Source organism: Oryzias latipes, chromosome 24, assembly GCF_053564925.1.
Source record: "Oryzias latipes strain Hd-rR chromosome 24, Olatipes_Hd-rR_3.1".
Classification (NCBI taxonomy): Eukaryota; Metazoa; Chordata; class Actinopteri; order Beloniformes; family Adrianichthyidae; genus Oryzias; species Oryzias latipes.
In genome coordinates, this window is record NC_136260.1 from 18,861,458 (window position 1) to 18,933,546 (window position 72,089).

At 37.9% G+C, this 72,089-nt stretch overlaps 3 protein-coding genes across 4 annotated transcripts; all 3 read left to right on the forward strand.

Moving 5' to 3' along the window:
• Positions 1 to 1,648: 1,648 nt before the first annotated feature.
• kcnk3a (potassium channel, subfamily K, member 3a) lies at positions 1,649 to 34,633 on the forward strand. Its single transcript, XM_004083438.5, has 2 exons — positions 1,649 to 2,056; positions 32,425 to 34,633. The coding sequence occupies exons 1-2, from the start codon at positions 1,774 to 1,776 to the stop codon at positions 33,336 to 33,338; spliced, it is 1,197 nt and encodes a 398-aa protein (XP_004083486.1). The 5' UTR covers positions 1,649 to 1,773; the 3' UTR covers positions 33,339 to 34,633.
• Positions 34,634 to 48,821: 14,188 nt separating this feature from the next.
• slc35f6 (solute carrier family 35 member F6) lies at positions 48,822 to 54,657 on the forward strand. Its single transcript, XM_004083437.5, has 6 exons — positions 48,822 to 49,028; positions 50,679 to 50,751; positions 51,024 to 51,195; positions 51,272 to 51,487; positions 51,560 to 51,670; positions 52,739 to 54,657. The coding sequence occupies exons 1-6, from the start codon at positions 48,952 to 48,954 to the stop codon at positions 53,227 to 53,229; spliced, it is 1,140 nt and encodes a 379-aa protein (XP_004083485.1). The 5' UTR covers positions 48,822 to 48,951; the 3' UTR covers positions 53,230 to 54,657.
• Positions 54,658 to 60,968: 6,311 nt separating this feature from the next.
• hlx1 (H2.0-like homeo box 1 (Drosophila)) lies at positions 60,969 to 63,937 on the forward strand. 2 transcript variants are annotated; one of them, XM_004083557.5, is made up of 4 exons: positions 60,970 to 61,573; positions 62,009 to 62,194; positions 62,312 to 62,496; positions 63,113 to 63,937. In XM_004083557.5, the coding sequence occupies exons 1-4, from the start codon at positions 61,126 to 61,128 to the stop codon at positions 63,455 to 63,457; spliced, it is 1,164 nt and encodes a 387-aa protein (XP_004083605.1). In that variant the 5' UTR covers positions 60,970 to 61,125; the 3' UTR covers positions 63,458 to 63,937. The 2 variants fall into 2 exon arrangements, with proteins under 2 accessions (XP_011489859.1, XP_004083605.1); XM_011491557.4 differs by lacking the exon at positions 62,009 to 62,194 and having other exon boundaries at positions 60,969 to 61,573.
• Positions 63,938 to 72,089: the final 8,152 nt, after the last annotated feature.

A 72,089-nucleotide genomic window follows, 5' to 3' on the forward strand; every position in this document is an offset into this window, starting at 1 on the left:
AAGAAAAAAAAATTAAATTGTTCTGATGAAGTCAGTCGGTCAGAATAATAGAGCTGCTGTTGGAAGGAAACACCCAAAAATGTGAGCACCAAGAACAGGATATTAACATTCTAGATTTTTATAAATAAATCCAGAATTTATTGATTTGTTTTTAGAAAACGTCTTTTACTTGGTAAACTGTTAAAATACGTTCACATTTAAAACAGCGTGTTCACTTTGTATTCACTGATACAGAAATCTTTCAAACATCATGCTAAAGTATTAATTTCATGTTAGATTAAAATGAAGATCTTATTAAATATTAAAACCTGAGAATTCTAATAATAAAGGGAAACAGAAAGGTTCACCTAACAGACTAAAACACACAAAAACTGACAACAAAGAACAAAATGCTGGGGAAAAAACGCGTGTTAAGGATGATGAGTTGTGCCAATGTGACAGAATACAGCCATAAAACAAGAAATGTAAAAAGAAGGGAAATTTACTGAGAACATGTTAAACCTTCTGAGATAAACTCAAAAAAGCTTCAAGACAAGTTGAGGAAGAAATTTTGTGGACAAAGGTTTGTAGATTAATACTTGAGAAGAGAACAGAAAAAGCGTAAAACCAAAACATGTGACAAGCTTTATTACCTTTAAAGACTTTTAAACCCTAACTTTAATTTTATAGAATCACAGTTATATGAATCCCAGTTTAGAAGAACAAAAAAGTTGTTCACTTTTCAGCACATCTCTTCAGGGTTGCCACAAGAGGTTTGACAGAGATTTCTATGCTGGATGCCCTTCCTGACACAACCCTGTATTTTATCCAGGATGGGGACCGGCACAGGGAGATCCAGACCTGGGCCCCTTTATGGCCACATAGTCAGGCAGTATAAGGCAACGGGTCTTGCCCAAGGACTCACACTGTATGAAGCTCATTGCAAGAATCAAGCCCTGATTTACCGTGTGCCAACTGAGCCATCCAGATGCTTTGGATGAAAAAAAAGTGTTAAATAAGGAAATATACAAAACCTTTTTTTTTTTTTACATAAACTTTTGTTCAGCGAAACAATAATGAAAAAAATTCAATCTCAAAACACCTGGGTTATTCATGTTTGGATGGTAACTTTAATAGCTTTTAACACAATTTGGGTTTTGTTTTGTTTTTTCCTGAGGTAAAATAGCCCCAAAACGTTAACCCCTTCTTGACTGCTGTGGGTTAAGCCAACTTATTTTTGTAACTGTAGTTTTATTTTAAGGAAAAAATTGAATTTTCAGATTTGTTTTTTTTCTACAGTCTAAAAGAAACAACTTCTTAATTTAAGAGCCAACCTTTAGTTTATTGATGATGTGTTTTTATTTACAAGCCAAATGTTATATTTTCTAAAATTTACTTTTTGGCCAGCAGAGTTACCCCCTCTCCTTTATTCTAATTGAATTTGATTTTGCAGAACAAAAAGTATATAATATATTGTATATATAACATACTATATATTTAATAACAAACATTAAAAAAAATGTTTTAAATAAATTATTTTTTGTGCCAAAAACGTGTTGCGGACGGATCGGGCCCCGCTGTCATGGTGTAACTGGCATTTGTGGAAGTAAAATCCAGAGGGAGGGGTCTGGTGGGGGCGGGAGGAGTGGTGCTGAATGAACAGCTCCCCACTCATAAAACAATCACAGCTCCTCTGCTCCGTCAGACCAGCAGAGCCATGAGCAAACCGAGCTGTGCGTCCCGCAGCGCCGCGCTGACTCTTCCCTTGCGCCCCTGACGCACGCCGGCACCACCATGAAGAGGCAGAACCTGCGGACCCTCGTCCTCATCCTCTGCACCTTGACCTACCTGATCGTTGGTGCCGCGATCTTCGATGCGCTGGAATCCAAGAAGGAGACGAGCCAGAGCAAAGATCTGCGCGCGCGCAAGGAGGACCTCCGCCACAGGTTCAACTTGTCCACGTCGGACTTCGAAAAACTGGAGAACGTGGTTCTGCTCTTGAAGCCGCACAAAGCCGGTCTGCAGTGGAACTTCGCAGGCTCCTTCTATTTCGCCATCACGGTGATCACGACCATAGGTAGGCAAGTTTTATGCAGACCTTTTTGGAAGTTCATGTGTACTTTGTTAATGGGCTGGAAGGTCATGCACTTTTAAAAAATATATATAAACCAGACTAACGCACAGAATTAACCAGAAAATGAGCTCTGGCAACAAAAGTTCTCAAATAATATCCAAAATATTAGTTGTTTGGTTGCAGCTGAAAAAATTTTAACTATTTTTACTCATAAATAGTCCTTAAATCATGCACTCCAGCTTAAAAAATGTTTTACAGGCAGAGTTCAGAAAAGAAAATATAAATTTTATTTAGTTCATTAGAGTCCTAAATCAGCTGCAGCCCAGAGCAAAATACACTGTGTTCTCTCAACTGAGTGAATAACTGAACATATTTTTTCTTTAGAATATTTAGCAAACTAATTGTTAAGGAAGTCTAACACGAAGAAAACATTATAGCCTGAAGAAACTGAAGAAAAGCTGAAACATTGTTTTCAACAGGCTCTCCAGGCCAGTGCAGTCAGTCCTAATCACAAGTCCTGACCTCAGTCTGCACCATCCACACAAGATTGTTCATTCAGTCTGACTGATCTCACCTCTTTCATTTCACAAAGCTTAATTTTTCTCAGCTTACTATTTTAATGTTCACGCTGTGCTCATTCAAATGCAATTGATTGCACAGTCGTTTCATAAAACCTGAAAGTATCACCAAGAGGAAGATCTTTAAATGATCTCAGGGCAACAGAATGATAATTAAATTATTTTTTAATGAGGAAATAATGATCCTAATGTTGCATCTCCCCTTATCTCCATCTCTCATCTGACCCTGTTGGATTTAGTGACTGCTGCGGTTGTCATTCATGACTTGTAACCTTATCAGACGCTAACAGCTATGTACACTAACCTAGCCTCCAGTTTCTGTAACCACTTTCTGTAACTGTAAGCCTCCAGGATGCCACAACACAAAGATTGACGTCTGAATTTGTCATAAAGATCTAATCACTTCTCCACTTCCTGCTGCTCCACCTGCCTCCCTGAAGTATACATCATGTGATCCCACAAGTCAGTTACATAAAGTTCATGTTGATTGAATATTGAGCTGCTCATGAAGGACATGATGCTGCTTCTGTCCTGCTAAAAATTCAAAGATAAAGAAAGGAGTGCTTTCAGGAAAGAAAAAAAGGAGGCAGATGGCAGGGTGTCCACTTACAAACATCAGTGGGAAGATTGAAGTGATGTGAGACACACCATGAGAGGATGTGAGGGAACTTTGAGCAAGACAAACACCCTGTAGGATGGGAGGGGGGTGCTGGTAGTTTGGGGCTGAGGGGGGCTTTGTGTCACAGCCATCCTCCCACGACATTTACCCGGCTCTCGGCTCCGTCGTCTCGTCATTGCTGCAGCATGATCATTTATGGTGAACAGAGGACAAATTCACATCGTAGCGTCCTAAAATAATCCACGTCTCATTTCCTTTGTTTGAGCTAATGTCACATTTGACATCTGACGAGGACGGGAACATGTCACGCTGGGGTATTTGTGGCAGTTGTGCTGTTTTTCATGGCAAGGTGGATGTAACTTTTAAATACATGTTGTCTCAGAAGGGAGGCAGCCATTGTGAAAGGAAGAATTTGATAAAACAGTTTGTTTACACAACATAAATGAAAGGGAGATGCCTCCCAAATCACATAAAAATTTGATACTCAGCAGACTGCAGAAAATATAATAAAATAATAGATAAAGCATTGCCTCAGTCCCGCATTTATTGTTTGAGTCGACCAAAAGTTAATTCATTTCCCATTTAAAGCATTATCTTTCATTCCCAAATCATTACACAGCATTTTTATTGTATTTTCATACAAATAAAACCATTGATTTTCATGTCCCCATTTTATTGAATTACTGCAACATGAGAATTATACTCCGGCTTCTGCACATCCTGGATCTTTTATTTTATTACTGAACAATCAGTCCCATCTGTTACAATTAACCAATTGCGTCAAATGATTCTTTTGTTAAGTGAAGTTAGACACTTTCTCTTTGAGAACAAACGTTTAAACAACTTCAGGATAAGAAAACCTGTCTTTTTCAGGAGTTAGGATAATGAAAATAGTCGTGAAAAACCAGAAGAACTGTATTCTCAGGAAGAAAAATGTGTATCTTATGATCAAATTGGTTCCCAATGGTTTGAATGTATACTTGGACAGATGTCATATCACCAGAATGACAAAGAAAGACGTGAACGAAAGATGTAAACTGATATTTGAAATCAAATTGTATTTGATAGAAACTCCCTGACCACATAGACATAAAACCCTCAAACATCCTGTTTGATGCCATTTGAAAAATGCGTTAAGTCAAAGAAATAAAGCCAGGTCATTTCAATAAGCAACCACTAGGTACCTTGTTAGGTTAATCAATATAGTCTCCATTCTCTATGATTTAAAGAGACCAAATTTACTGCAGAAAGAAATTCGACCAACTTTGATCACGTTTGTTGTTAGATTGAGTATCTGTTGGAACTATAATGGTGATTCATATTGGCAAATCTCATAATTTCATTTTATATTTGTAATTACCATGCTCCAACAGTTATCAGCTGTGTCTGTCTTATTAATTTCTCAAATTTTGGAAAAGCTAGGGGTTTAGCTGGGTCTTCGCCATGATGGCAACAACCTTGAATCTGAAATCTGTCTTCAAATTAGTCCAAGAGAAACCGTTATGTCCAAATTTGGCTTTAAAATTGTTGGTCAAATAATTTGAATGCTTATTAAAATGTAATTCAAACCCAGACAATCACAGTAACTTTACGTTTAATGTCTAGTTAAAAATTTATCTTTTTCAAATAGCACCCTTGTAATATAAATTTTCTTAAACAAACTGACTTAATTGAGTGTTTATTGCTTTTGATAGAGAACCTCTGCTGTATAACAATCCATTATCTGTAGAGAAGAGCAGAGACACTTAAGCTGTGTGAGTTGCTAAAATCCCAAGATGACATCCAGGCAGGGTTAAAGCCCGCTGGTGCAGAAACACTCCTCTTCAGAGGCTCTCCTCCAGCTATGATGCCACCAGCATCAGTTGTCCACATGGCGTCTAGAAAACGTGATGTATGGATGTGATGCTGAAGACAACACAGTTGAGTTCTTCAAATCCTCTGGGTCAGTACCATTTCTGTCTGTGCACTCACATTAAATAAATATATCTTCTTATTCATTTGCTGTTAGCATGACTCCATGTTCAGCTGTTATGTAATGAGAGCACATTCTGAATTGTTAATAGTAATTACTTACATTAGTATCCTCACTATTATGAAGTCAGCTTAAGAGGTTAGTGCAGTGAGCGGCTGAGAGCACACGGAGGAAAAGTCTCAGCAGCTGTTCCACCATAGAGTCATTATCCTCACAGATGGAGGCAGAAGCTTCAGCTCAGAACTTCAGACTGGAGGAACGGCATGCAGTGGCAGGAGAAAAGAGGCAGCATCACAAATTAATTTTGGGTTAAATCAAAGGGGTGCCTCTAAAGAGTCAAATTGATAAAGTTATGGTTTCTGGGAAATCCAAAATCATTTTAATCACATGGAAACAATTCCTTCCTTAATTGATGTTTTCTTTTTGTTAAACTTATTCTGCTTTAGCTGTCTGAATAATGAACTTTTATTTAAGTATTTTCACAGACTAACGTCATGTTTTTAAATCCTACTCCAATCATCCTTTAATCTGTTAAAACTATTCCCTGTGGTATTTTAATTATCAGTATGCTTTTCTAGCCAAAACTGATTTTTCATCAGAAATTTGCTTCTGAGTAAACGTGCGCTAATTTCTTGTCATTCTTTTGTTAAAACGCTGTCTCAGTAGCTAACAGCCCCTCACAACCCCAACCTAACATTGGTGGTGCAACAAATGTTGGAGCTCTCATCTGTACAGTTTTGAGCCAGATGCCAGCTCAGATGAGGAAGCATCCGTATAAAGCAGAGCTGATTGTAGTTTGTATACAACAACTTCAGGCTTTTTTTGCAGTTTTAATCTTAATTTTCATAAAAAATGTCCTCCATATATGCTTCAGTTATATACCAAGATAAACACAAAATAGAAGCTGCTTAGACCAACATTTTTGCTGTTGATACATTCCTGTTTAAGTTTTGGCCAGTTATTTTCTTTTTTCCTGTGAAAATAACATTTCCTATATGACACATAAACCCAGTAGTCACAGGACAAAGCTTGTTAGCACTATTTCCATTTTAGAAGAGGCTTGGAATTAGCAGTTATAGGACTTTGCCTCGGGGCTGTCCTTGAGAACTCAAACAGCTGAGAGGATGAAAAACTTTGATGAAGAAACATTTATGCAGAAACCTTTCAGTTCTGCAAAGAAGCAAACATGTATATGGACATTATTATACAGCATGGAGCCTATTATCACTGCAGCCATTTTTGTGTATTTTTATTAGTCCTTAATCCTTTTAAACATGGTGACATTTCCACATGATGACGCTTGTAAAACCTCTTAGACTGGTTCTGTGTTATTGCTGGTAAACGTGCGTCATGTTGTAGTTAAATGCACTCAAAAATTCTAAATGAAGATCTTATTTTGAAACCCGTTAAATTCATACTACTCATTCATATCAATGTGCCCACAGTCTGTGGTTTGTAATGTCCATTCGTAGAAAATTCTGGAAGAGTCCCAGCCTGAATGCATCTAGAAAAATGTGTTCTAATGCAGGTCAGCATTTATTAGAGCAAGGCTTTTAAATTTTCATTTTCTCTGATTGTGTGGCGTCAGAGTAAATGCATACATTTGTCATTGTTTTGTTTTGCAGTTGTGCAAAGTCAACATACTGGTTTTATACATTTCTGGTCTTTCATGGTCTTTACTCTCATTTTTCTTTAGAAATAATCTTTGTGAGGTGTTTTTTTTTAAATTAAATAATTTTTCTAGATATAAATTATTATTTTTCCATTTTTCATGATATTTACGTATTTGCATTAACTAGAAAAATGGCTGGCAGAAACCTTTCAAATCAAAAAAACCCCAAACCTATGTATGATGTAGAGGAAGAGCGAAGAGAGCAATCCATGCATGCATTTTTCAATTTTTTTTGTTTACCCTAATTTGAATAAAAACTGTAAAAATCTTTGTTTTTTATTGTAAATAAACTCAAAAACAGCTCATTGCTTGTAATTCAAAACACCCAGTATAGATGAAGCAATAAATATGAAACCCTTTCATTCGAGCTAAAGCTTTGACATCTCATTTTTTTTACATTTTATCATAAAACTATTACCATAAAAAACTTTTTTTTTAGCATGAAAAGTCAATATACAAACAAAAATTAAACAATCCCCTCCATAGTTTTAAATATTCCATGAAAAAAATTGTAGACATCCTTGAGGAAAATGAATTGAAATGAGTATTTGGCATATAAAAATATTTGGCAAACCTAATTGATGACTCCTCATGTTCATGCCACACATGGAAAAACCTAATTTGTAAAATTCAATTTCTTATGTTCTTTACAAAATGCCATTTTCTCTTCATTTGAAAAACTTTTTAGTATTGAGAAATGTTTTTGCCTAATGACTTGAAAAAAAAAATATTTGCAAAATTTAACAACTACTAAAAGTCCTCAAATTCCATTTTATGCTGTACTTTTGGGTGGGATGAGCTGATCTGGCAACTCAACAGACTGTGCTTTTATACACAAGGCAATAATGTGTTCCTGAATTTATCCCCAAATCCAGGGCTTTCAAAATCCAGGCCCAGAGGGCTGGTGTCCTTCAAGTTTTCCAACCAAGCTGCCATTGAAGCTCCTTATTAGCTAAACACACCTGATCCATGTAATCAGAAGCAAATAAGGCAGGAAGCCAGCCCTCACACGCCTAATCTGTTCACTATCCTGAACTGAACTGGATAAAATCACTTTTGTTTCTGTATCTTACTTTTGAAATATGTTGCTGAAAGAAATTACTTGCATTTATTTTCATCAGGTTGGTTAAATACAAACAAATATCAGAGTCTAAATTCCATGTATTTTTGTTAACCTGCTTGTTTGTTTGTTTAACATGTTATATTACTCATTTTTTTGTTGTTTTATTTTTTGCTGGACTCCCTTAGAGGATGTTTGTAATCTCCACATGATTTTTTTTTAATTTGAGTAAATTAAATAAATAACAGGGACAGACATAAAAACAAAAAGAAAATCTAATTATGTGATAAAAGCTTCCAGAAAAATTGATTTTTTTGCTTGTTTGAATCTCATTGCAGTCTACGTCGTCCATTTCACCATTGTGGCTCCGGGCTCTAAATTCACATTTATTCTCACTAAAATTTAAATGATTTACTTTACATTTAGATGAAATCTCAGCTCCTAAAGGCAACTTGAAAGCAAAGGAGCAATTCTGTCAAATGTGAAATTGAGAAGCTCAGTGCAAACAGTCTGAACGGAGGTGTGGAGGACCAAGTTCACGAACAACAGAAACCAAAAATAACACGTCGGACAGAAAACGGATTTAGCTTAATCAGATTTTGTTTCCCAAAATAGACAATCTTACCCCTCAAAAACATCCAAAAACAAGACAATGAAATGTTTTTCATGCAGTCCAGTTGCTTTGGCTTGTATGACTTTCCAAGTTCTTTATTAACACATGAACACTAGAAGTAAGATTATCAAATTGGAAGTTTGGACCATTACTGGCCTAAATGAGGAGATTATTATGGCAGAAATATACATGTAAAGCTATGTTCACACTGCCTTTGGCAACACCTGTGCAAACAATCACTTCCAATGAAATTCTATGAAAGCGTGTGTAAATGTCCATTTTGTGCTTCTGAGTTCATAACTCTCCCATTCACTCATTGCTGTACATGGCCACTGAACATCTTTTCAACGCACATTGAAAGTTGAAACACTTTGAAATTTGACCAACCAGGGACTCAGAATTGGTAGTAACATGGATGACGTCCCCTTTAATTTACACAAGTACCAACTGTTTGTAAATTGATAATGGAAGAGGAAATTAATACTTACAGTTTATTCCTGGCCTAGAATTATATGACACCAAATCTTTCATATATCGGAATGGAGCTGTGAAAGAAAATTCTTGAGCAAGACTCGCAAGATATTTACCACATCAATATTTCTCACCAAGCCTCTTCCAATGTAGGTGGCGAGTATGTGTTAGTAAAAGGTAGCAAAAGAATAATAAGAAGCCCCTCCCTGCTTGACCAGTGTGAAAACATATCCTAAACGCTCTAAACACACATTCTTGAACATAGCTTAAGACACAAAACCTGCACTAACTTTTCTATTTAGAGCTGTTCCATTATGAAGTGAGTTGAATACTCAATTAACTGAGAAACCTCACACTTAACATGACAGAAGTAAGGGATAATGGCCAATGAGGTGTCTATCAGCAGAAATTAATGGACGATGCGGAGGGGTCCAACGCAAAGCTGTTGCAAAGTCCATTTATTTCTGATAATGGACACCTCAAAGCGCATTAACCAGCTTATACCAAGGTCACTTACGAAAGAAAGAAATATTAAATCTAATGTTAGTATTTGAATATTGTTAGTTTTAACGTTTAAATCATTTTTCACAAGAAGCAGAGTGTTTGAGAAGACTCATTATGACGGCCACAGAACCTGAAACTTGCTGTGCTGCAGCTGGTGAATGAGGACTCACTAGCGGTGGACAGTGTTATATATGGGGTGAGGCGGCCATGGTGCAGCGGTAGGGTGGCCGACCCATGATCATAAGATTGCAGGTTCAACTCCCACCTTGCACACCCATGAGTCAACGTGTCCTTGGGCAAGACACTGAACCCCACCTTGCCTCTGGTGGTAGGTTGGCACCAGTGTGTGTGTGAGACTGGGTAACTGGGTAAATGGGTCTGTGACAGAAAAGCGCTTTGGGACTTGTAGGTAGAAAAGCACTATGTAAGTATATGCCATAAGTATACATTTATCATATATGTTAAGTAATCAAAAGCATAATTTCAGAGGGAAAATTCACCTCTTACTGCTTGTTTTTGTCCCGACAGTGAAGCACAAGTTTGTTTCGAAGAATCAAACTCCACAAATAGTTTCCTAGATCTCTTTTTTTGCAAGAAATATTGACCATTAACTGCGATCATTAAGCTTCCATTAACCGACAGTCAATTTAATTAATTGATAATAAAATGATTTATAAATGTGTATTCACTCTGTATCAAGCAATACAGTAAGCAAGACAGAAGGACAAACAAAAAAACGTAATAAAATTAAAGGCAACATTCTAGTTGATGGTAAAATTCGATATTCAATGGCTTGTCCATCATAGACCCATTTGCTATTGCGAAAAACTGTGTATTAACATTCGTAACATTCATATTCGCCCGGACTATAGTATAAAGCTATAATACATACAAGGAAAAAATATGAACACATTGTAGTCTAAAGGAAATAAAACAGCCCTCAATTTTTCAAAAAAACCAGAACCTGAACTTTTTAAAATATAACTTTTGATTGTGTTCAAGTAAATTATGCAAAGAAATAACATTTGGAGCTAAAATGCTACACTTTTTCTTTAGTGACTGGAAAAAATTTAGAAGAAATGCTTTCAGAAGCTGAACAGAAGGAACATGCATTAAATGGCGAGCTCAGCGTCAAACAAACCCTGAAGGATAGATCTGAGAAAGTTCACAGAAGTCACTCAAACTGCTTTCGCTCCCAAGTCGTAGTCACGAGCAGCAAATGTTTACCTATGGTACGTCTGCTGTTTGCTCCACTGACTCAATGGAAAGTTGAGCGCTGCTTGACTCACTTAACATAAACATGACCTTATTTTAATACAGCGGAACCTGACTGAGGTTTATCCAAACGAACTAGTACACAATAGTGAGATCTCCATCTTCCTCATTTGGCATTTCCTACTGATTCTTTTCCAGACTCTAAATATACAATTCACTGTGCGCTGAGTCGCAGCTGGATCATTGTAGAATTGATTTCCATGAGATTTGTTTAAACAGAAAAGTGAACTCTTTACTTGTTTTCTTCTCTTTCATCTGAAACACGCATTTAATCTCATGTCCTGCCATATTTGATGATGTGCCTTTTTCACTACCTGGAGCTTTTAGAGCGAGTTGGTCACCAGTGCTTGATTAATGTCCTAATCCGACCAGATTAGAGGCTCACTGGAGCTGACACATGAGCTGCAGCTCCATCAACACTGGAAATGGACCGAAATTTGATTTTAAAAAGGAAGCAAATGTTCAAATTCCTATCTGACATCACTTTTAGTGGTTTCAAAGACTTCTGAAGAAGGAAGTCCTATGAGCTTTACATTCTAATTATTACATTATGAATAACCATGCACTGGAAAAAATGTCCTTGTCAAAACAGGTTTCAAGATTTAGAATACAGGATGTTTTCCTAGGAATATCACTGCAAAAACAGGCACTCTAGAAATACGTAAAACAGTTCTTACCTCATTGGCAGATATTCTTTAAATTAGCAAGCAAATCTCTTAAAGGGGTTAAGTATGGAAGATTTTTCACCCATAGTGGGAAAAAAAACACCATGGCATATTAAAATGGAGTAGATTTGGAGTTGCTGTAAAATTAGTTTAAGCAAACAATAAATTGAAATGTAATTTTTTACTAGTGTATTGAATAATGTATTTTCAAGATGCATGGCTGAATTGCATCCATTAAAATTTTAAAGGCAGTTGATTTTGTATTTATTTAAAAAAATATTTTTAAAAACCTAAGATTCAATTGTTATTTTTCATATTGATTTCTAAACTGCAGAATGCATTTTCATATTGCTAGCCTGAATTGGATATTCCGCTGTCTATATGTTGGTTTATGAAAAAACAACCAATGGAACTAGTAGAATTTGTCTTGGTAAGACTTTGTGTTACACGTTTTGATGGCCTGCTGTTTTAAGAAAAAGGGAATCTTGAAATTAGCAACAAACATTCATATTTAGGTATCATACATTAGTGATATTCCTAAAATAAGACATTTTAAAATATGCATTAAAGATTCATTGTCTTAAAACAAGTCATTACATCTCACTAAAAGGTTACCAAAAAAGAGTTCTGTCTTATATCAAGTGAAATTAGATATTTATGTCTGACACTGGACAAAGATACAAGATTAGATTTTTGTGTTTTGCAGTGTATTTTTAAAATATAACACAAATATTAACATTATTAATAATAAGAATACAAGAATTATGAAGCTCCTATTCTGGAATGGGCATATTCACACAAAAAAACAGGTCAAAATTCCCTTATTCCCACAACAATGGGCTTGGAAATGACTCACAGCCCTTAAACATATTTTCTGACTGTCGTAACTTTTCCCTTCAGTTGGGTTTGCTGAATTAAAGTTCCCATAGTTTTTTGTTTGTTTCTTATTTTTACTTTTAATCTGACCCTCCTCTTGGGTGGTCTGGATGAGAATTGGGCACTCATAAGCATCATCTACACCTAAGAAAAACATGTTTGTTTAAATTTAAAATATCATATCAGCTTCAACAGAGGATCATGGTACTGGCAGGCATGAGAGCTGTTGACGCAAACCAAAACTGTGTTTGATAACGTCATCTGACAGAATATTACTCAGAAATATATAAACAGGAATATTTCCGCTGTTGCAACACATTTATAATACTCAGAATGTAATCAAGAATATGCTTATTATTTGAAATGGAGTTCTCAAAAGAACATAAAGTCTGCATGAAAAGGAAAATTACAAGCTGTTCCTTGGTTTGTTATTCAAGCTTTTGTTAAACCTTCAGGATCAGAAAGAAGGTAAAGCTTCTTGGTTCCAAAACTGTTCAGGCATAAAATATAATGAAATGTTTATGTCTGTGGAGTAAAAACTGACAGATTTACAAGAACAAGGCTCCGTCACAACGCTTCTCCACTCCTGACCTGAAAAGGAAAGGAATTGGTAAAGCGTGCAGCCAGTAGGGATTGATGGCGGAAACAATGCTGCTAGCAAGGCTGTCATTATTCTTACTCTTTAATTTGCTTTGTACCGGCAGGGCTTTGTGTTTGTAATGCAAATCCTGTTTCCAAGTTTTAAGAAAAAACATTTGGCTTGAGTTTTGAGCGCTTTTACTTTATATTGTAATTTCTTTGGTGCATCATTGTGAAAGGTTTCCTTCGCTGTCGAAAAATCAAGCTAATTTTAGGAACTTCAGGGTTAAGCTTAGTTGTCTCTGGTTCAAAGAAAACTTTTGCCACCATTGTTCCTTCTGCAAAAGACTCACTTTTGTCAAAGTTTATAAAACCCTAAAAAACAGAGTGGGACTTTAAGATGCAGCCACTCCTCTCCATGACCTTTCATTGGCCGGGAGACCCAAAGAACCCTCGGCACCCGTACAGGTGTATGTGACTAGAGCATTATACTTGGAAATCTATGCAAACCTGTTTTTGCATCAACTGCCTGAAAGAACGTGCTTTGTGTTTAGAAAACGATGCTGTATGTGGAGATGGCACAGCTGACATCACTGCACACTGTCCTCTGCCTAAGTGGCACAATTACAGTCTGCACTTAGCTACAAATGGATTTGAGTTCTTGGAGAAATGTCTCCTTAGTGATAGGAATACTGATTCTCAGCAGGAAGCTGATTATGGATGGTGAATGTCTGCACCCCTTGTAAATAATGGAGTTCTGTGTAGTACACCTCACAGCAGTGGCTCTACAGAAACGACTAAATTTGCCCCCATGGCTGTTAAGTCAACAATTTAGAGGAGAATCTTAAAAAATGGGAACATGAGCATTTCTGATGGGGTTGGAAATGTCAACCAACTGAGTGTTAATTATATTCCCAAAGCACTAAGCTGTCTCCCTCAGCCCCCAGAGACAATGAAGCCCCAGCAGCTTCGGTTTTTCTGCCTCCACACAGACATGTGCCAAAGAAACCCCAAAATGTTTTCCCATCACGTGTGGTCAGCTCTGTTTCTGTGATGGTTGAAATCATTCATGTTTTGATTCCTAAAAACTAATTTTTGTCATCCAAACATCTTGATTTTCCGACGGGTCACATCTTTGATCGAAGCCTTCAACTTTCTCTGAGTTTAAAGTTCTGCCAGTGTCACGCTTCTCCACTGGCTCCAAGAGCTGGAATGATTCGGGCCGACAGCGCCAAGAGGCTGTAACTCGTTTGGCAATTCCCAGAAGAATTTGTTTTCCAATTTGTTTCCAGCATCTGCTTAATCTCCCAACAAGCCAACCTGAATGAAGTGCGCTGTCCCCCTCTGGGATGTAATAATAGTGATAATAATAATAGCAGTAATGGGTGATTTGTGTTTACCCCGCAGGGCTGGTGACAGAGGACTCCCAGCTTTACACCTAAAACATCGGTCCAGTGAGGAACTTGTGTTAAAACGCATAACCCGTTTCTGCAGGAATTAATGTTACATTCCAGCTGTCAGGGGAACTGTGGCTGCTGCTCCTACATGCTAATGTGAGGATGCAAGGGTAATCTGGAGTTGACACCTTTGAGCAATGAAGCAAAATGATCATGCAGTGATCTGTTTAAAAAGAGGATACCAACAGCATCACTTTGCTGCATTGATGGGTTTTCCATCCTCCCTCTGCCTTAATTTAGAATCTGAATCTGCTCCAGATCTAAATACGTCTGGAATGCATGACTTGCCAAACCTGCATATCATAGTAGGTCATTAGCGAGTGAATCCTGGCTGTACAGTAACCTAATTTCTGCCAGACATTTCACAACATCCTCCTACAGCAGTTTTTTTTTCCTAACCTTGTCTCTGCTTTAATTTTTTATGTAAAAAATATCTAACTCCTTTCCTGTGTGGAACTTTGGAGAAGTTTCATGCAAGTTTTTTTTTTTTTTTTACACTCACTTTAATAAAACAGTTTTTAAAGACGGAGTATAAGGGCCACCAAGAAGGAATATAAATTTATGAATGTATTGAAATAAAGTTGCAAAATTATGAAAAAAAAGTCTTAAAAGTATTGGGGAAAAAGTCAATATTTTATGAGAAGAAAAAATATGAACTTATGACTAAAAATGAGCCGTTCTAAAAGGAAAATTATACTCTTAAAAAAACAAAAGATAAAAGTTTTGATGCATTAATAAAGTTGTACGTTTAAAAAAAAAAGTAAAGCAGATTCAACGACATTTTTGAGCAGTGTGATGTCCATCCAATTTCTCAAAATTGTCTGCAACATAAATTAAACGCTAATGTTCGATTGTTTGTAGTATTTGTGAAGCTAAATGTAACATTTACTTGAAAAAATTAGACTTTTTTCACTTATTCAAGGACTTTATAGTCACATTTGTGATCTGCTGTCATCTGATGTGATCACAGTCATTCACCAGCAGGGGCTGGCTTGTGTGCCTGCCAAAAACATATCGGTGAAGTAAAAAAAGGCACGTTGTGACGCCAGGAGACGCTTTCAGAATTAGTTTCTTTTTGAATTTAGATTTTGGTTTGTGGGTTTTTGTTGTTTTATGGTCAAAACAAAAGGTTAACAGCAGGTTATGATTTAGAGCTACTTAATTATAAGTTAATCTTCGATGCCAAAAACAACTACAAACTACAATTACTAAGAAAATGTGTTTTTGTCAACATATTGGGGCTAAGGTGTGTATAAACACAGGGGCACGACAATTCCAGGTAGATAGAAAAAGGTGAAAAGATATAATTACTCAAATGTGATTGAAAGACCCACTTTGATCATTACTGATCTATCTTGAAAGCATTCCCAGTTGTGTTTCAATTACAATAATGCTGTTTTTTCCCCCCAAAATAAAAAAAAAATTAAAAGGCATTTTCAAGGATGTAGTTTCTGCAAAGCAGCAGTAGCTTCTGGGGAAAATCTCCTCTGAGTTGCGGGCGGGACCGTTGGCACGGAGCAACCACGCCCCCCTTCCTCTCCCAATTGCTTAAAACTCAGAAGGGAGCTTGTGGCTCACCTAGCTTATTTTCGACATCACAAAGATGCTTTTTTTCCAGCTGCATTTTCTTTGCTGCAACGACCAAACCAAAGAAACAGTCAGAAATTAAATTTTGAGCTAAATGTTCTTTATATATGTCACAAGAACATAGTAAAAACACCCAAAACACAACTTTAATCTGAGAAAGTCTTTAACTCAGATAAAACCATTAAATAGTGAACAAAAAGAAATGACTGAATCTGCAGGTTTTTAAATACTGAAGAAGCAAGAAAGTGCAGAATATTTCTGAAGGAAGAAAAGGAGGTGAAAATGGCTAAATGGCCAAAAACTGAGCTGGAAGTTTAAAACCCCACAAGACTCAGCTTTTATTTTTACTCCAGCCTTGATGAGGTCACACTGTGAGATATCAGACTTGCATTTGAGCTTTCCTCTGAGTTTGTGGGAGTAAGGCAGTACACAGTGAGATAACAAATACAGCATGAATCACATTTTCCTGCGGTCTATTTCCCCCAGCCCTTCATTTAGACCTCAACTAAAGCCACAAATGCACTTTCTGGTACAGTGAGACGGGGTGAGGTGACCCTGCAGATTGAGTGAAGCTCCCCTTCTGTCTCCATCAGCCATCTGGACAGCCTGAAGCTATGGCTTCTTTATCAAAGGGACAGGGACAACAGGGATGGTCGTTCCACGAGCCGTATTTGCATGCATTTTTTACATAATTTGTCTCTGTGTGATGGTTATACATTTTTTTTTTCACACAAAGTTTATATATCAGTCATAAAAGCAAAATAAGTATCAGTCTGAGCTTCAAAGCAGAGGAACAAAGGGATGATGGAAAGTTTTTAGAACAGGAGCCCCCTTCTCAAAGTCAAAAAAAGCTTCTGTTTTTAAAGGACGCCCAGATCAGCTGGAGTGTTGTTCTGATGTGAGGAATCCTTTGAAGAACTTTGTCCTTTTTTCTGTTTTCAAGGAGGCTTCTGTAAATACTTTAAGACACTCACACCTTAGATTTATAGAACAACTGAGGAGTTTTCAAGGTCGTCGTCTGAGGAGGAGGATAAGTGCATTTTTTTCATTTCAAATACTTGTCTGTTTCCTGTAAATCTGTGATGTATTCTTTTCCTCTTTTAAAGTATAAATAAGTGGTGATAATATGATTATGACACAAACTTGTCAATTTTTTATGTAAAAGGTGAAGTGAGAGTTCTTCTTTGTACCTAAGAGGGATGATCCTTTGATAGACGAACCCGACTAAGACAGCCTCTTGTTCTTTGGGAAGTGCCAGCTTTAATATTAAAGCTTGTCAAAAACTTATGAAATTATCATTATGGCAAATTATTTATGAAGTGCAAGTTGAGAGAAGCACAGAAACTCCAACAAGCATCCCCGCAACTTTTTGTAAGTAACATAAATACTAAACTTTACGCATGTAGTGCAATGTATAAAATGACCATCAAGGCTTTTATTTTGGTTTATCTTTGTCCGTTTAAAACCACAGAACATCATAAGATCAGAGATTAAAAAAACGGAGCACCCGGTAATGCAGTTTAGGGTCCATATGACACTTTGATAAGATCCATTACTTGATTTGATCGACCGTGGTCATTAGGCTCGAAATGATCTCCCGCATCATATGACATGACACGTGATAGCTTTACAAGACAGCATTCAGATGGCCAATTGTGCCACAGTAGAAAGGACCACACATGTATTATGAGAGCTGAGAAAGCTTCCCCATCATTGGCAGGATTTTGAGATTTTCAAGTGGGAATTTATGTTTTGAAATGCACAATTCGGGTCTGAAATATAGTACCTGGCTGAGCAATCATCCCTTATTGTTTGATTTGGCTTTGGTTTGAAAAGAGGGATACATATATCTATATATATAGATATATAGATATATATTTATACTTGGATATAGATATACAGAAGATCAATTTATGACACGTTAAATCCATGAAATGGGAATTTAGTCAAAAACAGTGTGGACTAAAATATTCACACTCTTATAATGCTTTACTTAACTATTTCACTTATTTATTTGTCATTTTTTGGACATTACATTATTCCTGAAATCACTTTACATTTCACAGATCAAGTATGAAAATATGTTTTCTTCCATAATACACTGTTTAATTAATATGCCTAAGAGTCATTCTAAACTTTTTTGGGTTATTTCTTTCCTATTTTGTTCACCCAAAGAGAGATAACGGAACTAAAGTATTATTCTAACATAATTTATTTTGGAGGTTTTTCATTCATGTTTGAGTGTCATTTGTTGGGATTTCAAAAACAGTTTAACCCTAATGCTTTTTTTTATGTTGTAGTCAGAAAAAAAGCTTTTAATAATAAACTATTCATTCAATTTAAACAATGCGGCTCCAAAATTACCTAAACCTAAATTACCTAACCTCTTATAATAGCAAAACCATCAGTGACCTTTTTTTTCATAGCTGATTTAAACCATATGAATCAAGGAGTTAAGTCTGTTTGTTTAGGTTGGATTATGAGCGAGGCTTCGGCACTAAAACCTCCCATCCTCATCTTTTTAGCTGAACACATCAGTGGATGGCATAAAGGCTTTAGTAAGAGGAGCATGCTGCAAAGTTAATTGCTGTACAAACAGCTCTACATTTTCAATAGAATTGTTTTCTGTGTGTAACCAGGCACAGATGCTTATATATGCCTTTGTTTTTCTTATTGGAGTGTAAACTGATCTTTTTGTGTTCTACCACACACATGCATGTCAGGTTAGGACAACATCTGCTGTCCGAACAAAAGAGTTGAAATATACCCAGTTGGTTAATGTGCACATGTATCAGTGACCCACCATGGCAAAGGCAGGTGCAGACTGCAAGACAGCAAATACAATTCACTGAAGTTCATGTCAGAAGGTGAAAGTGGGGAGTCACACCTTATTAAACTAAGCAGCAGAAATTAAAGAGATCTCTGTGCCTTTGTCAAGAATTTGAATCATTGTGTTTGTTTTAATGTGCAGCTGCCCCTTTATCATGACATACACATGATATTGCATAATAAAATGTTGTTCAGGGAGGAAAGGGATCAAGAGTGAGATCATTTTTTGCAAAGGAGAACAAACAGTAGGGCTTCCAGATGGCTTTCTGCAAATATGGAATCTGAAGAAGTCTCTGTAGTTTATAGACCTCATTGAACACTCCCTAATAATAAGTGACCTTGTGTAAAAATATGTGGGACTTGACTAAACCTTGACTACAGTGACAGATAAGTACATAAATATCTGACAAATAAGGGAAATTCAGCAGAAGTTCGAGGGTAAAAATAATGGTCAGATCAGATAATTGAAGAATTTATTGGGAAAAAAAAAGTTTAAAGCAAATTTAATAAAAAACACGTGAGGATCGGTGCCTTTCTTGGTCGTGCTTTGTGTTCAGGTTTTGTTTGATTTTTTTTCCCCAATCAGTGACACCAAATTCAATATCCATGTGTCACAGCAGCTTTTAATTCAGTTAAACAACCTTTATACCAGGATATTCAGTGAACAAAGACATGAAGTTAGCTGGTGTTAGACTAGAGGATGCAGAAGACGGGGTTAGATGGAGGAAGCTGATTCACGGTGGCGACACCTGAAGGGAAAAGCCGAAAGGAAAAGAAGAAACCAGGATTTTCAGTCGTTTGTTGCCAGATCTTTTTGTTTTCTCCCTTAGATAGGTTGTGGTTAAAGTTAGTGATGGTCAGATGAAGCCTCATCAGGTATTAAGATCTCTCAAACAGTTATGTTGGAAAAGGCTTCAGTTGAGGCCCCAAATGAACAGTGAAGACTGAGGACCCCTGCTGGTCTCTGAAAGTAGGACAGGTTAAGGCTTTGGATTAGCTTTTGTAAATAAAAGAAGGCTGAATTGCTTAAACTTGTCTATACTAAGAAGCTTATTTGGGAAGGAGCGTAAAAGTTAGTAAAATGTAATACAGTGGTCATTGAAGCCAGTATGAAACTAAAATGTTCAATTTCCAGTATGTGTTAGACTGTATCGAACCACAAAAAGGACAAGTATAGTATGGATGGAAATTGTAGTTTGACAGCAAGTTTTTTTTTTTTTTTTTCAAAAAAGGAATTTTGCATTTGAAAAAGTTCAGCGTAAAGAGCAGAAATTTTGTTTTGGGTACTCATGAAGAGTTTTTAATGAGTGAAACATGGGGAAACATTTTTAATTTTTTGAAGAAAATAAAACTTCCCCTTCTTAAATGCTAACTATATAATCCACATTTTTGGCAAGTTGGGTTATATTGCTATATAATATTCTATTTAATAGAATATAATACAATCAGATCAGGGGAGATGGCAAATTAGGAATCATCAATTTTATAAATAAAAATCTTTTCAGGAAGTGGGTGCGGACTTCCATATGCACTTTGCAGGGGTGGCATCATTTGTTAGTAGTTAGGATTGAGTTAATCTTTTTTGTTTTGGTCATGTTTGTCTATCAAACTACATTATATAACGGTAATTATAGTAGAATTACCGGTATAAAGGCCCATACACACCGGGATGAATATTCGCCAGCCGTTTTTCGCCAGCGTTTTTCAACACGTTTTTGTGTTCACACCCAGGCAATTTTCGCTGACGATGAGCCGAGCGAACATGCAATTTCTGTCGCTGACATTAGATGACGCTTAAAGTAAGACAGAAATACTCCTGTACACAAGGTGGCGCTGCGCAACTTTACGCTTCTTAAAGTCGCTTTTCACTCAGAAGAAGAGAGCAAGTATTTACGTGATTGTCAGAATCATACAAAGAAAACATGAATATTTCAACCACTAGTAGCTCTGGCTCCAGTTCCAGCGATGAAGAAATTATTGTTCTGTTGAATGATGAAAGACGCCGGAAAAGACGTCGATTTTGGGTACATCCCATAGTTACGAGAAGAGAAGAACATGGGGAGTTTTATCGACTGGTACAAGAGCTGAAAAAGTATCATGAGCGTTTTCTGGGATATTATAGAATATCCGTCAGTATTTCTTATTATTTCTTCTATATTATGTGCGCTCAGAAAGGCAGTTTTGTGTTTGAGCGCCCCCAAGTTGTGTTTTACTGTAACTTCAGAAGCTCCAGACACGTGTGCAAAAGGGCCATTTTCATTGGTCGTATAGTTTTTGACGTCAAACCAAAAAAACGAACCCGAGGCGTTTTTAAAAAAATGACGCTTTTACGCGTGGCGTTTTTCGCGTCGGTGTGCACACTCACATTGGTGCCCTTTGTTTAGTGACGAGGCGTTAAACGTTGGCGAATATCGCGCGCGAAATTCGTCCCGGTGTGTACGGGCCTTAATGCCCATTGAGATTCAAATAAAATTGAATTGAATTACATTAGATTTTTAGGTCTCTTGTATTTGGTGCCTCCTCAACGCCCTTCTATTTTCACGCCAAAATAATAGCTACGCTTTTTCTTAACCTTTAGATCCGTGGTTTTGTTTTGACAGTTGTCTTGCAGTCAGTACTCCAGAATAAACATGACATTTTGTTGGTGTTTTTTTTTGTTTTTTTTAGCGATAGTGCTGTTGACTCGTTTGATTGGGATTGTTTGAAGACCAGCGTATGCTAAAGTTAAGAGTACAAGATAGTAACCAGAAATGCTTACTGATACCAAGAGCAAAATCAGAATCCAAACCATGAACTCTTTCTTCTTTGCTAGTGAGACTATGGTGTCACATGTCACCCACCTGTTGATCCCTCCGCCCCAAGCCTTCTTTTCCTGCTGTACCCATGTTCTTCAGTGTCTTGACTTTTTTCTATGCAGTCTTTTCCTTCAGACATTAAGAACTGGTGTTTGAAGTGTAAAAAAGGCTTTAAATTAAAATGTATCTGCCTCGATTTACCAGTTTCCCTTTACCCTTAATGGTTCAAAAGTTTCCAAGTGAATAATTGCCTCCTCATCTGTTAAATAGTGACAAGTCTTTATTGTTTTGTGTTGTCCTACAAACCTTACAGGTGCTTCTTAGGAATGGCATAGAGAGAAAAATAATGTATTTTTATTATTTTTTGCAAACACCTTAGTAGCATTTAGCTCTTAAATTGGTCTTTGTTTAGCGATACAAAAATGATCGGATCTTAAATCAATATGAGGCAGGATCGTCCTCTTCGTTGCTTGACAACATCAAAAAAAGATGAGGAATGAATTTAGCTGAGTATCTGATCCACTCAACCTTTTTGCTTCATTACTTTTATATTTAATTTGTGCGGTTTTCCTCCCAGTCGTGTTGTATACAGTTTGGGTTCATGCAAGCCTCATTCAGGTCCAGCTGTGCAAGTTTTTAAACAAGTTCATATCAACTGTATATCAGGTACATAAATCAGATGATTTATTTAATCAACTGACCCTCCCAGAGATCTCACACTCGGCCTGGAATGCCTCGCTTGCTGACTTCATGGAAAACTCTGGCCTGCCAAGGTTTCCTCTCATATCCCCTAAAAAGGAACCTAAGTTGTACAGTGGACCTTGTTATTCTTTTACTCTTTTTTTAAAATGCACAATCAGAGCATTGGGCTTTACACACGCAAACTGCTGCCCTGGAGTTTAGATGAAAGAGCTTTTTTGGTTGTGTTGCATGTTGACGAGGGTTTTGAAAGGTAAACCAGAGCAGTGGATAAGTCACACCTATCGGAGCTAACGCCTGGTTTGGTGTGAAAAATTGTGAATCTGCGGCATTTGGGTCTCAGCTGTGTGCCAGATGAGAGCACATGCTCCTGGGGTCGATTCGGAGCCCACACAGGGGTAACCAAGTTAACGTGAACCCAGACAGACGCTCTGTCAGTGGGCTGCCTCTGGCATTGCATCATATTGTTTCTAATAAATGCATCCTGCATGACTCATTTTCCTCTCGCTGCACCTTTTGGACAGACTCATTGTTCAGGTATGAAGATTATATTCAACTTATTGTTGGAGGGACATTCTTATGATTTAAAGCTCCTGACAAATCTATTTGATACGGTTTTGATTAGGGAGTATCTCTGCAAACAAGCTGTGTTTGGATTCTGTCAGCAAGATTTGAAAACCCAAATGAAAATGTACAATTTAACAAACTTAAAATTAAAAAATGTTAATATTATGTACATGTTTGTTCATAAATGTATATGTATGTATGTGTGTATAGTGACTAGATAGGTAGAAGGATGCTTAGTCTAGGTAGCTGATATTAGGGGATAGGATGCATAAGACAGGGTTAGATGGAGGAAGCTGATTCGCTGTGGCGACCCCTGAAGGAAAAAGCCAAAAGGAAAGAGGATGTGCACACAGAGCACAATAAGCCTTTTAAGAAGTCTTGGATATTTTCAGAAATGTTGACTGACATAGAATAAGGCTATAAGGGCAAAGGGCGGTGTGAACCCAGCTAATGAAAACGCGATTTGCAAGTCAAGGGCGGCCGTTTTCATTGTTAAGTCAATATACAGATGTGATCAGAGGTCTTTGTGAGCGTCTGTTATGCCCCATTTGATGTCTTGGGGGACCTGGAGGAGCATAACATAAAAGTAAAGTTTTTGCCACTTTAAAATTAATAACAAAACATCCTCCTCTAGGTACCCCTAGACATAAAAAAGGGCATAACAGCATAAGATGTGGTGCAGGGGGTCTGGCAGCTGTGGAGAATGAAAATTCGGACACAATGTTCCCGCGTTCAAGTATCCAAACTTTGACAAAGAATCCGCGTTGCGTCAACCAATTAAGAACTCTGCGTTGATGACACAATTAGTGGGCGGAGTCCAAAAACAACAACCTCCTTCGGATTAATGCTGGAAAGCAAGTTGTCAAACTGACTCACAGAGATGTTAGTACCGCTGACAGATGCAGCTCCTACAGTAGATGGTAAACCTCACCATACTGGGGCGGCCGTGGTGCAGCGATAGGGCGGTTGACCGATGATCGTAAGATTGCAGGTTCGATTCCCGCTTTGCACGCCTATAAGTCGAAGTGTCCTTGGGCAAGATACTGAACCCCACCTTACCTCTGGTGGTAGGCGGGCGTCTGTGTTTGGCAGCGGAGCCGCCACCAGTGTGTGAATGTGTGAGTGAATGTGTGTGTGACTGGGTGAATGGGTCTGTGACTGTAAAGCACTTTGTCCTTGTAGGAAGAAAGGCGCTATATAAGTATACGCCATTTACCATTTACGCCATACGCCATACTGAGAGAATCTCTGAATGATCTCATGATCCCAGAGATGGAGACGTGATGACCAGTGCTCATGTAGAGCACTGAACCTGATGTCTTAACATCATCGTCTTTCATGCATTGACTGTATATAAGACAAACGGACACACAATCACCGCGTGTGGTAGTTAGTGGCATGTTTGGGAATAAAACAGAGGCAGCAGACACAAACTTGTTCTGTATGAACACAGTGATAGAGATGTGATTTTTGTTTTGATTGGCAAGTGAGTTGACCCACTTACTTACTTTCCCGATACTTCCCTGCTTTTATCAGCAAAAAGACACATGAGCTTCTAAATTAGCAAAGCAAATACATCACACATCAGCACTGCTACAGTGATTGCAAAGAACAGATGGATATTTTTTAGCAGGTTGAAGTTTTAAACGTATCAGGGCATTTAAAGTTATAATCTACTGGATGCAGGATCTTACTATCATATACAGTAGATTTGGTTGCATATTTGTGATTACTTCCATTCATACAGTAACTCTCTGGGTTCTTTTTTCCTCTGAACCATTATCACGCTCACTGATTCCAAATATTTACTCTCTTTTGGTCATAAAACATCTTCCTACAAGTCTGTTTTCACACACATGGACATTACACAGCAGCTGTCAGCAACGACTTGAGGGTCAAGAGCCAAGCAATGCACTGTAGGGAGGTGGGAGTACCAGAGCTGTGTTTGAGTGCCTGAATAAACAATGACAGGGTCGTCTGGAGTCTGAAGTGTCTGCAAATGGGAATTTATGTGGGTGTGCGGGTCCAACACAGATTTGGGGATAATCCCTAAATCGTGGGAAACACCGTATCAGGGACATCTTTTGATGATGATGATGTACACCAGAGAGAACTTTAGTCACTTGTAAAATCGTACGTTCATTCTGCAGATCAAAGTGAGCCAAGGCGCAGGCTTGCTTGGACGTAGAGTGCAGTGCTGCTCAAATTTATCCTGTATCAGACAGAGAACATCAGTCAGAACATCAGTGTTTATTTTTCCTACTTGGAAAAGAACATTTGCTGACCTACGTGGGATTTTGCCAATGCAGATAAGGGTGACGTCAGATGTAAAAGACTGTGGAAACCACCTGTGTAGTAAAAGTCTAAACTGGCCATATAGGGTTGAATCATCTGACGGTGGGTGACACCTAAGAGGATTTCTAAGTTTTCCTGAAGGATTTTGTTTGGATTACAGAGTTCAGAACAGCAGTGCTTATCTGTGATCATTAAATCAGCTGGAAGTTTAAAGTTATTTCATTCAAAGAACAGAGACAGTTAACTGTATGACATCAGACACGTTTGTAACTTAGTTACTTAGTCAGTTAAGGTCTTCTCCACCAACTTCAGTGGACAGTTTCTACTCAGATAGTAGTATTGCATTGTGAGAATGTGTTGGTATTAAAAAACCAAATAAACTCTGCATTTTCGATTTGATTAAAATTTTATTTATCTTACATTGAGAAATTCATTAATCATGGAAGCCCAAAGAACCAATAAAAAAAAATAGTACAATTCCAGCTAACCATATATCAGATGAATGAAATGAATCAGCAAATATCTACATAACAATTTTTCCACATTTGTGCAAATTTTTTTTTTTTTTTTTCCTAACTTGTCCTGTCCAACAGCTGGGCAGGCAGATGAGAGCTGAGGGCCTCTTGTGTTTTTGCAATTGAGGCCAAACTTTATTAATTTCAACCATGTTTGAAAATTTTGGGTGTTGGACCGGACGGAAAAGGAAAGAAGGGAAGAAAAAGGGAGGGATGTTAGAGAGAGAGGGGGGTAGGAGGGTGATAATGGGAGGGGAGGGGGGATAAGACCATGAAGCAGCATAAAGCAACAAGTTTACTGGTTGTTTATCATTAAGGTAAGGTTCAAATGTAGTACAAAAAGGGCGGGGCCTGTCCACACACACACTCAAATGTTATCAACACACCTGTTAGCTGCAAAAATGTCCACATGTCGACATGCACAAAAAACAGATAGTGTTCACACGCAACTTATGCCTTAAAACCAACTAGTGTGAAATATTTCATTCATTCAATCATGCAAACTGTTAGTGCAAAGGTGAGCTAACACCTGTGCTCAGGTGAGTGTTTATGTTCTTCTAAAATGGATGGTGGAACGTGAAAAGAAGGAGGGAGAGTGCCCAGCCATCCCCACCCCAAGACCCCCGCCACAGCAGCAGCGGCAGCCGGAATCCCCCCAACGCCACACGGGAACAGGCAGGGAACAACCGCCCCCCGGGCGACCAAGACCGCCACCCAGGCCAGGGCCAGCAGGACCGCCGCGAGGCCCCCAGAGCCAGAGAGCAGGGAGGCGCGGAGGGAAAGAGAGCACCGCCCAACCAGGAGAGCAGCCCCCCCGCCGCGCCGGGAGAGCCCAACGCAGGGCCCCACCGGAGAAGGACGCCCACAGCCCCAGACGAGCACCCCATCACCACCCAGGAGTCCCGGGCATCCCCCCGCCCCAACCCCAGGTACGAGCCAGGACCCCCCAAGGGAGACCCGCTCCGCACTCCTGGCAGCCACCCACCCGGCCCACGGATGGTCCAGGGAGGAGCAAGGCAGGGGCCCGCCGCCCCCGCCCAGGAGGGGGGCACCCCCGGGAAAAAAGGGGGCCCACAAGGGGTGTTGCAAATATGGCCCGACCAGGCTCGGCCACTGTTGGAAGTTTGGCGGGGCCCAGCCCTCATTTGTGCAAATTGTGATGACCTGGCCATACATTTACACCAATGGCCCACAGATAAGGATATATATATACATTTGGGGGATTACTTGCTGGGACTTTTTTTAGAGAAAATATAATTTAAGAAATTATAGAAACCTAAACCAAGATATTTGAAGAACTCCATTAATTAATTTATGATTGTTTTTGATAATTATTTTTTGCACTGGTTTTTATTCACAAAAAGTCCTCATTTTGGTAAGAAGTCTGTCATTTGAGGATTGCTGTCATTTTTTTCTTATGTTTTTTTGTGCTGAGGTCGTTATAAAGTTTCTGATTTTTGTTTCATTTTGTTTTACAGCTGCTTGTAAATCCAAGCAATCATACAAAGTGTTTTTATAAAGCACAAAACAGAATAAAAAGTCCTATAAAACATGTTTTAAAGATACAACATTGCATCAACAAAACCATGATAAATCACAGACAAAAGGCATGATGGCTGAATAGTTCTGACCTTGACTTTTACTTTTATGTTTCACCAAGAAAGGTCAGCACCGCTAAATCTGAGGCCATGGTCCTTGACCGGAGAAAGGTAGCTTGCCATCTCTCGTTGGGTGGAGTGTCCTTGCCCCAGGTGGAGGAGTTTAAATACCTTGGGGTCTTGTTCACGAGTGAGGGAAGATCGGAGCGTGAGATTGACAGGCGGATCGGAGCGGCGTCCGTAGTTATGCTGTCGCTCTATGGGTCCGTCGTGGTGAAGAGAGAGCTAAGCCAAAAAGCAAAGCTCTCAATTTACCGGTCGATCTACGTTCCAGTACTCACCTATGGTAATGAGCTATAGGTCATGACCGAAAGAACGAGGTCCCGAATACAAGCGGCTGTAATGAGCTGGGCGCTCCCTTAGAGATAGGGTGAGAAGCTTGGTCACCCGCGGGGAGCTCGGAATAGAACCGCTTCTCCTCCACATCGAAAGGAGCCAGTTGAGGTGGCTCGGGCATCTTGTTCGGATGCCCCCTAGACGCCTCCCTGGAGAGGTGTTTCGGGCATGTCCCACTGGGCGGAGGCCCCGGGGAAGACCCAGGACACGCTGGAGAGTGTGACGGGGTCCCGCCGAGAAAGGATGCAGAGGAGCCAAGGTGAGGAGGTTCAGTGTTTAATTCAGACACGGTTACTACACGCAGGGCCATGCAGCACACAGCACACACTGTCACTCCCCTCTTTGCTCCACCTTCAGTGCTCACCTTTAAGTGGGATGCCACGCCCACGGGGCGTTGCTCTCAATCCCAGCCAGGCGGCACCACAGGTGGTAATCATAAATAACAATAAATAAATAAATAACAATAAATAACAAAACACATTATTACACAAACAATAAAACACGGTGTGGCCCCCCCTCGGCATCTGACGGTGCCACACCGTCACAGAGAGACTATGTCTCTCGGCTGGCCTGGGAACGCCTCTGGGTCCCCCCAGAGGAGCTGGACGAAGTGGCTGGGGTGAGGGAAGTCTGGGCATCTCTGCTCAGTGTGCTGCCCCCGCGACCCGGTCCCGGATAAGCGGAGGAAGATGGATGGATGGATGGATGGTTTCACCAAGACTTTACCTTTTTTTAAAACCGGAGCTAAGCAGTTACAATCTTACACATCAAAAGTTATTATTTAACATGTCTTTCATATAATCAAGAAAGTACATTAAGGAATTTAATATTGGTATACTGGTACGTTTGCCGCATGACAGATTTTGAGTTCAGTCACTTAAAACATAAAACTTTAAATTTCAGGAAATCTTTTGTACATTAAGACTTTTCACTTATCTCTAGTTTTCCAGTTTACGATGAAGTTTTTAATTAAAGGTTGTAATGCTTTTTCCAAAATGAATTTACTTTATAAAAAAAATCAATAAATAAAAACAACTGTTAAACATCTCTCTATATATTTATTATGTTAGACATCTTTATATATTTTAGACTTGTCTTGGTTTGTTTTTCATTTGTTTTCCTGGTTCTTGCAATATTCTGCTTGTAGACTTTTTCCCCCCTGTCAGTCTCACCTGGTTTCATCTGCTAATTGACCACAGATGTCTTAAATTAACGTCATCATTGTCAGTCTGTTTAAGTGTTTGGTTTGAAGTTGTTCTCTTTTTGTCAACCTTCTGTGAATCCCTTTGCTCATGAGTTTGCCACGTCTTTGTTTCTCCTGCATGTCGGGTTCTGAACCAGCAGTTAATGACATCTACTTTCATTAAACAATAACACTTTGAATTGAAAGGATCCATAACTTTTTTGATAACTGACAGTTTCAAATCTCTTAAGTTTGCACTTTCAGTTTCACACTGATTGATGGAAGTTTTACATAATTTATGAGGACTGATTGAAATTTACATAGAAGACAAGTTTGATAGGAGATCCATGCACAAACAAATAATCTCCAAGGAAGCTTTGAAAAGTGAGATGTTCACAATTTCTTGAAGAACTAACATGAATGACTGATGAAACTCTTTAACTCCACAACAACCTGTTGAACTTGGGAATTGGAGAGTTTGTTAGTGAATCATTGCTGATAAGTTTCTTTTTCAACTTTTTGTCAGTTTTTTGTGTTTTGATAAAACCAACCTTGCTCCTACTTGTTTTTTTTTTTATTTAAATGTACTTTTTCAACAATTTCATCCATAGTTTTCACTTTACAAGCAACTTTAAAGAAGCAACTTCGGGTTATTTTGAAAGTTACCTTTAAACACTGAATCCTACATTTAAAGTAACTTTTCCACCACATTTCATTTTCTACCAGTCCTTCATTATTAAAGACATGTATATGGAGAATGAAGGACTCCCAATTTACGCTAAAGATACCATGTCCTTTAACACAAAGTTTGGGCTTTCATCTGCAAATGCTTAATTCGTATTTTCTACATTTTAACAAATTAGTGGTACAGTAAGTAATGGATCCCCCTGATGAATGCACTCCCTCGTTTAGAAGCCTGATGAATGAGTCTCGCTTGCAGTGTTGTTTGGTGAGAACAAATTGTGTGTGGTAATCAATGAAAATGTAATTGAGTGACGGAGAACCCGAGCCCAAGAAGCCACATTATGCCATTCTTTGATGTATTTTCAAAGCCTGTTTACATCCCAGCCTAATTAATCAGCGTAATGGAGACGTTAGAAGCTGCGATGCAGCGTTTGGGAGGCAGACTCTCTGGAGAAGAAGATCACGAGTCTTCAGAGACAATCTGATCAACAACGTGATCAGTTTTAACATTTGGCAATCAGAAGAGATCGGGAAATCAATAAAAATATGTTAAACTTCTTTTTCAAAAAGAGAAAATCTAAGGTTTTTGCTCCTTAAAACCTATAAAAAAATTTATTTGGAGCTTTTTAAAGACCTTACTTTCAAGTCTTTTTTTCAATCTAGTACGTGCAGAATTTTGGTTACTGAAAACTGTAAAAATCTACAAGCAATTTTGGAACTGACATTACCGAAAAAGTCGGATATCCTGTAATTTCCCAGATAAAAACCTCCTTCATATTTTTTTTTAGTGTTTTATGACCAAATATATCTTCATTTCCTATCATCAGACTGAGGTAGATTTATTAGACCCTTCAAAAGCCTTAATGGATTAATTTTTTTTAATTTTCTTAGAGGGCGAGGCTTGAACTTTCCTCTGTCAGCGACTGTAATCCATTTATGTGGAGCTGATAGCCTTGGTAACTTGCTTGCAAGAACACAAACCCATCCTGTCTCATTAGAACATTGTCAGTACTGGGGCAGCAGGAAAAGGTGTGGCTGGAGTTTGTCATCCTCCTTATTTTTTTGCTTTGATGAGAGCTGGAACTGCTTGCTTTGTCGCTCCATCCTCAGCTTCCGATGAGCGCCGCTGTCATGCTGGTCATCTGTGCACTTCATTAGGATGCTTTTTCCTGCAGACAGCTCATGGCAAAGATGCAGCTATGGCCCGACGCTCATCTTAACACACTGTCCTGCTCACAGTAAATGTTTCACAAGCATTGGCTGTATACACAAATGTATACACAAATCTGTGATAAAACATGAATGAACAAGCAAATAGATGTTAAAACTTGTGATTAGCATTAAACATAGGATGAAAAGCAGAAAAACATGTCAGAAATGTACATGTTTTTGATTTAAGAGTGCTAATAAGTTGAACATTTTTTAGATTTATTGTATTTTTTCATGAATTTGTTTACAAATTTGTGAATGCTGCATTTTTCTAACATAAAAAAGGATAAAAAGGAACTGGATGAAACCCGTTTAGCTATTTTCTAAATTTTCTAAAATTTTTAAAATTTTTACTAGCTAAAGTTTCTTAGACTGATAGATAAAGGGTTGAAATGTATGTGGCAAGTATTTTTCTTATTACAGCTGTCTTCTTGCAACAAAGACTAAAATGTATAAAAGTGGCTACGAGTCTGACCTTCAATCCATCTCTCGTTTTACCTCACAGATTTACCATGTTTTCATTGACAGTGCCCTGCTGGGCAGGTGACCTGATTATGTCAGATGTTACACTTGTTATGTAAAATAAACCCTTTTTTATTTTTGATCTAGAATGGGTTTGGGTAGAAGAAGTGTTTTAACGATGTCATTTATGTGAGCTGAAACTGTGAAAAGACATCTTAAAGACTAACAAATATTCCTTCTTGATGAAAAAAGTAAACAAAGTAGATTTTAATTAAAGTCTATGGATTTATTCACCGTTTTCAGCCACTCCAAATCTGTGTTTTATTTTATTTGGTGTATTTGGTGAGGATAACCTCTGTTCTTGGTTGATGGGGTCTGGGTTTCATCCTACAACAAACAGATTGTTAGTTTGGTGGCAAGGAGAAAAAAAAATCCCCACTTAAACTGATTTGACACCAAGCAGACAGGTGGATTATCTGCACAGATCACTATGGTGTTAAAACCAGAGCCCCAAGAATTGAATCAGCCTCTGAGTAATTGCATTTTAACTGTTGGAAAAGCACTTTTATGTGCAAATCCAGCTGTTATCAGGGCCGGATGTCATCTTTAGCTCCCATTAGCAGCATGTGAGAAAAATATTTTAAGTACAAACTGCAGGGAAATGGTATCCTGATAGACTGTTTATTGGGGTAGAAACTTAAATAAAAGAGCCAAATGAGGTGTAATGATGGATTTATGCAAATCTTTTGTGATGTTACCATTTCGGAGACTCAAAGGGCCTGTTTAAAAACACCATTGCCTTGCATGAAATCCATTAATTTTTTTTTCGTTTTTTTTGTTTTGGAACAAATGAAGGCTTATATTTTCAGCTTGCCCTTCTGTGTTCTGTGAGCTGTAATTAGTTGCCAGCACAGTCACTCTCTGCAATAAATTATGGAAACCCTCTCTTCCAAGCACTACATCAGTACTTGTCCCATCCTGCCTCCACCCCTCATTCTCATCTTTAATTTCATTCTCCTTCCGAGAAATAAAGACTGCGTAAATTTATCAGACAAGCTGCTCAGAGAATACAAATCATGTCTGTCTGTCTGGTACATGTTTGAGTTCTTCTCAGGCCTACAGCCGTCTCCTCTTAGACCTCAGTCATCTTCGCTGTGGATTTAATTAGTTCTGCCCCAGTAACCCTGCTTCTTTTTCTGACTTTTCTTTAGGATACGGCCATGCTGCACCCAGCACAGATGGAGGGAAAGTCTTCTGCATGCTCTACGCCCTCCTGGGCATCCCTCTCACCTTGGTCATGTTCCAGAGCCTGGGTGAGCGGATCAACACCTTCGTCAGGTACTTGCTCCACCACCTAAAGAAGTGCCTTGGGATGAGGCGCACAGAAGTCTCCATGGTGAACATGGTAATTGTGGGATTGGTGTCGTGCATGACCACGTTATGTGCGGGGGCGCTGGCTTTCTCTCACTTTGAGGGATGGACCTTCTTTCAAGCCTACTACTACTGCTTTATCACATTGACCACTATCGGTTTTGGAGACTATGTGGCACTGCAGAAAGGAGAAGCGCTGCAGGAAAAGCAGGGCTACGTGGTCTTCTGCTTCATTTACATCCTGATGGGTCTGGGAGTGATCGGCGCCTTCCTCAACTTGGTAGTGCTGCGCTTCATGACCATGAACTCAGAAGACGAAAAGAGGGATGCCGAGCAGAGGGCTCTTCTCGCCCACAAGGGCCAAACAGGCAGTAGCATCACCTGCACCGTGGACCCGGCTTCTCCTTCCTCCACCGGGTGCAGCGGGGGCAACGCCGCCTGCGGGAACAGCGGAGGAGCAGCGAGCCGCGGCCTGCGTAATGTTTACGCCGAGGTTCTCCACTTTCAGTCCATGTGCTCCTGTCTTTGGTACAAAAGCAGGGAGAAGCTGCAATACTCCATACCCATGATCATCCCACATGACCTCTCCACCTCAGACACCTACATGGAGCAAGGAGAGTCTTTCTCCAACCCCCTCTACTCTAACGGCTGCGTGTGCAGCTTGCAGCACTATTCAGGCATCAGCTCTGTGTCCACTGGTTTGCATAGCATCAACACCTACAGAAGACTCAACAAGCGCAGAAGCTCCATCTAAAATCCAGAAGAACTTCCTTTTGTCGTGCAATATTTGCAGTGGACGTTATAAAGAGAACGAACATTCCTGACCTTTGCTTTTATTCTGGAATAGCCTGGTGCTGCAGACTCCAGACCAGACGTTAACTTCCAGTAGCAAAGCACAACTCGTTTAGCTTTTATTTTACACTAATGCCTGAAAGAGACAATCATTTGTTTCACTTCCTCCTAAACTGTCCTCTGCGACTGCTCTGTTACCATCCTGAAGCTGGAATTTCCTGATTAAAAACCCACTGTTTTCTGCATCTTGAAGTGGACTCTGTAGGTGTAATGAAGAGCAGGAGGAAACAACACTGTGAGACAGGATGGATTTGGGGTGTTTTAGCTGTATATAATGACTTGTTATGAAAACATTTACTCGGTAAAGCCTAACTTAGTTTTTCTTTTAAGAGTTTTTTTTACATTGGGGAAATATGGTGAGGGTATTTTTGTAGAGAACACTTTCAAACTCATTAACTACAATTCCAAACTCTTGCTTTTCTATTTTACGAGAAAAAAACATAGAATTTATCTAAAGAATTATTAATAGATTTAAATATTGTTTTGCTGAAGAACAGAATATTTTGGAAAAATGTCTACGTTGGTGAATCTGCAGCGGTAAATCTGGCCTAAGTGTTGCCCTTTTCAGACCAAATAAGTTTTATTTTCATTGTTTTATCTTCTATATTTATCTGTTTAGTGTACATATCAGTCTTATAATAGTTTTCTGTAGCTTCACTATGATCTAAAAATTTAAATTAAGGTATGTAATCTCACTTGTGTTTGTAGAAAAGCATATCTTATTCATGTCTGCACCTTAGAAGACAGCTTTCTAACACTGGAACAGTGTGCACACCTTTGTGATTTTTGTTTTAATGGATTTATTTTTCACTGTCAAAACTCCTATCCATCCTGTTTTCGGTTTGTCATTCATGTTTCATGTGTTGCCAATCTGTGTGAAAATTGCAGCACACCTCCAAAATAAACAGCCGCGGTGTTTGTATCTCTTGCACATGGGGGTTCGTTTGCCGCAGCCCCGTCCAAACGCTCTCCTCCTCCTCGCCAGGTGCGGTCTTTATGCTGTGTTCTTTTCAGTTGTGTGAAGGAGCAGGATTTTCTCTTCTTCTATTTTTGTAGCCTAACTTCACATTGAGTCATTTCTGTCTCGATTTCATGCTTATTTTTCTACTGGATCATTCGTTGGAACAGTTCTTCTGTGTGAGCATAAAATTTAATGTGTTTTTCGTTGAGTATAATAAAACATGTTTTATTTTAAAACATCTCTTTGTTTTACTTGTGTGTCACTAACCAATTGTTATTTGTTGCATAAAACAACATTAACACATTTTAAAAATAACTTTTTATGTATTATTTTAATCATAATGATTGCATTTTTTCAAATTTGCTAAACTTTTTTAGGAGGTGGAACATTTTAAATTACAAACTTCACTAAAGAAATTAAAAGAACATTTGTCATTTTTTAAGTAAACACATTTTTAAATGTTACATAGTAATATTTAAGATATTTCAGAAACAAACAATAAGTAAAAAGATCAGTTTTTTTTTTTGCCTTCGGGTTTAAATTTGGTTTAACAACTAGAATTCAGTCAATTGATTTATTATAAATTCATGTATTTTTTTATCCTAAGGAAGAAGAAAAAAACAGCAACAATTGGTTTTCATAATTTAAAAGTTAATGCAGTTTTTTATTTACACTTTGAAGATATCTAGATTGACAGTGGTGCTGCAATAGTTTTTAGGGCCACGGGCAAAAATGTACAAGGGACCCCCCCCCCCCCCCCCAACCAAGATTTACTACCTCTAAGATTACGTTGACATCATGATGCAAAAATACAACGTTTCTGCATCAAAATGTCAAAGAGATTGTCAATATTTTGATACAAAAACACTGGGGAAACTTCAGTAACTTTATTGCGCTTAAACAGATAATTATTTCGATTTATTGCATATAACTCTTAGCTTTCCCGTTTTGATTGGCTGGAACAGAAACAGTTGTACTCCAAAGTTTTATTTTCTGTTTTTTATTTTATTTTAATTTTAACACCCAGGTCCTCATCCTGATCACATCAGGACCAACATGGAAGCAGCCTGAACAGAGGAGAGCAGGCAAAGCTGCTCAGAGCTGTTAACTATAATCTATTACCTGTTTCTGTTAAAACAGATCACAATTTATCCTTTTTTTCTTTTTTTGTCTTTACTTGTTTTAGTATGCGACAATGGCTGCTGCACAGGAAGAACTGGGCCACACCGGGAAAATGTGCATGGCCTTCTTTGGAAACTTTCTATATTTTTCCTGCAGTAATGAATTTAAATTGGTCAGCCCTGAAGGCCTCTTTTTTGGCCTGGGGCCCCAAACATATGTTGGTTATAGGCAATAACTGCCAGCAAGTAAATACGTATTTAAAATTTAACCAGTAGGTTTTTACATTATTTAGAGGAGGGGAAAGTAAAAAAATATATATGTATAATTTATTTTTTCAGACATAAACTTGTTTTTTAAACAAAAAGATGCTGTCACAGAGTTTATGTGTTTATGAGATAACACACTACAAGTGTGCATCTGCTTTTTCCGGCTGTCAATTTTAATTTAAAATCACATTTTAAAAGCACCTTCAATTACCAAAAGGGCCATGCAGTGAGACAAAAAAAATCACTACTAAAAATACTAAAACAGAAACTTAAAAACAATCACTTGATGAAAACAAAGACATAAAAGCAACAATGGAAGAAAAACAGAAAAAATATACATTTCAAGCTTAGAGGACAGTTTTAGTCACTACTAAAATAATAAATGTTTTTTTCCTCACTGCAGCTTCTCATGTCTCAGATTCTTGTAACCGAAGCTTTGTAGAATGCTGGTCTTTCTTCTGCAACCAGAACAAATCAGGTTAAAGGTCAACACAGTTAAATGTGTTAAGTCTATATAAAATAAGCTAAAAATCCTATTGTGGAAATGCATACGGTTCAACTTTTGTGCAACTGTTCTACTGTAGACTTTTAAATTGTTTATGTCCTTGCTGTGTCCCTGGACCCCCGCAGTGGTGATGGACATTGCTGTAGCAAAATGCTGAGTTAACATTTACTGATGTCAACACTGCTTTCATCCAGACAACTTTACAGCTTCTACGGCACATTATGCAACAACAAAGATGAGGTGATTCAGTTTTATTTTAAAACAGTTCTTATTATGTAACTGTCGCGGATGTACCTTCTATAGGATGTATCGGGAACTTCTTCACTTCGTTTTTGTTTTGTCATTTTCAGGACCTGCGGCTGCATGGTGTTCCTCTACTCGTCGTTTAGGTCTTCACATCACCTGTCAGTTAGGTTTACGTAATATACAGATGGGAAAAAACTGCACAGTGCCTCTGTTTTCTGAGTTGTTGCAACATTCTCTGGTTATGCTTTTGTGAGGAGCACTTTTAAATTTCATCCACAGTTTGTGAAAGTAGTTATTATTTCATGTTTATCATCTAAGAGAACATGTTTCATTTGTTTCACCAGGAAGTACTGATGAATCTCATTAAGCTTGGACTTTTGGCAGCCATTTGTAAAGACGTTAATTGGGATATAAAAAGAAAAAGTTATGCAATTGTGAAAGAAGTTTTACTTTTTTACCCTCTCCCTGAGGTGATGACCTCACAATTAAACTCAGTGCAATGAATGTAGTTTTGCAATGAATTTTGAATTATCGCTTATGTTTTGAACTCCTCTCAAATCAGTCTCTAATTGATGACAGTTTAGTATTTATAAGCTAAATTGTGCAAAAAAAGGCACAGTTGAGTGAAGAGAAAGTGAGATATAAAATTGAAACAAATGCTAACTTTACAAAGATTTATCAGCACAATATTTATGGAAGACATGAACAACGTTGTCAAGCATCAGGCACAGAAATGTTTTTAAGGTGATTTCAAGTTAAAAAATGTCTCTAAATAACGGTTTTCTTGCAATTGGGGATCAACTGAACACCTGATTCTTGTTTTAGGTTATGTCTTTGCTGTAAATCTCTGGAAAAAAAAAAGTTTTTTACATTTCAGTTCTATTCATATATTTGCAATAATCAAAAGTAGATATCATTTTGTCAAGGGTGCTCACGAATTTAATAAATCGTGACTAAAAAATCTTTGCAGCAAAATGAAATGACCTTTAAATATATCAATATGTCATTATCGCTTTATGAGGTATTCTAGCATGATTAAACTGGACTAAACTTTGAAATTTTCAGCAAAAAAAATCCACTGAGTATCTTTCAACAAGGCAGAATTTCCTTTCTTCCCCTTCTTTGCATGACACCACCCCATAATCTCACACTGCAACAAATAATACCAAAACCTGCACGGAAGAATGATTTTCAGGAGCAGAATGACATCTGACAAGCTGCAGTTAGTCATGGCTGACAGAACCAAAGAAATGGGTAAAACTGTGGTTTAAAGCAAACCTCTCTAAGTAAACACCAGAGTTTCATTTTTTTTTCCCAACCTCAGACACAATACAGTTTCTTAAAAGATATGACTCCAGCTTTACTTAATTTCAACATACATACTCAGAGAGACATTAAATGTTTTTTATTAGTCTTACAACATGACCTAAACATTATAGGATTATGGCCATTTAATTTGAGAGAGAAAAAAGTTTGTAAACTGGAAAAAAAAAATACAGAATGTGTCTCGAGTCATTCCATGTTTTCAAGCTGTCTTACAAACGTCTTGTACCACATTTCTGAACTCCCAATTTCACATTTTCCTCATCTCTAAATCCTTTACCTTTCATTCTATTGTCTCCTGGAATTGACAACTTGTTGAATAAGCTGTCATTATTCCACTGAGTAATCTCTGGACGAGTCTTTTCAAGGTCAGCAGAGCGTATTTGCATGAATAAATGGAAGAGAAAAGGCTGCTGGTGCTTGTTTGACGGCTGATTTCTAATTTTTTCCTCAGTTTCCTGCACAGACTGTCCAGTTCTCAGTTTTTCTGCGTCTCATCCTGACGATGGAAAGCCAACTCGTTTTTCACAGGAAGCTGACAATTCCCCAGTCTGCCAAGCCTTTTGGGACAAGAGCAGAAAATCTCATCAATGCCCTTCTCCACTGTGCTGTTAATCAGAGAGAGAAAGGGAGCACGGTTTCATATTTTGTAAACCGTCCATCATGATAAAAGCAGCAGGATGTTCAGTATTAACAGCATGTTTAGGTTTTTTCCACGTGAGGAAACACTGACTTTAAAGACCACCAAAAAAAGTTTTTAAATCAAGTTATTTCTGCTCAAATAAGGTATCAACTGAAAAGGATCTAGTATTCATTTCCCTATGTTTTTTGTTTTAAATGATTTAATTTTAATTTTACTTGGACAGGTCACAAGAAAAACGCCACAAAATAATTATAATTATAATAATACATTTTGTTTATATGGCAGCCGTACAAGTAAAACAAGCAATTCATAAAACACAGTTACAAGAATAAAACAGTAGTTTAATTAATAAGACTATAAAATAGACTCTCAGAATAAAATACAGTAAAATTATAAATTAATTAAGATGAATATGCTAGTCGGAAGAAGTGGCTTTTAAGGTTTTCAGCGAACTTTTAAACTAAAAATGTAATGCACAATTCTTTCTGTTTTTATTGTGACCAACTGCAATTTAAAAAAAATTATTGTCAATCTGTGGCAACTTTGACATAAAAAATCAAAGACATAATCTAGGAAAACATCTGTGTTACAATAAATTTTCCTCATGATTGTGTACACTTGTCATTCCCGTCTATTCTTTTAATTAATCTGATTGCTGGATAGATGTTTCACTTTCTGTCAAATATCTGCAGACTTCACCATTTCTTTTAGACAAAAGGGTTTTTATTCATATAAGTTAAATGTCTCAAACTGTTTTTTTTTGCATTTGTCATGGTTGATAAGGTTCAAAAGATAATCATGTTTATGATCACTTCAGTCATTGTTCAGTTTACTTTAAAAAGAGAAGACAAAAGAGGATATTCTACTAGAGTTTTACATAAACTTTGGTTCTGTTCAGTTTTGCATTTACGTGGAGATTGATTTTTTTCACTCTTTACATTTTTTTTCCTAAAACAACTGCAAATGCAAATTTGTATTTAATGCTGCAAATCAAGGAGTCAGTCTGTTGGCGTTGGCATTCCAAAACTATCTGCATAAGTTTTATACGAGTAGAGACATATCTTATAATTGACAACTTCCTTAACAATTGTATACATAAAGAGAAAATTACTTTTAATGAAGACACATTTATGAAAAAAACTTGACAATTAAAAAAGAAAAAATGACACCAACAGATTTGGTAGAACACCACATTAGAAGCGTTTTTATGTTCTGTCTTTGGTGTGCGACAGTACCCATGCCTACAAGTTAGCTTTGACCTTGGCCCACGTAGCCTGAAGTTGAGTCCTTGCACGTGTGGAGCACGCTCATCCACCACCACATTAGTGACTTTGTCCTGGCCTTCATGCTTTATTACTTTTGTACCATCACGATCTTCAAATTAGTATTTTTTTATATTCAAATAACTAAACAAAAAAAAATTATAAGTTAGAAAAAGTTATTTTAGTTTTTTATTTTACTGCTCCTTTTTGGACAATCCATAAAAGAAAACCTTGTTTTTGTTTTTTCATCTTCATTTTCAGATCTTTTGCTTTATTGCATAAAATGACAAAATCCACATTTTATCAAATTCCATCTTCCACATAGATTGAATTGAAGCAGTCATTCATGACATCACTGTTTGCACTGATGTCAAGCAAAAACTGAAGCTACAACACTGCAAACCAGCGTCTCTTCTTCAGCGAAGCTCTGACTTTGATTACATAATTGTGACCACAGGCTGTGATGCGGCTGACTCTTCCACTGTCAAACAGTGGCAGCACTCTCCTCGTGCTCCTCCTACCCCAAAACCAAGAACCTTTCCCTCTTCCTCATAACAATTCTGCACGGCCGCAGACATGAGTCCAGCGTTGGCAAAGGCTGAGATGCTCTTCTGATTGCGGCTAAGCCCTCGACTGAAGTGAGAGTGATCATGGCCCCAAGCAGATGATGCAGAATCAAGACTGGCAAGCGTGTCACTGATTTCAGATGAAAATTCAAAGCTGGATTAGCTTTGCCCTCCAGCCTGAAACCAAACAGAGAAAAACTTCAACTGAGAGACTCCAAGGTAATTTTGACATGCTTCATCAAGTGTATTATTACTACATTAATCCTTATACATAAAACTGTCTGTCTGGAGTTTTTTACACTTTTACACAAAAATATGAACCAAGTCTTTATTTGAGCAAGTTGTAGATACTGTGCAGACCCTTCTAACAGTGATCATCTCATTACAAATGTTAATAAGACTAATAATATGGTTTGGTTTTTGTGGGTTTAAACTAAGGGAAGGTGGTGGAATCTGTATGGAGGCTAGCTGAACATTCTCCAAGCATCACACAAGTCTCACACATTATGCATTTAAATGCGCAAAAAAAACAGAAACGTATTACCAGAGATTTGCACAATAATATTTCAAAATGTATTTGAGTCCAAGAAAAACATTTGATTTAAATACTTTGATTATTTTTGCCTCAGGTTTTTTGCAAGGTCTTGCTGTCCAGTGAGTGAGTATATAAGGTAAAGAACGAATGCTTAAACATATCACAAAGATTGATTTTATAAAATATGAAAACGTGGTTGCAAGGATCCCCTATTATAGAATAATAAAAAGATTTAGATCCATGGAGGCTGTTTTGGTCAAGTTTCCCTGTCAGGTTTTGCTAAACTGAGCTTTACTTAAAAGAATTCTCAGAAAGATATTCCTAATCCACTTTATATAGTTTCTAATACCCCCATGCATTTTGTGTACTTAGAAAAATAAAATTAAAAGGCAAAAGTTAAGCACACTTTCAAAAACAAGGCGGGTCTGTCCATCCTCTCGCCTCTCCTTGATAGCTGACTGATCGATGATCATTCTGACTGCCACGTATGATTGCCTCTGCAAAACATTCATCATCCATCCAATCTTGAGTTAAAAATGAACGAAAAATCTCATTTACAGCTCAAGAACAAAATTTAACAGGAATGTGTTTCATCTGAAATTAAACTCATGCACCATTAAAGCCTGTTTTTGGTTTTATTATGTTAAAAATGTATTATTTGGTTTAGGAAGTCTTTTCTCTTTCAAGACCCTGATGAGGAAAGTCATTATCAAACACTGAGAACGTCCAGGTTTCGAGTGAAATCTGCTGATCAAAGTCTGTGCTATCGAATCATCAGCAGGTCTGTTTGGAGCAACAAGTGCCTAATGGGAGGTCTGCAGGTTGATTTAATAGAGCAGCTTTGCATCATGGCGATCACTAAAAATGTTTATTTATTAAACATGAAACATTCTATTTACTGCATCAAAAGGCTCAGAAAAGAAGAAAAAGGATTAAAAACATAGCTTTTTATCGCTTACTCTTACTTTGAAAGTTTACTGACTGTTTTTGATTTATTTCAACAGTGAAAATAAAAGACAAAGAATAAATTATATTTGTTTTTTTATTTTTATTGGCACCCCATAAATTTAAATCTGAAATAAGAAATGTTGGTTTTTCATCAGCAAACAGCTGCAGAGAATTTCTGTCACATCAACAACAAATGTGTCCTTTTAATAATTTGAATTATGTGGTTTATAACAGATGTATAACCATGGACCAATCCACACACCGTAATGTAGAACAAATGCAGTTATCTCTGCTGTATTTTCTGAAATAACTGTAAAAGTCAGTGACCACAACAGTTATTAGAAGCTGCGTTCATAGCTAAACATCTGAATTCAGTTTCATTGTTTTGCCTCGGGTCCCTTTGCATGACTGAAACGATCTATGAAGCAAACATCCAGGCAGAAATTCTACCGCACATTCTTATCTGGAAAGAACGGCTGAGAGGCCCAGAAATGTTTCTGACTTCACCCTGGATTAACGTCACGTTTGCAGTGCTGCCGCCGTGTCACTTGTGATTAGGTTTCCTCAGAGAAAATCTGTAGGAAAAATTGCCAGATCCTCAGGAGCCCCCTGATAAAGCTCCTTGGAGGTTAGATAATCAGGCCACATGTGAGCTGACGAGTCTGTGAAATCTGCTAGCTGGTTGTTCATGATCAGATGAATTATTCTGGACAAAGCAATAATCTATCAAAATTTGACTTCCAGGTAAAACAAAAAAAACGTACAACACACTAATAATTTCATGGTTTTAAATTAGATCTTTTATCTGAGGGGGGTTTGTCTGAGCACTGAGAACTGTCTGTGTTTTATTATTTATAACAAGTCTTCTTTTGACTGATGGAATCGATTGGTACAGTTTCTATATCTGCAGATTTTGTCTCTAACATTGGGACTGTCTAATAATTAACCCAGCAGCTTGGAGGGTTTTCTAACTGTTTTAAAACAAACTTTCTTCTTAATTCAGAAACAAGGTGGTTCTTTAACCTGGGGAACTATAAGAAATACATCATGGTCTAGTCTTACTGTGAAAAGTAAAGTGTTTTTCTACGATTTTGTATAGGTTGCACACAGATCGTATTTGAAAAAGCTCTGTGGGCCAAAACCAACTTAGTTTTTTGTGTTATTATTGCATATGCAATAATGCTGAGTTACTATAATTTTATAATGAAGCATGAATTGTACTTTTCCGAAGTTAAAAGTATAGAAATATACAAATTGTGTCGTAAAAATTGTTCTAATTGGCAAAACATTTCCAGTTGGACATGGTTGACTATGTGACCAATCAAAGGTCAACTCACTATGATACCATTCCTCAAAGTTGGAATTTAATCAATTAACAAGTTGATAAAGTTTTTTGGATCTGACGACAAAGAAGCTCCGAGCAGTTGCAGCAGGGGTGAGCTGGAAACACCTCCAGGTGAGCAAACAGGTCAGTTTTTCTGTCTGATTCTAGAGAACGTTTTTAAGATGCGCAAACTCACAACATGATGCTTTTTCATGTAAAAAATGGACATAGGAACTGTGAGAACAAGTACTACACTAAAATAAAAAGTGTTGCCCACAATTTATTAATGTGGCCTTTCTATTGACAAAACTCCATTGCATCACAGTTTGCAAACACAAAGCAGAGGTAAAATTGACAGTGAGCTTTTTAAAATAAAACTCTTTCACGATTTTTCTTACTGATACATTTTTACTGCATAAATGTTCTGTGTAGAACTATGATCTTTTTTTATCTTTTTCAAAACCAGGAACACATTTTTCCCGTCCTGTTTCCTTATCATCATGGTGCTCCCAAACCTCCATCTGATCAATAATACTGCAGCAAGAACTCTGAAAGAAACCATAATGTCTTCATACTGTCAAAGTCTTCCCTTGAAAAAAACTCAAAATTCTCTTTAGCCATGAATACTTTAGACATCACCTTCATTTTTAAAAGCTCTTTGAAGACGAAACACTTAATAATTCATCCAAAGTCACATTAGGTCACTCAGAAACTCACAAGTGCACAGGTTTCAAAAACTGAGCACCACAGAGAGATTACATAAGCAGGGACAGCCTTCAGCGGCTGATGCATGATCACGACACAATTCTGGTGCAGTGCTGATACAGCAGAGAGAAGATGAGCCGACAGAGAGACAGCAGGTCACAGATCAGAACAGATCAGCATAGTCTGCATCAGTGCTTTGGTTATATTTTAGAATTCCCTGCATATCAAAGCTTTTTTAAGTGAGAAATATGAAGTGAGATATTTATGTATTTTAGGGATCATGCTGCACAGTCTACAGCTGTTCTATTTTCAATGGTTATCTCATAAAATAATCCAACCAGTCCTGTTGTTTAAAAGCTGAGGCAAATTTCCAGTTGAGGGGATTCACACCATCACACAAAGAGAATCTGTCAGCTCTGCTGTTGTGGCCAAATATGGATGGACTTATGACCTCACATGTCTTGCTGCAAGCCTTTTCTTTCATTAAACAAGCAAAAAAAATACTAATTTCTTATTTTGCAAGAATTACACCATAAATTTGCATTGTTAATTTAAATTTCATGACATAACTGTTCATGTTTGTCACAAAAATTCAAAGAATATCTATGCTTGACTGTCTCTTGTTTATGAGCTGTCTCCATAGTTTTCAATAGAAATTAGTCTTAAAACATTACAAATAATAAGAAGATATCTAAAGCAGCAAAATGATCCTAAAGTATTATTTTCCTCCAAATGGCAGCATTTCAGATGACCACAAAACCTCAGAATAAAGTTATGAAAGATGTATTTAAAGTTTGAGAAGGAAAAATTGTGTCTAATTTATTTAAAACAGGAAATTGTGCGTCAAAGAGTGCAACAATTTCAGATGAATGCTTTGTATATAAATACATTAAAGTTTATATAGATAAATGGGGACAAAAAGAAGTTGCTTTATTGTTTTAGGGTTTAAACTAGAACCAAACCGCTTATGAAAAACAGGGATGTGATGTCAGATGCTTTGTCTTTTCAAAGTTTTTCAAACATTTGGGAAGGAAATAGTCCAAATGTGGTTCAGGGAATCAGGAAAACACTTAGGAACAGCATCCAGATGTGGAACCGGCACATATGTGGGCATCCTTCATGCTGTGGTTGTTCTGATCCATTTTTTTCTGGTTTGATGGAGTCAAGCCTGGGGGGGCTTTATCACTGTGGTTAATCTGGCTGCTAAAACAGCTCTAATTGCTCACTTAATATATTTTATTTTGAAAAAAGAAAAATTAATGTGTGAATCTTTATTGGCAATAAATGTTTGTTCATCTAGAGACTCTCAAACGTGTTAAAGTATGTTTTACTTTGCAGTTTAATTTCTATGTTCAGCGACTGATTGAGCTCTAATTCAGCGTTATGTCAGGCTTGTTAAAGCCAATTAAAAACCCATCTTCTATCAGTGGAAAGACGGAAGAGTTCTGACCTTTACTGTGAGTGTCACAATAACCTTTTCATGATCTCTGCTGCACAATCACACTGTGTTCTTCTCCCCGCTCCATTTTATGTCACCAACACATTTATGCTGGCGCTCTCTTGCTAAGGTTCTTTCCATGCCCCTTTTGTGAACTTATGAGGCGATCTTCTGCCATAGCTGGTGGGTTGACCACAATGTTCAGGACTCTTCTGTCTGATCAGATGAACAGATAAACTTCAGTTTAGTTTTAAGTGTTTAAGAGAAACTTTGAAGTCCAAAAGTATTCATCTTATCCAGCTGTTTAAGTGCCTCTCCAATCATCTATTGATCTAGTTTCAAAACGTTCCCAGTGATCTTTTAATTATGTTTATGCCATTTTTAGCCTAAATCATTGAAACCTGTCATTTTCTAGGCCATAGTTTCTGCAGAACGGCAATGGAAATGTGCCTCTGAGTTGTAGGAGGTACTGCAGCCCAGTGTGGAAAATTTACGCAACATATACAATCTTTTTCCATCTGCTCCTAATTCACAATGATTTGAAAAACGACATACTCATAAATGCAGTATTCGGCTTAATTTTCTTTTTATACGTCCTCCTTTTTCTGAAAAATGCCACAGGAAAATGTAAGAGAAGCCAAAAACACAACTTTCGTCAGAGTGGGTCTTTCAGGGAATGATGGAAGTTTGGCATCTATCTCTGGACAAATAACACGAATTCCTTCTCTGCAATAAAAACATAAAGAAAAAATAATTGACACGGGAAAGAGTATCCTGTCATTTATTCCGAAATTATTCCCAGAAAGTGTCCAAAATGTCCAAAATGTCATTCAGTCATAATATTTACTTGAATTTTTCCCTGATTCTTTGGAGTTAAGCCTCTTTAGTTCCTGCCTGGGTGTGAAACTACACAATCTCTTTTTTTGCATATACAATTTGTTGTTAATTTGTGCTCAGGTGAATGGTGACGTGTCTCATATTTATTACCTTCAATTTATTGGAAATGTTTTAATGTTTTTTTGTGTCCTAATGTTGAATTAATAAGTTTGATCAAGCATTTTGTGCAGAAGTGTAATTTTTTTTTGCATGCTGTCACACATAAGCATAATCAGTAAACGATCATTTTCCCATGATGCTCTGAATAAGATGTGACCCCCGCACACACCCTGCCCTCGTTTAGCTAGCTGACCCTGCCATGTGACATCTCTGTTTCTCTTGGGAGCTGCTTTTCCACCACCTTTCTGCCCCCAGCAGTCCTGCACCACCGGGGGCTGCCTGTCAATTGTTGTCAGCCGACCGTTCAGCATGAAATGATAATGCTCCTGGGCTCTCATGCTTTTTTGCATGACTGCCACAGATGTTGTAACTCTTCAAGGACATGTTTAGAGAGTGACAGGTTCACTGAGGATGATGTCAGGGTAGCACAGTGTATGTGTTTAATGAACACTTCACCTGAGACCATTTTTAGACCATCTTTATAGAAAGATGCTTTTTAATGTTTTTTTTTTCTTTGTGCATCTATTCAAAACTCTGAAGAAGGTATAAATAGAACTTCAGGAAAACAATTTTAAATGAGAAACAAGAAATTGAGATTTTAGATTTACTTGTTGACGTGTGTTGTTAAAGTAAAACACAATCATTGTTCAAATCAAACATATTAAAGCATTTTCCCTCAAAAGTTGTGATCTTGTACTAAATAGTCCTCTTGCTCAAGCTGCACTTAACTATAGACACTATCAATTTATATTATAACATTTGCAAATGAACTGAAATTCTTTCTTTTTTTTTTCTGAGATTAAATAAAGATTTTACCACTCAAGTGTTTTATTCTGCTTTCCCATCCCTGCATCTGAGTGTGTTGTTTATGTTTAAAACTTGTAAATTAGTATCAGAAAACAGATTAAAACAATATATTTTGTCCTGACCTGCCATCCTCCAATAGTTAGGTGTTCCAAAAGGTATTGGCTGTTCTGAATATAAGAAATTTGTGGAGAAAAAAAATGTGATTTAATGTAGAGGGACACACTCTTCTTACATGTATTATGGCACATGGTGTCACCTCAAACAGTTTTGCTTTCATGACATCAGTTCAGCAGAGTTATGGCAGCCAAAGGTTAAATATTAGAAGAGCCAAGAGGTGGTAGTGCCGTCTCCAGACTGAAGCGATGAGACACTTCCCAGGGAGTCACTAAACGATGAATCCCTGTTCTCTGCAGCTGTCTAGGAAATCACCAATGGACATTTTTAGCTCCCTTTAACACCAGGGGAGTGACAGATGACAATATATGTGCAGCAAATACCACCATTTGTGAAGAAGGTTATTCTTTTCTGGTTTCATGAGTGAAATAACCCAGTTTCTCAATTTAGTCTGATTTTTTTTCAATCTGATGTGCAACTTTCTATAATAAAAGTCACATATCGGCCTACTAAGCAGCAGCGTGACAATGGAAACTAGACTTCATGTTCTAATTTTAAACAACAGAGGCAACACAAGGGACAGTTATCAGTGGAACCACTGAGACATTATTTGCACAATGACTCCACCTGGTGTTGTGTTTTATATTGAGGTCTGCTAAAGCCTCAAAGGTTATTGTTGCAATTCTTTTTACAGACCTAATGATAGAAATTATGTTTTTGGTGCTTTTAAGATATTCTTGTGGAATTTTCTCATAAAGAAAATTAAGCTTAAAATTGTTTGTGAGTATTTCTTAATTTAAATCATTGTGAATCAGGCGCAGACAAGAAATGCAGTTGGAAAAGGCTTGTAGAAGTGACATTGGTGCCACAATCAGCAGGTCACAAACTCCCTGCTACGCTCCATTCTGATGCATCCAATTCTAGACAACAACATTCATGTATATCTTTGTTTTCCTCATCCAAGATGGCAAATGGCTCAAAACTGCACATCTGGATGGCTCCAACATTCCTCTCCATCATGTTCGGTTGGGGATGTGAGGGGATTTTGTAAGCTTGTGAGAGAGTTTGTAAACAGATGGATGACAGGAAGTAAGTGAAGACTTACTCTCCTCCAACTGTCTGCACCACAACTCAAAGGCAAATATATAATCAACTTCTGCCACTCTGCAGAACTGATGTTCAAGAAAATTACAGGTTTTTAAAAAATGTTGGCTAAAAATAGCATAATCACAATTAAAATATCACTGGGAACACTTTTATAATAGATCAAAAGATTAATGGAGTGGTACTTTAACCTAAGGGCGCCAAATATGAAACATAAAGTGTTTAAAGTTGGTTTAAAATGATGATTACTCTAAATTTGGTACAAGCTGGAGAACAAAATAAAAACTTTAAGGACAACTGTGGTTGCATTTAGGGGGTTTAACCAAATAATATTAAAGCCTGTAAGTGTGGTTCATCGTTTTTAAGTAACCAATCTTAAACGATTAAAAATTTCTATCAACGAAAAAATCCCTTTTGAATTATTAGTATAAGGTTTCTCCGGTGCCTTTAAAAGCACATGTTGTCAAATATCCGACGACGGTGAATGCATCATGGAAATTGCTCACAAGTCAGCTGACTATGAGACGTCATCACGTGGCCTTCAGGGACATAAAAAAATCCAGCAGAGAACCTGTCAGTAAACATCGGGTACTTTTAAAAAGAAGTTCGCCTCGCTGGTCTTTTTTTCTTCGTTGGTTTTGTCGTCCAGCATGGCTTGGACAAAATATCAGCTGTTCCTCGCGGGACTAATGCTGACAACTGGATCAATCAATACGCTATCAGCGAAGTGAGTGAAAAAAAATGTTTCAAATGTAAACTGTATTTAGTATTGATCACTAAATGGAACACTTCTGTTCAAGTATGACATGTCAAATGGGATGTATTTTTAATTTACGGTAATTTAATGTCAACGTGATTCATTTTCTTTTACATTAACAGAGTTTATTGTGAATTATCTTTGCGGAGCAGGTAGCTACATCGTAGCTACAGTTTATGCTAGCCCACGACCTGGGGTTGTAAAATGTCAAGGAACTTGTCTTTTTTTTATGAAAAAAAAAACAAATGTTCTGCCGAGTTATCTTATTTTGGTAAGGAGAAGTCACTTCCTGTTTTGAACCCCCTTTTTTTTCTTTTTTCAATTAAAAAAAGTGTAATTTACTGAAATTTCAATTTATCAGACGAAAAATGCTGCAAAATGGTAAAAAGAATGGATAAACATTGGATCAAATATTTAAAAATATATATAATTTAAGTTTAGGGCTGATTTTTCTTCTTCAAATAAGCCTCTTAGTTAATAATCAATAATTATTACAAATTCGTGTTAAATAAATAGGTTTAAAACTTTCTTCAAAACATGTAGATTATGATTAACTACATGGTTAAAATTCTTTTATTTTTATTGCATTAATTCATTGGAGTATTTAAGGCATGCGATAAACCACAAAAAAATGATTTGTAGGATAAGTTGTTTTTTCTAGCATCTTTGGTTGATTGTGGAAAAATTCATTGTTTTTTGTTTTTGCTTTTCAAGCTTCAAATCCAAGAAGATACATAAAATTGCAGAGAATTTGGAGATAAGAAGTGTTTGTTTTCTTTGTCAAGTGACAAAGGAAAATCAGATAAAGCACAAGACAACTAACTAAAGTCACCTGACAAACACTCTAAAATCTTTTATACATTTGCTTGCAAAGGAAATGATTGATTTACCAATCGTTTACAGAACTTTGTTTGCAAAGCTTCTGCATTGACTGTTCATTAGGAAAGCGCCTGAAACTAGCAAAACGAGATTGTCAGCTTTTTAACTTCTGCTATAATCTGTGATCTCAGCTGCCTCGTGCCTCAATCAGTCGACTTCTTAGGTTCTGCTTGATGAACTAAGCTCTTCTGTGTGTTACACTTCAGATAAAATGTGCCGTGTCATGAAACCCTGACTGCTTCACTGCGGTCACCTGATACCTGCGCTGTTACTCCACCGGCTCCCTTACACCTAGTAGAGTATATTTTTATGCAGTTTGTCTGCTTTTCTTTCATGCAATTCTACCTTGCATGCGAACTTCTAGTTTCACTAGAAGCGTTAAATACAGATAATTTCATTTCCTGTGCAAAGTGATGAGCTCAGTAATTCGAAGCCTTTTAAGGACAGGATCTTCACATGTCAGTCATGCATCCTCTGACTGTCAGACCATAAAGTTTAATGCACACACAAGCACTATTTAACCCTCAAACCTTTCAGCCTGACTGTACTCTGGATGGTTTTCCAAGACTCAAGCAGTTTAAACTCCTTTCTGAAAAAGTTGTGTTTGTTTAAACTCGGTAAAATCCCACTGAAGGATTTTTTTTTATTTTCCACTTTCATCCGTTTTTGAAGCTCCGCAGAGCAGAGTTTGTCGTAAACTTTGATGACTAAACGGGGGAAAAATGTGTTTTTGTCCGACAGATGGGCTGACTTGTTTTCAGCAAAGGGTTGCCACGATGACCCAGAGCACGACTTCTCCCACCCGTTTGTACAGGTATGCTATTGAACTCTTGGTGACAAATCTTAAAACACAGAAAATTGTCAAATAAAATCATGTTTTTTTTAATAAACTGCATCTGTTTTGTGTCTCATTTGGTCCCTAGATACTCCCTGAAGAGTTTTTTTCTTTCTCATTCTGGACGTTACATTTAATTTGAAAGAGGCGGCATATGTTAAAAATGTTTATACATTTAAAAAGCAGTTTACTGATTTACTGATGGAGTGGCCCACATATTCCCATCATCCTCCCCGTCTCCCTTTGTTCAGGCAGTGGGGATGTTCCTCGGAGAGTTCAGCTGTCTCGTCGTCTTCTACATCTTGCTGTTCCACGACAAAAGCAGGCCAGAACCCAGGATGAACCCCGGCCAGAGCTTCAACCCTCTGCTCTTCTTCCCTCCTGCCATGTGTGACATGATGGCCACCTCCATCATGTATGTTGGTAAGTACTTTCAAAACTCTGAGATTTCCTTTCCTGATGAAGCAGTTCCCGGAGTGTGAACCCCCATTTTTTCCAGCTCTGAACATGACGAGCGCCTCCAGCTTCCAGATGCTTCGTGGGTCGGTTATCATCTTCACCGGCCTGCTCTCTGTGGCTTTCCTGGGGCGCCGCCTGCTCCCCAGTCAGTGGTTTGGCATCTGCGTCACCATCCTGGGCCTGGTCGTTGTCGGGCTTGCTGACTTTATCAGCGGACACAGAGACGACACCCACAAACTCAGCGACGTCATAACGGGTAAGATCTTCCTCCTTCTACAACTGTCAATCTGGCGCTGCTGCGTCCTTCACTGTTCTTTCTGGCGTGCAGGCGACCTCCTGATCATCATGGCTCAGATCATTGTTTCAGTGCAGATGGTTCTTGAGGAAAAGTTTGTTTACAAGCACGACGTCCATCCTCTTCGAGCCGTTGGAACTGAAGGTACGTCACTCTAGAGCAACTTGGGGCTCCGGAGTCTCGTGCCTTGATTTCTCTATTGTGGCTATTTAGCTTTAAAGAAAACAATTTAAAAAAAGGGTTTGTAGTTTTGGCTCTTTTGTTTCAGTTAATTACGTTTTGTCATTTGTGTTTAGATTTTTAACCTGAGCAAAATGATGGTAAAAGATTTGTGTTTAATGTGAAAAGGTTTATTATTGAAATAAGGTTAAAGCAAAACTGTATCTAGTTGATGTTCAAAAACAAAGCTCTTAAATAATATTATTCCATTTACATGTATAGATAAAGAAAGATATTCTACACCAATGTTGTTAATATTTGAAAAAACATAATATAATATAATATAATATAATATAATATAATATAATATAAAGACAGGAGTCATGATGATTAAAAATAGGACTGGTTTCTTTAGCATTTTTTAAATCACCTAAAATTTGCAGCAGGAGGATCTTATTTGAAGGTGGATTTTATTTTGAAGGAACTCGTTAGTGTGGTCACAAAGAAGTTAAAATAGATAAAACACTGCTGTAATTCAATCCTTTGAATATTTAAAAGCTACATGTTGTGAATGAATAACTTACACAAACAAAATTAAAGTGTATTTTTCCAGCTTTGTCTGGGTTTTGGTCTTTTTAGAAAGTAGACCAAATGGGTCTTAAAGGTTACAGAGTGCTGGTTTAGAGCAACCGAACGTCTCGTGCTGCATTCCGGGATCACTGAACGTTAAGAAAACCTAAAGCCAGGGCTAAAGAGGAAAATGAAAGTCCACATTAATACGGTGGTTAAATTCCACCTTATGAGATGATCCTGTTCTGTTGCAGCTGCTTGTTGCTAGGTGAGGATTTTTCTTTTTTTGACAGTCCCAAGTAAACGACTCAATAAAAGATGTCAACAAGCACTTTGATCAAAGATTGTTTTCCCAGTAGAAGCTGAAAAAGTTCCCCTAAGTCAGTCCAGTTTGTGATTTCAAGTATGTTTTTGCATAAGACAGAGCTAAGTTAAAAATGGAAACACAAAACATTTCCTTCTATCTTTGCTTTCTTCTTCCAGGCCTTTTTGGATTTGTTGTCCTGTCGCTGCTGCTCATTCCGATGTACTTCATTCACGTCGGCAGCTTCAGCAACACCCCCCGGCAGGTTCTGGAGGACGCCTTAGACGCCTTCTGCCAAATCGGACACAAACCTCTGATCTTGTTGGCTCTGCTGGGGAACACGGTCAGCATCGCCTTCTTTAACTTCGCCGGAATCAGTGTTACTAAGGAGATCAGCGCCACCACCCGCATGGTGCTGGACAGCCTGCGCACGCTGGTCATCTGGGTGGTGAGCCTGGCGCTGGGCTGGGAGCAGTTCCACGGCCTGCAGGTTCTGGGCTTCTTGGTTTTGCTGCTGGGGACGGCGCTCTACAATGGCCTCCACCGCCCCCTCCTGGCCAGAATACCATGGTGCATGGCCAGAATGCACACTGAGGAAGAGGAGGGCAGCAGCGGCGAAAGAGACAGACTGCTGGATAATGGCCGGGCGCAGACGGCTGAAGACACATAGACGGACTGATGCCGTCACACAGACACTTTACATCAATGCTGTCAGCTCCTTTTTATACAGGGAAAAAAAAACTTTTATGAAATGCGGGAGAAAACATTTTAGTTTTTTTTTATAATTTAATGAGGGAAAAAAGGAAAAGGCACATTTGTGTACCGTACCACACATATGCAGCTCATAAATGTTATGGGTTCTTATGTTTAGATAAAAACTTACAAAGTGATCTTTTGATTTAAAACCCTGAAAGATTGGCCTCTAATAGGGTCTGATTTAAAAGCATCTAATACAATTAATATTCCTAGCAATCTTTATCATTAATTTTTTCTAGTCTTTTCACATTAAAAGCCTACTCTGCGATAAGAAAACGTTCAGTACGAGCTTTGTTGTAGGTTTTTTTGTAGCAGTTTGGAGCTGAAGTGACTCATAATCACGTGGCTTCAGATTACAGTGCAAATTCAGCCATTTTTTTCTTTTTTTCCTGAAAATGCTAAAATCTCTTGGCGGTTCTGTTCTTTTATGTGCGGTTAAAAAAAGGCAGATTTTGTATTCATCATCACTTTCTTCCTTCGTGCCAATATGAACTTCCTACTAATGGATTTCTGTCAGGGTATTTGAAAGTGCTGACAGACTTTGTTTTTTTTTGTTGTTTTTTTTAGCACAATTTCCAAAAAATTTAGAAATTATCCTTTAAAAGAACTGCTTTGTCTGTTTTGTTAGTATTTTTTTTTTCATTTTATTTTTTTATAATTGAGGAGTTTTTTTAAGTGAAAAAACATGTTCAGGACACTAATAGAGGAGCTAGAGTTGGTTCTACAATATTTACACAATATTTACTGCCAAGTTGATGAAGAAAAAAATTATGTTGTCTTGATTTTCTCCCAATTTCTGAACTGAAGGACCAAAATCAAACATGAGTAATAGTTAAGGATGAGCCTTGTATCACTGTTTTGTATTTTCATTTGAAAAGGTTAATTTTTTGTGAGGAATTTACATTTTTGTGCCATGTTTTTTTCTTTTCTTTTTCAGGAATGTGCTGTTGCAACTGCACTACAAATGCTTCAGAGGGACACTGTCATAGACAGTTTTTAAGTGTTGATTTGTATCAACAGGTCAGAGCTAATACACAAGTTAGTTGTGGTTATTGTCTGTTTTGGTTTTCCTAAATAATTTGTTGCAACCCGCGGAAAGAAAAAGGGAGCTCCTGTCATGTTTCCTGTCTGCTGTTGATTTTACAAAAGAGCCATTTAAAGACGGTCAAAATAAAAACTGGGATGTGCAGGTGTATCAGTGAAATTGAAATTAAATCTATGACTTTAAAATGTGTCCAAAAATTTTACCTTTTTGATCCGAATGAATCGTTTAGTTCAAAAGGGGCCCAAGTCCACAATTTTTCAAAATAAAGATATATGTTCTATTGTCTTCAAGGGAAAAGCTGTCTGATTATGTGCAAAAAAGTCCCAAGTCTGTTGTAATGTGTTGACTATGCTTGACATTTAAAATGCATTAAGTGCAAAATTCCTGGGCTTGGGCCTCTCTTGCATGGGTTTAGCTTTATTCCATAGATGGCAGCACTAGTTATCCAATATGGCAGCACCCCTGTTTAATTCAAGAAGGGCCCAAGTCCAGAGACTTTAGTTTGCTAGTCCTCTGAAAAGATAAAAGTGAGGTGCTTCATATTATAGCATTTGTAAGCTATGAACTGGTGCTAAATCTGGGTAAAATGTTAATCATTTGGTGTAGCCTCCCTTTAAGCTATGCAATTCAAATCATTTCCTGGAAAAATAAACCTCTTGGACTTGGGCCCCTTTTGAACTAACTGATTTAAATGAAAAAAAAGTTTTGGCAGAATCACCCAGATCGGATGAAACACCTCAACTCCCTTCCTGAGTTCTACTAACACGCCTAGAAAAACTGCTTTTGGGGGGATTTATACAGCATTCTCCAAAACAAAGGATCACACATACATTTTATTTAGCCTAAAACATTGCCATGTTAGGAAATGTTTGTCATCTGATGGCTTCTGAGTGACATGATCAGGGTTTTTTTGTGTTCTTTGGATTTTTAAAAACCTGTTTATTAAAATCTGTTGAATTATTGTTTTGCTACAACATGGGAAACAATAAAGTGATGGAAATCTGTGAATGTATTCACTTTTTTTGTTTCTGTTTTCCAATTAAAAACCAACTTTTTCTTCAGCTTATAAAAGTTTTTTCATGTTTCATGAACACACAGCAGACCTCCCCATCTTCTGCACTTAAAGTACAGCTGATGCACAGAGCTGGAATTCAATTTTTATTTTATTTGTTTGTGTCTTTAGTGGTTCAATTCCAGATCATGTGTGTCAACCTAAATTTAACTCAGCAGAATGAAAAAAATTCACCTTTAGTGTTTCTACATCCAGAATTTTCTTTTGTTCCAGCCTAGTTTCAGTTTATTTAAGACTTTCTCTAATTACCAGATTGTGTGTTTTTGTTCTTGAGTTCTTCATAAACCACAAATCATGAAATTGAACACAACATTTAGAAACTTTAGACTTCAGAAAATGGATTTTTCTGCAAATTGCTAAGCTGACATGTTGATTACTTTTACACAAAAAGCTGGGCTCCTCATTGAGTCTCTGTGGTTGACGTTTTTCACACATAACATTTGATCCACTAAAATCTAGTTTCAGCAAATCAGCAGAAAAATGTTCTGTTTTGGATTTTGACAGAAAAAAACATAACTCACACCAGTGACTATAATTTTGGAGGGCAGAATCGTCTTTTTCTGTGACCAGATTGTATATTAAAAATAAAATGTAGAATATTGCTTGATTTGATTTACCGGTATTTATTTTTCCACATGCCAGTAACATCTCAACAAGGAAACGCATTTGAAAATAAAGAAAATCATCTTGACAACATTTTGGCCGTCAACATTTTTATAAATGTTAAATTTTTATAAAAAATATTACTAAAAAATTGTGGGCATGTTAGGTCTGCTGTTGATTTTACAAAAGAGGCATTTAAAAACTGTCAAAATGAGAACTGGGATGTCCAGGTGTATCAGTGAAATTGAAATTAAATCCATGATTTGACCTTTTTGATCCCCTTTTTCTTTTTTTTCTTTTTTACTTTTCCTCTCGGTTTTATAACACATTCTCATAACTTATCTTTTTTTGTTTTTAATGTCTCAGTACAAAAATAATAAAAGGCTTTTTTGTTAGGAGGGCAAATATTTGTAGTAATATTTAAAACACCTTTTAACCCTTGTGCTATCTTAGATGACCCCACCCTTACATTGACGTGTTCTCCCTACCATGACAAAGGTGGATAAAAGTGGAAAGATTTCATGTAATCCACGGACACCAGTGAAGATCACAAATCATTGAAGAAAAAAGGTTCAGAGCACTGTCTAGTGGGTCTAGATGACCCAACTCCCAATGTTAAAGTGCCTAGGTTAGCACAAGGGTTAAAACATTGGAACTTTGATGGCAGATCTGGACCTAAGCTGTGAAAAAGTAAGTTTGTCGTTTAAATTTGGTGACTTTTAATGCTTAGATCAGTTTCAAGTATGATTTTTGGCATTTTTTAGCATGCATTTCCAAAGAATATGGCAAAGATGTGCTTAGATAACGTTGAAACCACTTTGGCAGAAAGACACAATGCAACTAAATAAAGACCAATTTGAGTTACCAGAAATTGACCGCTAGATGGCAGCATTTTTCAAAAGACTTGCGTGAGTGGTTCTCACATTTTATGTAAAGGAGTGCGGTGGTGATATGTGTTGAAATACGTTCTTAATTGTGCATAATTCATATTTTTTGTATTAAAATTAAGTTCAAATTATTTAATATTTTTGTCTTCAGAGTGACTCGTGAAAGTAACAGCTAAAAATACTTTGATTAATAAAAACTCACATAAAGAATGTATGTGGACTATAAATAAAAAGAAGATAAGCAAACACAGAAGAATCTCCAAGGAACAGCGTGGAAGTGCTTTTCCAGTAGCTACGGACCATTAATCAGAGGGATCTGCTCCTTCCACAAAGACTAATGTCTCTTTTGTCATTTTTCTTTAAGTGTTTTTTTATCTTTGTGGTCTTTGAGTTTCTTGCTTATTATTATTTCAACAACCGCTGGGGAATTTTGTGATTTAAAAAGCTATACAATAATTATATTAAAAAAAGACAAATCAATTAGTGACCCCTTTTTTGATAAAAGTTTTGTAAATGACTGTACTTCGTCTTGATAGTGTTAAAAAGAAAATATAATCAGAGCGTTCATTAAAAATAAATATTTCCCAGCTCTGACTGCAACATCTTGGTGTTATGGTGCGATTCTGCGCTTCTGGCCTCTGCTGTGGAGTGTCTAATGGTTTGTTATTTTGACCTTTGGTGTTTCCATTGGTTTGCGCTGTTTTACAGTAAGTGGTGCGTCATTTATCTATGAGGACATGTTTTACTCTAGCGCTGCAGAGAGCCCCAGCTTTTATCTGTACTGTAAACAAATGGTTTTGCTCAAAGGCCCAAAGTCACCATCACAAGTGAGGACATTCATTAAAGTAGCCTCTTCGGTTGTTTAAATGAGAGGGCAGCGCGCAGGGAGTTAATGACCACTTAATGTTCAAAAAAGGAAGCGCAGGACTTAATAATATTCGGACTGAGAGAGCGCGTTTTGTTTTTTGTTTTTTTTTATAAATGTTCTACTCAATTAAACACACATAATTAGGATTTCATATTAAAACTTTTTTAAGACGAAAGCCTTAAATTTTTTAATGTATTTTTTTATCTCACAAAAAACTTTACTGGTTAAACTTCAATGTTTTAATCTGCCTCAACTATTTATTTCATGTTAAGTGAAAATGAAGTAGTTTTATTTTGAAAAGCTGTAAGAAACATCATCGTTCGCTTCTGTTTTAAAACAATTAGTTTAAACTTAAAAGGGTTCATTTTAAGCATTAGAAATATATGTTTAAAAACAGTAAAATTGAGACAGATGATTTTCCTGTTGTTTGTGCCTTTTTGCTTTCTTTTTTAAGCATAAAACACCTTTAGTTTCTTTGATTTTTTTTCTTAAAACCTTTTTAAAAGCAGTATTTAGTCACTGGGGGGAGCTGCAAGAACATTTAAGGCTCTCCATCCCCTTGCAGATTTTTGAGAATATTTTGTGGTCATTTAATGCATTTTTCAAATAACAAAATGTGTAAAAAAAATTGTTCCAGAAGCCTTGTTTTAACTTTGCAAAATCCGCGCACTGTGTAGTCTCTGGAAAGCTCCCGCAGTTTGTTCATCGCAGAAGCGGGACAGCCTGAATTGACTTTAGTCATTATACCCCCCTCCTCCCATTCTGTGTAGAAATGATGGCAGCGTGCCACACAGAAGGCTGTACACAATGGCCAAGGTCCCATTAAACCTGCGAAAGTTCCTTCCCAAGGCAAACATTGCCAGAAATAGTAAGCCAGGGATGGAGGGTCCCATTTACGCGCGGGGAGCAATAATTTTCGGAGTACTATTGGGACTCTCTGCAAAGGCCTGAGGTGCTCAATGACTTCTCTGATAAGACTTCCTGACAAACACGCAGCGGCCAATCAGGCCACAACAATAGAGAGGCTTTAAACATCAGCCGATGAACTGTGCGCAACAGCACGGCGTTTGTTTTCGTTCACAGCGAATGACTCATAAACGCATCAACACTGTTTTCTTTTTGATGGTTCGGGCTCTGATTAGCTGCGCTGCAGAGTGCGTGGACCAAAACTGCGCAAAGAGAAACGCACGAGGATTACTTTTTTTTCTTTCAGCTCTAGCCAGCAAAAATTCTTTTTGTTCACCAAGTTCTATATTTAAAAAGAATTAAAGAAAATTATTTAAAAAACGATCAAAATGTAAATATTTCCAATAATAAATTTTTAATAAATTACTGGTAAAGTGTTTTTGTGAAGGGAGTGGTTAATTGGCTTTAAGCTTTTTGTTTTTGTTTTGTTTTTTTTACAAAATAACTGAACAAAAAAGTATAGAACTGATTGAAACAAGTTATTTTCGAAATAAAACGCAAAGGTCACAACAGAACAATAAGAGCGTTACACAAATAAAATACATGTAAACTGTGTTCAATTTAAAATATTCCGTAAATGTGCTAAAAGTTGCCTCAAGCACGTAAACTGAAGAAAACGAGTTTTTAGCTGTGATGCGACTTAAAACTATTTCTGCGGGATGTCCGAAAGTGAGAACGTCCAATTGTTCCATCCAAACTCATGTCTGAACCTTTTAAAGACTTTAACGCAGAGACAGGAGCTGCTGGCACGGGCGGTAATCCCATCCCGCCATCATTCATGCTGCTCTGCGGAGGTCAGCATGGGAAAAGGGACATTAAGGTGAATAATAGCATCCAGCAGGACTCTGACAGAAAGGTTTTAGTTTCTGCGGGTGATTTGTGAATCAAACGTGTCCGTTTTACAATATTACATCTTTTAGAGCCTCACATTTAAAATTGCTATAATAAGAGACCTTGTTGCGTACACTCTTGTCTTTAAGGACACTCGTTAAAATCAGACGTTCTTGACGTTGTGAGCGTCTTGGGTGCGCGCTCTTGAATCTTTCCATGATCCAGCTATTTAAAGCCTGAATCAAATCCTCTCCTCCACATAGAGGCGCGCACACCGCGCGTAAAAGCTGATCTGAGGCCCGTTACCCACTGCGCTTCCCACTAAAAAGCTCATCAGCACCTGAAATAACTCTCGGCGCGCTGTGCACGGCCACATCCTCTTCCCTGGATTGTTTTGACTGCGTGATGGAGGGCGAACGTTAAACGCCGTTTCTAATTTTAACCCGGAAAAGTGTCACTCGAAAACATCATGATAGCACGCAGTCAGGGTCATTGGCGCCCCCCCGCATGAATCATGAACTAAATGACTGTGGGGCTTCAGAAGCTATTGTTTCAACACATACAGGAGAACCATGCGATCGGTCGGAGCTTGAGGAAGGAGGAGGGGGGGGGGGCGGAGGGGACAGAAAGGCAGCTCATTATTGGCACTTAAGAAACATCTGGAAAAAAAAACAATTCTGTTCTGATCATGGCTCGGTCTTTGTTTTATGAGAATCTTGAGGAGCAGTGCGGATGAACCATCGCCTCTGAAGTTAATTGTGTTTTCGTTTAGGCGTGGTGGGGGGTTGGAGAGGGGGGGATTAGATTTCCTCTGTTTATTATGAGCGTGGAGACGGATTTGCGTCACCGTGCAACTTGCAGGTTGAGATAAAGTTGCACAAATATTGAACAAGGGAAGTTCTAACAGTCATTATAAATGACCCCCTCCTCTTGGCTCCGGAAGAAATAAGGATTTCTGCTGCATCCTAAAATACTAAAACTGGTTCTATTTCGGGTGTAAATCTAGCAGGCGCATCCGCTCATTTAACACGAATCACAGCCATTAAAAAAGGATGAAATGGAGCTAAATGAGGTTCTTAAAATATTACTGAAGTCTCAATTTTTTATGGTTTTTATGTCTCTCATCTTCAGTTTACAAAAAAAAGTCAGCCTAGTGAGAGTACTGGACTGTGTAATATGGGGCGAGGAGAAGGGTCTCCTCAAGCAATCAATCCATCATCTCCGGATCAAAATTGCCCCGGAGCGTCCGTGGTCATGAGTGTGTGAGAGGCAGGCGGTGTTTCACATCATCATCATTTGCAAGGGCGTGATGTGAGCAGAAACGCGCGGCGCCTATTGGCCCAGAGAGCAACCAATCAGTGTCAGCGGAGTAACTTCAGAGCGGAGCTGCAGGGTACGAGTTTCAGAGTTGGGAGAGCGATTTAGGCTTTTACGCAAAGAGGTCGAGTGTTGTTCCACGAAAAATACGCAACCTGTGATTTTGTTTTGTTCATGCCTCTGCCTTCGTCCCCCCTCCCGTGAAAAATATAGGCTCCGGAATGTACACCGCCGGTCTCAACCCGTTTTACGCATCAAATTTTAGCCTCTGGTCCGCGTACTGCGCCGGAGGTTTCGCTGTGGATACAATGAAGAAGCCGTCCTTTTGCATTGCAGACATTTTACAGGCAGGAGATGCGGAGAACATCCCAGGATCATCCGCCCTCATGGTGCATATGGCACATCCCCACCACCACCACCACCGCGCTCAACAGGCGCACTCCAGCAGCTCCCCTCTGCGTCCGTCTCCCGTTGCACCGGACTCATCAGTCTTTGGTGCGCGCATGGGTCCGGCGTCTCCGTACCACAGACACGGACTACAAGTGACCAGAACTGCATTCAGCTCCCAGCAAGGACCACCGACTTCAAGCAAAGACCTCAAATTTGGAATTGATCGAATATTATCCGCGGATTTTGATCCAAAAAGCAAAGAAAAGTCATCGTTAAGAGGTGAGAGGAGGAACTTTTTTGAAAGTTTGTTGAAAGTATTTTTTTACTCAATCATCTAGAAAGAAAAAATGTCAACAACCACCTATTTTAGACCTTAGAAACTGTCCACATTCTAACAGTCTTGTAAGAAAACAGTTTAGGAACTGAAAGCAGCAAACCAAACTAACACTTTTTCACAGTCAGCTTACTTACATGAACAGGTTTAGGGAGTACATCCAGCGCAAATAGCTTCATAATGAGAAGTCCTGTGGGGAAACCCTCTCATCTCTTGCCCCCTAATAAGAGGTCAGAGGTCAGCTACAGCTGAAAGTCTGGAATTCACCCTGCTATCAATTTAAAAACTACTCAAACCTTTAGACTACTTTACTCCCACTTTGCTTGTAATTTTTTAACCATTTTACTGACTAAAGCCCATCATCTCTCACTGTGCAACAGATCTCACATCTATTGTTAGCTCGAACCGTCAGTCAGGTATCCAAATCCCCGTTCAAGCTCCGGCCAGCCAGTACTTCTCCTCCATAGACCCCGGGATGAGCGACGCATCCTCCATGATGAGTTCACTAGGCAGCAGCAGCAGCAGCAGACACTCAGGCCAGCATCAGTTTCAGGACACCTTTCCAGGTAGACATCACCTGTAGGAGTTTAGCTGGCTGGAACATCTGCTCTCACATCTGCTTTCAGGTCAAGACCCTCTGATTTTTACTATAATCTGTGATCCCCCTTTTTGTCTTTTTATAGGGCCGTACGCCGTCCTCACCAAAGACACGATGCCTCAGACGTACAAGAGGAAGAGGTCGTGGTCCAGGGCTGTGTTCTCAAACCTGCAGAGAAAAGGGCTCGAGAAGAGATTCGAAATCCAGAAATACGTCACCAAACCTGACAGAAAGCAGTTGGCAGCCATGCTGGGCCTTACAGATGCTCAGGTAAGGGGGATTGTTCTGTAAGGGAATGGTCACGTTTGATAACATTGATGAAGCTAAAAAAATAATAATAATAATAAAAGGTGGGTGTGTTGCTATGACAACAGCTCAAACTGGACAAAGATAAGAAGTAGAGACCTACATGATTCCAAAACAGTAAAAGTTGTCACTTTGATTTTCACCTGCAGTGTCTTCAGTTCAATTCTAAAGGAATCATAAAAAATAAGCAAATTGGATGTATAGGAGACACCCCCCCCCCCCATAATTTTATATTATTTTCCTCACTCAAATGGTGACATTTGTATCTATAGGAAGCTGTGATGCAGGCCTCAGCCTCCAGCGTACGGATCAGCTGATCATTTAGCATTTACTCCATCTCTTCTTTTGTGATTTAAAAAAATAATATTGGAAGGTTGTATGTTTTTTGTCATTTTTACATGTTTTAACGTGGGGATATGAATCTTTCACAACAAACATATGACATTCATCTGGTTATTTCTGGATGTTGCGCAAAATATTTTCAGAACAGAAAAAAAAAAAGAAACGTAACAAAGAGGATTTTAAGAAATGTAATACTTGTGGGTTAAAAATGTGAGGTTAACCGTGTTTGTACTTCCAGGTGAAGGTGTGGTTCCAAAACAGACGCATGAAGTGGAGACACTCCAAAGAGGCCCAGGCTCAGAAGGACAAGGAGAAGGAGACAAAGCCGGACAAAAGTCTGTCAGAGGCGGGCAGTCGAGAGCCCAAAGAGCCGCTGGAGTCTGAATGTGAGAGCGAGGGCAGGAGTGAGTGCGAATCGGAGGAGGCCGAGGAGGAAGAGGAGGAGGAGGAGAGCGTTGATGCACATTTGGACATTTCTGATCACAACAAAACCAGCGTGATCATGAGCGGGAGCGCGCAGACCGGCTGCGCGGACGCGACGCAGACGGTCACGGACACAGCGGCCGCGCAGGTGCTCATATGAAGAACTGGGTTAGGTCTCGAACGATGGGAGGGATAGATTTTTTATTTTTACCTTTTTTTTTCACGAACCGAGGACAAAAATCTAAAGAGTGGAACTTCATCCAAATCAGGTCAGTTTGACAACGAAGGAGCCAAAAGACGCCTTGATCTGTTCACATTATTTTAGCTTCAGACGCAAGGATCAGACCGGTGAAGGTGTGAAATAAAATAAATAAATAAATAAAAGTATCTTTTATTTCTATTGTTTTGCAAAGCTCTAATGACGAAGCCAAAGGTTATTTAAACATTCAAAATGACGGATTTCCGGCCTTCAGAGGAGCTTCAGACTGAACATCCTCATCCTTTCAGGTTAAGAACCACTCACGCTGTAAATGAAAGTGTACCTCTTTTCTTTTGATCTGCTAAAGGTTAACTTGTTATTTTGTGAATAATTATTTGCACTGAAAATATTGTAAATAAATTGCTGGTATTTTCAACTCCATCATTATCATTTGGTTTTTTGTTTGTTTTTTGTTTTTTAAACAGATCGTAAGTTTTTTTTTTTTTTTTAAAGAATACAAAAATAATTTTAAAACTTAATTCATTGCTTTTCTTGATATAAAACGTCTGATTAGTGAAATCATTAAATGTCTGAAAAAAACGAGAAGTGGTTTTAAAGTGTATACCTTCCTAAATGTAAGCACTGGCTCTTCCAATCTGTAGCCTAACGAAGAGTTTATCGTTTGTATACATTTCCTGGCTCCAGATAGCAGAGACGACCCGGATGAGTATATTTTATGCATGCAGACACATGCAGTCAACAACTCCTCCTTTAGGCCTTTTTTTAAGCTTAATAGCATTAACCATTTTTTAACTTACAAAATAAAAAGAAGACATTTAGTTTGCCAATCAGATCAATGCAACAGCATTATTAATGCTATTTGATGCCATTATGTTCTCCGTTAAACCCTTTGGCTGTGATTTTTACAGGGCTCTCATCTCCAGTGACACTCTGCAAATGTACTTTTAAAGCAGAAGCTGATAGGCCCTCCAGAAAATTCCTCACAAAGAAGCTACATGCAGGATTGTGTGAGATGACAGACTGAGTCACGCCGTTGTTTATCCTTCTGAGTATAAATATATATCAGAGCTGCAGTGTCTGGAGGAAAACATTCAAAATAAATTATTGTATATATCTGTGACAGCTCGCCTCTGCTATTAAGAGGTTTGTTGATGGAAAATGAAGCCTGCAGAAGTTTTATGGGTAAACAAAACTGGTGTGGGGTTTATATAAAATAAACAACTGTTGTGCTGCTTAACAAAACGTCTTAAAGAGCAATTGGTGGAAGAAGAGTTTTTAGGAGTACCTCCCCATAAAATAACCCACAAAAGGAAAGGACAAAAAGAAATATTTAGGTGTCTTCTTTTTGGTAAAAATGTACATTTCTTTTTACATTAAAAACCAACATGTTTGAATTAATATAAAGTATTCAAATCCACAATACTAAGAGATTATTTTTGACAGTAATTTTCATTAAATCCAGCAAGTTTAGAAAACATTTAACATTTTTTTTAATTATTTACTATGCTACAAGTTTTTTAAAATGCGATCACATGTGTTTTTTATGTGAAGCCACTATTTATTTCCATTTTTTCCTCAAAAATATGCTTTTTGTTTATTAAAGTTTATGCTCTTCAAACTCATCCTTGCTTGTGAGGTGATGTTTGGCTCTGGTTGAGGAGCTTCCAGAGAAAAAATTACAGAAAAATCAGAACTAGAGATACAAATATTTTCTTCTGAAAGAGAAATACATCTATATTAAGAAACACTGAACGGACTTACGACAGGGCAAACATTAACCCTTTTTTTCTGATGCTGCTTGTGGAAAATGTCTCTTTTTAAAAGAAACTGAAAGCATTTGTTGCAATTGCATTTTTAGTCAAGGCCTTTTGTCTTGTTAGCATCAACATCATAGTAAGTGACCCCAAAACCCGGACCACCTCAAACTCTATCTACTCTGGGTTTCACTTTCCTCCGGAAAGAGGACTGACCCCCCGGGAGCTGCAGCTTTTCCGTTGTAGCTTATGGCATCTTGAATTTCACTTTTCATTCCCCCCCTCTTCTTCCTTGCTGCTGCACTGCACTTCATACCTGCAGCCTTCTCCTTTTCCATTTTAGCCCAAACTCCAGCTCAGCTCCTCGTAAAGCAACTGACGGTTGAGAAGCAGATGGCACTTGTGTTAATCCCCGCTCCTAATTCACGGTGGATGAAGAGGCTATCAGAGTTTCCATGGAAGGCAACAACAGCCCTGCACTTTATCAGCCTAATATTCGCTGTTTAATTCCCGTACAGTAAATGTCTGAGTGGCTTTAATCATGCTAAAAAAAACATAAATTTTATTTGTATTTGAACATGTCCATTAACAATAACAATCCAAAGGCTTAGCATTATGCTTGATTTGTGAACTGTCCTAATGAGCAGGATGGGAGAAATTCCATCTGTTGAAGCTGAACAGGATGGGTCGGTCCATAACCAGCCTTGCAGACTGTGCAAAAATGTAACACCTCGAAAATGTTAAGTGTTAGAAAAAATGGCAAAGAGGAGCTGCAAGCTCTTAAGTGCTTCAAGGCATTAAATATGAGGTTCATGCGGATTTCTTTGGAGTAGTAATGCATCAATGGAGGCTTTAGCAAAGGCTATAGTGCTGCAGGAAAAAAAACAAACCTTGCACCATAACTCAGCAAATGATTGGGCAACAGAAGGCTAAGAAGAATTAGAAGATAAGCCTTTACTTATTTCTGCTTATATCTTAGAAAAAATGTAAATCATGATGATGATGATGATGACAATGATGAAAATCATGATACGAGTGTCTCAAAGACATATTTCTATAGATTAGATAGGATGTTTCAAAACTCCATGTCTGCATCTCAATGAGCCTTTTAAAGGACATTATCACTTATACTTTGTGGCATTATTGCTTTATTACTTTTTAAATGTATGTAATTGAGTCTTGGCGATTTAATTGGTTGGGAATTGATGCCAAACCACAGTTTTCCTGCTGCCACATCTTCAAAATAAAGTCTCAAAGCAGTCATCTGAAGCCTGTTCGTCATCAGTTCAGCACTTGTGTGAAAAAGCCCTGAAAGGGTGTTTCAGTAAATCCTGTCAGCGTCTGTTTGACCTCCAAATGGTTTTAGTTTAAAGTTTTTCGGCAACTTTTTAATGAGTTTTGAAGAAAAAAAACATTAAGCACAGGACTTTAGTTAAATCGGAAAAAATAAACATTTGGATTTCGTGAATTTTAGTATAATCTTTGACTAAATGAAACATTATTACATGAATTGATGACATTTAATGCCTTTTTATGTCACTAAACTTTTGTGCTGAATGATTTCGTCAATAATAGAATACTTTTTAAATCAAAATCTCTTTAATTATTGACATTGAGTTGATGTGGGGTTAATATCTGAGAATCGCTCAAAAATGAATTGGAATCCTTTTATGACTATTTTCTTTTAACCTACCTAACAAATAGAAATTAAAACTACAAACACATTTACTTTTGTTGACTTCTAATTATTTAATCAAATGCATTGATATGATGAAAACTTCCATTTTTGACACCAATAAAATAGCATTTCTTACTTTTTTAATGCATAATAAGTTTATAATTATTATTAGCATTATTATTATCGTTCAGTGTCATTTTTGTAGCTATGGTTGCTATTGTGTCAAGCTTAAAACAAAAAAAGGATTTATTTTGTTTATTATTTATTTTCTCTATAAAATATGTAAAAGTAGTACAAGTTTAAAAGTGAAAACTAAACAAACAACATGAGACATGGTTATGACATTTTTTCTGATTTTTTATGTGGTAAATCCGAAAATGTTATTTTGATCTCAGTGTGTTTTGCTAATCAAACCTTTTTTTTAACATGAACTCTTTCAAAATAAACTTTTGAGATAAAAATGCATCTTTTCATAGACATTGCTTTGTTTCTTTCAGAGGTATGTTTGTTCCATCAAACAAAGATTTATGACATTGGATGGACACTCTTTTCCTGTGTGAGCTCTAAAACATCAGCAAGAGAGACGACTCCCTCCTGAGGCTAGCAAAATATTATTACACTCTACCAAACTTTAATTTGATACCAGGCCAAAATGTTTTAGCCATCCCCGTCATTTCAGTCCAACTTACTGGAATAACTAGTATCCAGTGCATTATTTATAGCCTTTTACATTCTAAGTACAGTTGAGACGTTTATCAGAAGATACAAGTACGTTTAAAGCTTCTGCAGCAGGATCAGACCAGTATACACTGAGTGTGAAGTGAGAAATCGCCCAAAGAATCCATAAATTGCTGAATTTAAAGATTTTATTTCAAAAGATTTCCTTCCTCGCACTTCATATTTACTCTCAATAAATATGGTGTTAATGTGCAATGCACTGTTTTTCTAAAAAAAAAAAAAAAAAAGACTTTTTTTTTTATTTCTCTGCAGCTGCAAACGTACCAAGCATGTTCAGAAAGGCTGAAACTGAGCCCCTTATACAGGAGCTGTCGCCACATTTCCAAAAACCCACATTATTGAGTGCTTTTTTAACATGGTCGCAGTTTCCAAGCATCTTGGCTTGGCTTTCAAAACCAGGCTCTTGCCAACAGTTGGGAGTGGAAGGAGAAGAAAAAAGAGACATCTCAAGTTAAATTTAAAGATGTGTTTCTCTTGGAAGCCAGACTGAGCTGCCATAAACCAAAGGAGACATTTTCATGCTCCACATTTTTCATGGTTTCTCTCCGAGTTTCCTCCCTTCCTTGTTCACTCCACCTTGGCTCCACAGTTACTTACCACTGCACTGGCTGTGGACCACAACCAGTAGGGTACTATGATCCAGCCAGAAGACCCCCCTCTAACACGGATTTCAGCCTCTACCTACTAAAGCTCTCTTCTGTTCGTCCTTGGAAGCCTCTCTTGGTGGATGATCCAACACCTGGAGATCACTTCTGAAGCTTTCTTTCACCACTGTTCTCAAATATTACACCGTCTGCAGAGCTTGAACTGATGGCCAGCAGCAAGCAGTTATAAGCTTAAAGTTCCCTGACCTACCGCCATGTTTTTAATGAGGCCGCAAAGGAACCGTTTTATTGCAGACTGTAGACCGTCGTCCTGAGCCAGCCGTGTGGTATATGCTGTAATCTGTGACGGGTGCAGAGGTTTGGTGTTAATTAAGGCTACAAATGGGCAGTGGTCTGACTGCCCGCCTGTTTTCATTGAGGCCGAATTCACTGAGTGATGCACACACTGGGAGGGAGATTATGGTGGAGCTCTGGCTGCACGCTGAGATGTAAATACAGAAGAGAGAACGTGAAATAACACTTAATTTTACATTACCTGTCATCAGGAGCAAATTTTAACTCTGCTACTTTAAACCAGGGAGATCTAACTGCAGTTCTGTTACCGTACAACAAGCTTTAATATGTGAGAAGAGAGTTTTATGTCTAGTTCTGGATTTAGACCTTGAAGCTTCAGTCTTGTTTTGTGTTTTTGTTTATTTCATTGTGAGTTAGGTCTTGGCCAGCCACTTAAGTGTGATCTAAGCGAAACATTTTGACATGAAACGTTTTTTGGTTTTGGCTGGTATGCTTTCACACTGCACTTTTGAGAGTGAACCAAACAGAACCATTAGTGCCAAAAACTTTCACTACTTACAGACTACTTGTTTGGGAGTGGAATTACTTGAAATTACTTTTGACCAGGAGGAAAAAGAGTAAGGATACATTGATTGAAAAAAATGTTTTAGCTTTTCCTTTTTATGCTGGATAGGCATTGTGGGCTATTTTTCTTAATGAACACTCAAGTTCACACGTGACGCACCTAAAGCGTCTTCTTGAACTCACGCTTAGCCCATGGTGTTCACACTGGACAAGCAGATAGGGGCTTCTTCTTTCTTTCTTTTGCTACTGTTTGAGCCCCCTACAGTTGGTGCAAAATGTGGAAGCGGTGCAAATATCAAAAATCTTGCTCCAGGCATTTGCTTTCAGTCCATTCTCATTGTAGTGAATTGTACCAGGGTTCCTAAGCAATTGAATTAAGGCCACAGTTTAATTGCTTGTTCCAATGGGTTTTTGCACCTGTCCAAACAAAGCAGACAATCCAAAAGGTTCTGGTCCGGACATAACAGCACTGATGGAATCGTCTCAAGAAAACAGACAACATGATGTCACCTTCTTGGAAGGTTGAATTCAAAGGTTGGTTTTAATTAAAACTTTTGTGATTATGTTTTGTTTTTCATTGTGAAGCACTTTGAGCCAAAGTATTCAAACATAAAGAGCACTTCTTTTTTTTAATAAATACAGCTTGATTTGATTTGATTTCACATTAGTCGAAAGAAAGACCCACTCCAAAAAAATCTTTTTTTTTGGTGTTTTCAACATGTTCTTGTGGGAATTTTCTTTAGATGGAGAACATTTATAAAGAAAATTAAGCTTAAAATTGCATATCTGAGTATTTCTTTATTCTAATTGGGGTGAATCAGGAGCACATGCAAAAATGCTGTTGGAAAAAGCTTCTAGATTTGATGTAGAAACTACAACAGCAGGCCACAAGCTTCCTGCTCCACTTCATTCTGATGCATCCACTTGTAGAAGACTGGTACATCTTTGTTTTCCTCACCTGAGCTGGCATCTGACTCAAAACTATACAACTGGATCACTCTAATAATGCTCATTATTTTGGTTGTACCTATAATGTTAGGTAGGGGGTATTAGGAGCTTTGAATTAGAGGGATAGCGCGTAAACAGATGGAGGATGGGAAATGACGACAGCCTTACTCCACACCAATGGTCCCGCCAACAACTCAGAGGTGAATTTTAAATGAACCACTGCCTCTGCAGAAACTATGTCCTGTAAAGCGACACAGGTTTTGGCTAAAACCGCATAATCATAATTAAAAGACTACCTGAAACACTTTTAAAACAGATAATAAAAATGATTTGAGTTGTTTTGGAAGTTCAACTGAGAAAGGTTTGAGAAAGGTTTAAGACACCTGCTGCAGACTATTTTTAGACAACTTTTTTTTTTTTTTTTTTTTTTTTTTTTGGATGTTATCAAAGGTTTACCGACAAAAGAGCAATGCCTTTTTACAAAAAAAAACAAAAAAAGATAAGAAAAATATGTTTAGCCTTAAACACTTTGTGATGAAGCATAAAGAATTCTGTAAGTTATTTATAATTTTGAGAAAAGTTTAACAAATTGCTGACTACAGAGACTGGGATTCTGGGGTTAACACCCTTTCACTCATTGCGGTTTGGTTTTGGCTGCAGATATGCTTTTGTTGAGAGCTCATGAGCTTTGCAGAGCTGTATTTCACTGTGTACAGCAGAAATAAACATGCGTTAGAGGCAGCGAGAACCTGACACATGATTGAAAGTCACCTGCGTGGCCTCTCTCTCTCTTCTCTCTGAAGATAAATGTTGACTGCTGAGTATAGTCTGAGGTTTCCTCATTTCCCCTTTTTTGCTGCTTATCGTGTCTCACAGATGTAGTTTTACAGAGAGGAGCTGAAACGAAGCACAGCTCAGTGAATAACAAGATAAAGCATGTCTGCTGACAATGATACCAAATGACCAACAATGTGTTTGCCCTTTTTTCAGCAGCTGGGTCACCAACACCTATAGATTAAATCAAATGTTATAATTTAAAGACCCACTCTGATAAAAAAAAAAATCTATATATATATATGTTTTTGATGTTTTTAACAGTAGTGTATTTCTTGATTTAAATCGTAAACCAGGAGCAGACGAAAAAAATGAAGATGTACATAGCTGTACATACATTGAGGTTTTTAGTTTTTTTTAGGTAGAAACTACAATGGACGGGCCAAAAGCTCCCTGCTCTGCATCCACTCGTAGACGACTAGATCCATGTTCATCTCAATTTTCCTTGTCTAAGCTGACACCTAGCTCAAAACTGTACGGCCCCAACAAAAATGGGACTACTGGCTTAATTTTTGTTGCACAAGTAATGTTAGGTTGGGGGTGCGAGGGGCTGTAAGGTAGCAAGAGTGTGCAAACAGAGAAGGCTCAGCAACAGGCAGGGGAAAGGGGGGCAGGGTTGCTCCACACCAATGGTCCTGCCCACAACTTTGACGCAAATCTCTACTGCCGCTCTGCAGAAACTATGTCCTAAAAGACAGGCTTTTGGATTTTACTTTAAAACGGCATCATCATAATTAAAAGACCACTAGGAACGCTTAAAAAATAAATCAAAAGATGATCGGAATGGGTCTCTGAAGTAAAACTCAAGGACTCAAGTTCCCTGGTCTGATATTTTACAGGAATAGGATGGCAGTGAAAGTTTTATTTTCACGTTATCCAACATTTAAATGAAGGTAACAGTTCACAGTTTGGTGTGGAAGCTGACAGACATGTTATATTTTGTCCACCCAAGGGACCAATCACAGTCAGGCATGTCACTTGCCCCATTGCTCCTGCCAATTTTATCCTGTGTCACCGCTTATTAGCCGGCTGTGTTGTTGCATTAGACCAGGTCACACTCCGCATTATGTCTACATGTGGGTGTGTGTTTGGTGTCAGCCCTCCGGAGAACACACACTTTGGACTGATAATGATGGATCATCGAGGAATTCTTCTTC

Bases quoted from the DNA above. Each gene is read 5' to 3' on its own strand.
- hlx1 (XM_004083557.5), top strand. From the start codon at position 61,126: ATGTACACCGCCGGTCTCAACCCGTTTTACGCATCAAATTTTAGCCTC. The intron at 62,195-62,311 runs GTAGACATCACC...GTCTTTTTATAG, and splicing joins GTTTCAGGACACCTTTCCAG to GGCCGTACGCCGTCCTCACC. The intron at 62,497-63,112 runs GTAAGGGGGATT...TTGTACTTCCAG, and splicing joins TGGGCCTTACAGATGCTCAG to GTGAAGGTGTGGTTCCAAAA.
- kcnk3a (XM_004083438.5), top strand. From the start codon at position 1,774: ATGAAGAGGCAGAACCTGCGGACCCTCGTCCTCATCCTCTGCACCTTG. The intron at 2,057-32,424 runs GTAGGCAAGTTT...ACTTTTCTTTAG, and splicing joins CACGGTGATCACGACCATAG to GATACGGCCATGCTGCACCC.
- slc35f6 (XM_004083437.5), top strand. From the start codon at position 48,952: ATGGCTTGGACAAAATATCAGCTGTTCCTCGCGGGACTAATGCTGACA. The intron at 50,752-51,023 runs GTATGCTATTGA...CCCTTTGTTCAG, and splicing joins TCTCCCACCCGTTTGTACAG to GCAGTGGGGATGTTCCTCGG. The intron at 51,671-52,738 runs GTACGTCACTCT...TTCTTCTTCCAG, and splicing joins TCGAGCCGTTGGAACTGAAG to GCCTTTTTGGATTTGTTGTC.